We start from the raw sequence: 70,821 nt of genomic DNA on the forward strand, positions 1-70,821 counted from the left end.
ACAGCGCACAGCCAACTTGTGGAACTCCTTACCTGAGGAGGTTGTGAAGGCTAGGACTATAACAACGTTTAAAAGAGAACTGGATAAATTCATGGTGGTTAAGTCCATCAATGGCTATTAGCCAGGATGGGTAAGGAATGGTGTCCCTAGCCTCTGTCTGTCAGAGGATGGAGATGGATGGCAGGAGAGAGATCACTTGATCATTGCCTGTTAGGTTCACTCCCTCTGAGGCACCTGGCATTGGCCACTGTCGGTAGACAGGATACTGGGCTAGATGGACCTTTGGATCTGACCCGGTACGGCCGTTCTTATGTATGTATGTGGGCATTTGGTGCAAGGAGCTCCTGGCCCTCAGAGACCGTGTGAAGGCTTTGGAGGCCAGGGTATTGGAACTGGAGGAGCTAAGGGAGGCAGAGAAGTATGTTGATGAGGCTTTCCGGGACACTATAGAATTGTCCCAACTCCGGTCAGACAGCCCCCCCGCACTGTTGAGGAGGATGAAGGGCCCAGGGAATGAGAGCAGTCAACGGGAGCAGAGGGAAAGCTTCTCATAGTTGGGACCCTCACCCCAACACTATCTGGAAGAACCTCTTGCACTGAGGTTACCTCACCGGGGGAGGGAACTCCACTCATTAAGAAAAGGCAGCTGTTAGTAATGGGAGATTCGATCATTAGAAACAAGGATATCTGGGTTTGTGATGACCGGGAGAACCGTATGGTGACTTGCCTGCCTGGTGGGTAGGTTGCAGATTTCTCAAGGCATCTAGATAGATTTATGTGTAGTGCTGGGGAGGAGCCAGTGGTCATGGTACATGTAGATACCAATGACATAGGGAAGGGTAGGTGAGATGTCCTGGAGGCCAAATTTAATCTGCTAGGAAAGAGACTGAAATCCAGGACCTCTATGGTGGCATTCTCAGAAATGCTCCCAGTTCCATGTGCAGGGCCAGGTAAGCAGGCAGAGCTTCGGAGTCTCAATGTGTGGATGAGATGATGGTGTAGAGAGATGGGGTTTAGATTTATTAGGAACTGGGGAAACTTTGGGGATGGGGGCGCCTATACAGGAAGGATGGGCTCCACCTAAACCAAAGTGGATCCAGACTGCTGGCAATTAACATTAAAAAGATTGCAGAGCAGTTTTTAAACTAAGAGATGGGGGGAAAGCCAATGGCTGCAGAGAAGCATGTGGATCAGACAGAGACTTCTCTTAGAGGAGAGTGTAGTGATAGAGTTTTTTCTAGTTTTAGTCAGGAAGAGAGGCTGGAAGAGGATAAAGTAGGGGCCAGATCAGACGAGAAGCATTCACACACAAAAGAATCTGACACATCAGAAAAGGGCAGACAAATAAACAGTGACAAGTTTTTAAAGTGCATGTACACAAATGCTAGAAGTGTAAATAATAAGATGGGTGAATTAGAGTGCCTCGTGTTAAAAGAGGATATTGACATAATAGGCATCACAGAAACCTGGTGGAGTGAGGATAATCAATGGGACACAATCATTCCAGAGTACAAAATATATCGGAAGGTCAGAGCAGGTCATACTCGGGGGGTGGGGAGGGGAGTGGCACTGTATGTTAAAGAAAATGTAGACTCAAATGAAGTAAAAATCTTAAATGAAACCGCATGTTCCATAGAATCTCTATGGATAGTAATTCCATGCTCTAATAAGAATATAACAATAGAGATCTATTATCGACCACCTGTCAAAGACAGTGATAGTGAGGATGAAATGCGAAGGGAGATTAGAGAGGCTATCAAAATAAAGAACTCCATAATAGTGGGAGATTTCAATTATCCCCATATTGACTGGGTACATGTCACCTCAGGACAAAATGCAGAGACAAAATTTCTCGATACTTTAAATGACTGTTTCTTGGAGCAGCTGGTACAAGAACCCGCAAGGGGAGAAGCAACTCTCCATTTAGTCCTGAGTGGAGTGCAGGATCTTGTCCAAGAGGTAACCATAACAGGACCGCTTGGAAATAGTGATCATAATATAACAACATTTAACATTCCTGTGGTGGGAAGAACAGTTCAACATTGTGGCATTTAATTTCAGAAAGGGGAACTATGCAAAAATATGGGGCTAGTTAAACAGAAATTAAAAGGTACAGTGACTAGAGTGAAATCCCTGCAAGCTGCATGGATACTTTTCAAAGACACAATATTAGAGGCCCAACTTAAATGTATACCCCAAATTTAAAAACACAGCAAAAGAACTAAGAAGAGCCACTGTGGCTTGGCTTAACCATGTAAAAGAAGCAGTGAGAGATAAAAAGGCATCTTTTAAAAAGTGGATGTCAAATCCTAGTGAGGTGTCTATAGAAGGGAGCATAAGCACTGCCAAATTAAATGTAAAAATGTAATAAGAAAAGTCAAAAAGGAGTTTGAGGAACAGCTAGCCAAAAACTCAGAAGGTAATAACAAAATGTTTTTTAATTACATCAAAAGCAGGAAGCTTGCTAAACAACCAGTGGGGCCCCTGGACGATTGAGATACATAAGGAGCCCTTAAAGACGATAAAGTCATTGCGGAGAAACTAAATGCATTCTTTGCTTCAGTCTTCATGGCTGAGGATGTTAGGGAGATTCCCAAACCTTTTGTGGGTGACAAATCTGAGGAATTGCCACAGATTGAAGTGTCACTAGAGGAGGTTTTGGAACTAATTGATAACCTTAACTGTAACAAGTCACCAGAACCAGATGGTATTTACCGATGAGTTCTGAAGGAACTCAAATGTGAAATTGGGGAACTATGAGCTATGGTTTGTAACCTGTCTTTTAAATCAGCTTCTGTACCCAATGACTGGAAGATTGCTAATGTAACGCCAATATTTAAAAAGGGCTCTAGAGGCGATTCTGGCAAATACAGACCGGTAAGTCTAATGTCTGTGCCAGGCAAATTAGTTGAAACAATAGTAAAGAATCAAATTGTCAGGCACATAGAAGAACAAAAATTGTTGGGCAAAAGTCAACATAGTTTCTGTAAAGGGAAATCATGTCTTACTAGTCTGTTAGAGTTCTTTGAAGGTGTCAACAAACGTGGACAAGGGGGATCCAGTGGACATAGTGTACTTAGATTTCCAGAAAGCCTTTGACAAGGTCTCTCACCAAAGGCTCTTACATAAATTAAGTTATCATGGGATAAGAGGGAAGATCTTTTCATGGATTGAGAACTAGTTAAAAGACAGGGAACAAAGGGTAGGAATAAATGGTAAATTCTCAGAATGGAGAGGGGTAACTAGTGGTGTTCCCCAAGGGTCAGTCCTAGGACCAATCCTATTCAACTTATTCATAAATGATCTGGAGAAAGGAGTAATCAGTGAGGTGGCAAAGTTTGCAGATGATACTAAACTGCTCAAGATCATTAAGACCAAAGCAGACTGTGAAGAACTTCAAAAAGATCTCACAAAACTAAGTGATTGGGCAACAAAATGGCAAATGAAATTTAATGTGGATAAATGTAAAGTAATGCACATTGGAAGAAATGACCCCAACTATACATACAATATGACGGGGGCAAATTTAGCTACAGCTGATCAGGAAAAAGATCTTTTTGTCATTGTGGATAGTTCTCTGAAGACATCCAGCAGTGTGCAGCGGAAGTCAAAAAAGCAAACAGGAGGTTAGGAATTATTTTAAAAGGGATAGACAATAATACAGAGAATATCTTATTGCCCTTATACTGTATAAATCAATGGAAATAACTAATTTAGACCCCATCATTTTATATGTATATTTGGGATTATGTTTTCCAGTGGGCTGCACTATGTGTTATCCTGACATTTAGTAGTGCTGAGATCCTGCATTCAGTAATATCCCTGCCCTTCCTGTCCCTTTTCTCCACTGAGCCCCACGCTCATGTTTCCAGCTTCCCCAGGACTCTCTCTTTGTCTCTGGACCTGTCTGTCAGCAAGAAGCAGAGCCAGGGAGACTTGCCCTCTGTCTGGAGACTTCGATTTCTGGGACATGGATTTACTTTCTATGTGTTTTAGGAGACTTTGAAATTGAGTGTCTGTGACATTAACCACAGTGCAATCTGGAGTGTTGAACAGCTGTGTCCCCTCAGTTCCCCAGGCTGGGGTGCCTTTTACACTGCTCTACTGTGAGAGCAGCCACTCCTGGGCAGGTAACACACAGTCTCCAGCATGTAACTCGCTCCCAGCTACACAGTTTTGAGTGCTGCTAGTCAGCAACTCCCGAATATCTCACAGGAGAGCCCCAGAAAATTCTCTGCTCCCAGACATCCCCCAGAAATGTGCATCTTTTCCTGTCCAGCACACTACTGAACAATGGGAGCTCATATGAAATCTGTTATTTCATCAATGGAAAATGACATGCACCAGCCTTGTTATTCCAAATGGAGTTTCCAACACACTTTAATCCAACCACACTGGTTAGATAAAACAATAAACCAAGATTGTTAACTACTGAAGGGAAAAAAAAAGATTTTCAGTGACTACAAGTAATGAGGCATAAAAGTCAGAATTGTTTATGAAAGAAATGCAAGACAAAGCACAAACTAACGTCTAAGTTAACCAGCTAAAATGATTTAAAACAAATGTTTCTGTCACCATCTGCTGAGACAGGCTGGCTTTCCTTTCAGCCAGGACTCCCTCTAACCTACCCCTGCTGCCCACATTTAGTTCTTCAGGAGTTGTCATGAGCAGAAGGAAAGGAGCGGGAGGGGGAGAGAGAGGCCTGGTCTACACTGGAGGGGGGGAGGGTCGAACTAAGGTATGCGACTTCAGCTACCTTAGTTCGAACTTCTTACCTGTCCAGACGCCACGGGATTGAAGTCCGCGGCTCCCCCGTTGACTCCGCCACCGCCGTTTGCGGTGGTTGAGTTCCGGAGTTGACGGGAGCGCGTTCGGAGTTCAAACTATCGCGTCTAGATTAGACGCGATAGTTCGAACTCCGAGAAGTCGAACGCTACCCGTCGACCCGGCCGGTAAGTATAGACGTACCCAGAGAGAGTCTCATGCATTTTCCTAACATCTCTTTATAATTCAGTCCTTTGTACTAGAAACAAATCCAGTTCTCAGCTGAATCATGGTGATAGGCTGTCATAGATATGAGCTTCAAGTGGTCCCTGCGATGGAATGTAAATGTCTTCACACCTTCCCCCTCCTGGAGAATGGCTATTTGACCAGCTGTTTGCCTTGCTGCCTCTGAGGAACTTAGGGTTAGGGTTGCAACTTTTTCAGTAATATCATACTGTAAAATCTCATAACTTTACATACAGTGTTGCTACACATTTTAAGGAGGATATTCAGTAGATTATGTCTTTTCAAATGATACCTCACAAGCCATACAGTGATAAATGAAGGGGAGGGGAGGGATCTCCCTTTTATAAACATCCAGCCAGCCAGATTGCTGTAAAATCCTTGTTGGTGTGACTTCTCTGCTTGCTTTACCTGTAAAGGGTTAACAAGGCCATAGGTAAAAGAAAAGGAGTGGGCACCTGACCAAAAGAGCCAATGGAAAGGCTAGAACTTTTTTAAATGGGACAGTAACTTTCCCTTTGTCTGTTGTTCTCCGGAGAAGGCAACACGGAGTAGCAATGCTGTGCGTGGCTTGAAGCAGGTTTGAAAATTCATCTTCCATCCCTAGAAGAAATGATTTGGACAGGGAAGTTTAGACAAACACAATCAGGTTTATATTTTTTATTTTGGCTTTTGGAGCTCCTCTGTGCTATCCCAGATGCTTTTTTTTTGCTTCTAAGCTTTAAGCTGAACCCCCAAGAAAGCTATTTTGGGTGCTTACAACAATTGTTTCTTTTAAGATCTAGCAAAAGCCTAAGTTCCAGATTTATTGTTTTTCCTTTTCAATTTTAATAAAATTTACCTCTTTTAAGAACAGGGTTGGATTTTTGGTGTCCTGAGAGGTTTGTGCATGTTGTTTGATTAGCTGGTAGCCACAGCTAATTTCCTTTGTTTTCTTTCTCAGCTCTTTCCCGGAGGGGAGGTGAAAGGGCTTGAGGGTGCCCTAGAGGGAAGAATTCTCAAGTGCTCCTTCCTGGGTCCAAGGGTTTGGGGTTTTTTTGCATCTGGGTGGTGGCAGCATTTACCAAGCCAAGGTCAGAGAAAAGCTGTAACTTTGGGGGTTTAATATAAGCCTAGAGTTGCACAAATTAATTTTTAGAATCCTGGCGGGCCCCCACTTTCTGCACTCGGAGTGACAGAGTGGAGATTCAGCCCTGACACATATTATGAACAAAATTGATCATAATTTTCTAGAAGAGTGACCATAGGGGCACAGACTTGCACAGTGTCTGTCTGTGTGTTCCCAACATATATGTGGGTATTTCAGTCCCTCAGAAGCAAGGTGTTCGGCATCTTCAAACACCTGGGGAACCGGTCCTGGGAATTCACTGGTTTATTAAGTGACACTGTATGGAATTGAGAGACACTTTATATTATTGTTATTTTATTATAAATACCGAGATGATGAAATTGCAATGAATCGTGCTAGATATGCCATGTAAGGTGTCAATGAAAATGTTATGATTTTCCAAGTTTGATAATCTTGTTTCTATCTTTGTATTGTGAGTTATAGATATGTAGGGTATATCTGTATTCCAGAGATATTGGCATCAGCACTGCCCAGCCTGTTTGATGGCCCATCCAGGGTCATCAGCTGTACAATGAACCCATTGAAAGGATCAAGGGGAGACACCTATTGAGTCAGCAAGACATGCAGGGATATGCCTGTGTACTGAGATCTCCAAGGCTTTTCCATGCCATGTGCTGTGAAGCTTGTGTTTGGGACACAGGAAGTACAAGCCACTTGGCAAAAGGAATATAAAGGGCAGCTGCATCATCTCCATTTTGTCTTCAATCCCTCTTCCTACCTCTGGAGCAACTTCTCTACAAACTGAACCGTGGAACAAAGGACTGAATGATGTGGATGTGTACCAGAGAGCCTCTCAAGCCAGCAACTCACCAATACTGATGTCTTTTTTTTCAGTTTCTCAATAACCAGTGTGGGGGATCAGAAGCACAGTTGGTGACTGATCAGTGAATTTAATTTCCGTGTTAACCACCAGTTTTGGGAGCATCTGCTCTCCCTTTTTCAGCCTGCTCTGATCTTGCCATTTTCAGTGTGGACTTCCCCAGGCACACTGGGTCACACTAAGCACTGAAGTTAAATTAATAGTGTTTTTTATGACACAGTCATATGAAATCAACTGAACTCCTTTGTTTTCTTTCATCTGAGCAGGGTTTCCACTTTCCAAACCTCATATAATCTCCCAGCTGGAACAAAGGGAAGAGACATGGGTCCCAGACCTCCAGGGTTCAGAGGAAAGAGAGATCCTGAGAGCTCCCTACACAGGTGAGGAAACATTAAAGCAACTCAGAATCTGGAAGTGCCTGAAGGAAACATCTGGGATGCCCTACAAAGCCTTTGGAAGGTTTCTCAGTTCATTACTGTCCCTAGCAGGGGTCGTATCCTTAGGGTAAATATAGCTCATGGCTTCCTGTAAACCCTAGCAGACACCAGGCAGTAGCTTCCTCCCTTCCCCCTGTGAATTTGGATGTGATGTGAGGGCCGAATTGATCCTCTCCTCTCTCCTGTTTAGGGGAAGAGATTGGAGGAGTTTAGTTCTTGTTTTTATTTTACCTCTTTCCAGCACTTGTATTGGTTTGGCCTTCCGCTTTCCATCCCTGTTTGAGGTTTTTGTCTCTATCACAGCAGGTGACGCAACGGTAGGTGAGAAAGAGGAGCAGAATTCTCAGCAGGAAAATGTTGCTCAAGTGGCTAAAAACAGAGAATTATCGCAAAGATCGAAAAGGAATGTGTCCAGGAGTCATGAGCAGGGAAAATCCTGTGAGATTCAGCACAGACCAGAAAGAGAGCAAGGAAACCAGCCAGAGGAGAAAGTGGATAAATGTATTTCCTCTTGGGGAACACAGAAAGTGCTCATGGAAACCACAACACAGCAGGAAATCCTCAGGCGAAAGAGAAAAAATACATGCAGTGGGTGTGGAAAAACCTTCTCTTGCAGCTCAGCCCTTTCTGTACATCAGAGAATCCACACAGGGGAGAGGCCCTACAAATGCAGTGAGTGTGGGAAAACCTTCAATCGCAGCTCAAACCTTATTAGGCATCAAACAGTTCACAGAAGAGAGAGTCCCTATGAATGCTGTGAATGTGGGAAAACCTTCAATCACAGCTCCCACCTTATTAGTCATCAAACAATCCACAGAGGAGAGAGGCCCTATGAATGCAGTGAGTGTGGGAAAAACTTCACTCACAGATCAGCTCTTTCTGTTCATCGGAGAATCCACACAGGGGAGTGGCCCTATGAATGCCGTGAGTGTAGGAAAAGCTTCACTCACAGATCAGCCCTTTCTAGACATCAGAGGATCCACACAGGGGAAAGACCCTACAAATGCAGTGAGTGTGGAAAATGCTTCACTAACAGCTCAACCCTTTCTGAACATCAGAGAATCCACACAGGGGAGAGGCCCTTTGATTGCAGTGAGTATGGGAACACCTTCAATCGCAGTTCACACCTTATTAGGCATCAGAGAATCCACACAGGGGAGAGGCCCTACAAATGCAGTGAGTGTGGGAAAACCTTCAATCGCAGCTCAAACCTTATTAGGCATCAAACAGTTCACAGAAGAGAGATTCCCTATGAATGCTGTGAATGTGGGAAAACCTTCAATCGCAGCTCCCACCTTATTAGTCATCAAACAATCCACAGAGGAGAGAGGCCCTATGAATGCAGTGAGTGTGGGAAAAACTTCACTCACAGATCAGCTCTTTCTGTTCATCGGAGAATCCACACAGGGGAGTGGCCCTATGAATGCCGTGAGTGTAGGAAAAGCTTCACTCACAGATCAGCCCTTTCTAGACATCAGAGGATCCACACAGGAGAAAGACCCTACAAATGCAGTGAGTGTGGAAAATGCTTCACTAACAGCTCAACCCTTTCTGAACATCAGAGAATCCACACAGGGGAGAGGCCCTTTGATTGCAGTGAGTGTGGGAACACCTTCAATCGCAGTTCACACCTTATTAGGCATCAGAGAATCCACACAGGGGAGAGGCCCCATGAATGCAGTGTGTGGGAAAACCTTCAATCGCAGATCAGCCCTTTCTAGACATCAGAGGATCCACACAGGGGAAAGACCCTACGAATGCCGTGAGTGTGGGAAAACCTTCAATAGCAGCTCAAACCTTATTACCCATCAGAGAATCCACACAGGGGAGAGGCCTTATAAATGCTGTGAGTGTGGGAAAACCTTCTCTTGGCTCTCAGCCCACGTTAGCCATCAGAGAATCTGCAAGGGAGATCAACATTGCAAAAATCTCTAGGGCTATCAAGACTTTCTTTTCTTTAAAACTTTTCCTGATTCCCACATAGTAACTTTTAAAGCTCTTTGAACTGTGTGCAGCACCGTTATCCCTCAGCTTGTCCAGATGAGTGGCCCATTTTTGCCTTTTGCAGTTCGCCCTCTTTTGAGATGGACCTATTTGTCCTTTCTATTGTCCCACAAGTAATTGGAGTGTGCCCTTCCTATGAGGAACCAGGGAGCGTCACATTTATACCATTCCTCCTATTGCAAAGTTATTGTTAGTCACCTACTATACAGATTGTATCATTGCCAGTTGTTCTCCCGTTGCTCTGGGTTTTGCTGAAGAGCAGATATATTGGGAATTTTTCAAATTACATGTAAATGAAGAGGAGCAGGGGCAGGAAAAAAAGTGTAATTTCAGCCTCTGTGACACTGGAAGGAGATGGGGTGACTCAGAGATTCCCTCCTTCCCCATCACTGCAGAACTGTTACCTTTTGCCTGAGCCATGTAGAGTTTATCTTCATCACGTTCTATCCATCCACTTTTCAAAGTGTCATGTGATGAAGCATTCTGCATTGTCTGTGCTTGGAGATGATGTTTTGACTTCTTTAATCCTATATCAGAGTCGCTATGACTGAAGATGAAAGTGTCCAAAGTCCTGGGAGGGGAATTCAAATGGATCCCAAATACAGTGTTGTTGGAGTTTAAATCCCAGGTTCCATCTATTGTAAAGCCACTTTTGACAAGGTGGCTGTTTTTCCCTCATTATGGGAATGCTAGGATACTAAAAATGTTGTAATTAACATAACTGACTATGTAGACAGGGATGAGTGAAGCAGGTTTGAATGGATCAGAGGAGAATGTGATGGGAGAATCTCTTGTCCCGATTCTGAATAATCAGATGTAACCTGCTCTGGAATTTGACTTGACACTTTCTTTGTAATGTATTCTCTCTATGTGATGTGGGTTTCTATCTTTCCTGAAGGCTATTTGGTCACCCGATTGGATATTAGTTCAGTTTGATAGGATGTAGCTCAGATGTATTGGAGAATTTAAGACAATGACCCTTAGCTAAAGTCCTCATTTATGATTTCAGCTTTGCTTTTTCCCCATCCCTCCATGATGACATAGAGAAAGTTGAAGTGCAGTTCTATCAACAGGAGAGAACTCTCTAATTTACTGGACAGGCTAACAAGGAAACAGCAGTGATTTAAAATCTCCACTCAGAAATGGTGAGCAACAGCAGAACCCCAACTAACTGAAGGAAGTGCATCTAATCACAGTGTAGTTCATTTGTTTAAGGCAATATTGTCTCAGATGATCTGGGAAGAGAATTCCATGGTAAGTGATTTTGAACTAGGCAAAATGCCCATGTGTTTGGTTCCCAAAGCATTTGTAACTCAGGCCCTACAGAAGATCTCTCCTAGCTAATCCTATGGCATGGGAAATGCTGCCCTTCATGACTCAGATGTTGAGGAAATAGAAGTGGAGTTTTTTGTCAAATTTATCTTTTGTAGGAGCTAAAGATCTGTATAAAATTAAACCAGTGTTGAAAATGTAATATCTTCAGAAAAATAGCCATTTTTAATAGAATCTCCAGCTCTGGTAACTAACGAAGATTCTGCTCCACGCCTGTATCCAGTCCCTTCTCTGGACCTGTGCCACCAAATTAAAGAAAAGCTTGGGCATGTTTCAGGAAGCCATTCCTCATTAACACTGCTGAGATTTGAAGTGGTTTTGTAAAGGATTCTACTTCAGAGAAGTGTAAATTTACTGATTACACTTCCAAAGGATGCCAGGGTTAGATTGAGAACAGTCATCCTTCACTGTTTGGATGCAAAGAGAGAGTGCTTCATAGGACAGTCCTTCCCTGTGGATCCCAAACTGGCTGCCTGATTGGATAACAAGGACTTTCAGGCTGTAGAAATGATGGTAACCAATGAGGCAACGAATTTGTCAGGCTCCAATTTCAGACTTCCGGATACATGCATGTTGAGTCCTGATTCTATGGTTTTGTGTCTGACGCTGTGGCTACACAATAAAGCTGATGTTGGCACAGCTGCACCAATGTAGCTGCACTGCTGTAGCACTGCTATTACAAATGCTCAAAGCCAATGGGAGAGATTTCTCCCATCGGACTTGATTAGTCCAACCCTTGCAAGCGGTGGTGGCTATGTTGGCAGGAGAAGCTCTCCCGCTCATGTAGCGCTATCTATCTAAGGGGATTAGGGCTGTGTAACTGGATTTTTTACAGCCCTAAGCAATATAGTTATCCCAATAAATGTCTTTAGTGTGGACCAGACCTTAGTTTTCTCTTGTGTTTTATGCATTTACATTACTTCTCTAACTCCTCCTACTTTGAAAGATTAAAAAGTGTGAAAAGAGAGGTATTTTTCTCCATGATGCAAACATTCCGACATAGAAGACCCCTTCTACGAACACATGTGGCAGAAGAACCAGAGATATATGAACTCACAGAAATGGTTGGGACCTACGTTGGGACAAACCACAATAAGAACCAGGGTTCAGTTGTTGGCAATGGGGATTAAAAGAAAACTAACATATAAGACAAGAATTTGTGATCTTTGAATATGTTATTGTTACCAATTAAAGTGAAATTATAGGTGAAGTTATTGGTTAAAGAGTAAGAGACTGTGTGATAATCTGAATTATTTTGGAAAACTGAAAGTTGTCTTGTTTTTGTGTTTTGTTCGTCGTACAGGCAATACGACAGGAAAAGGGACTGTCTGAATTGCCAAGGCAGGGAATGAACAAGCTATAGCAACATTAACATACAACATCATTAACCACAAACACACTCTAATCATGCTCCAGCCATTGCTGTTCGGCCATGGCCACACGTACAGAGCTGCACAGCAGTGAGTGTGCTGGGGAAGCTGGTCTGAGCAAACAATTGGAAATGACCCTTCAGTGAGAACAGAACCAGATTGTAGAAAGGCCCCTGTGTTAAGTGGTTGTGGCTGAGGGCTTAGGGAGCTGGGTTTGAAAGCAATGGGCGTCTTTCTGTAGAGGTTTGATTCTTGCCAACTAGACAAGGCTGGTGTGTGATGTCTCCATGACTGTACTTTCAGTGTCTGATCACCCATGGTGCCGCAGGGAGCCAAGCCTAGATGTATGCAGAGGCTAAGGACAAGTCAACATTTCAAACAGTGAGTCTGTGCTGCTGCAGCTCAGTAATGGAGATGCTCTATGCCAGGGTTTCTCAAACTTCCTTTCACTGCAACCCCCTTCTGCCAAAAAACTTACTGCATGGCCCTGGAAAGAGGGACCAAGCACCAAGCCCCTCCACACTGGGGGGAGTCAAAGCCTGAGCCCTGCCCCAGTTGGGGGAGAGCAAAACCGAAGCTTGAGGGATTCAGCCCTGGTTGGTGGGGCTCAGACTTTTGGTTTCAGCCCCAGGCCCAAACAAGCCTAATGCCAGCCCTGGCAACCCCATTAAAACAGGGTAATGACCCACTTTGGGGTCCCGACCCACAGCTTGAGAACCACTGCTCTGTGCTGATGGGAGAGTTTTCCTGTGGGTGCAGTTAATCCACTTCCCCAGGAGGTGGCAGCTATGTCAGTGGGAGAAGCTATATCGGTGGGTGTGCAAGCTGTGGTGTTTAACACATTTAAGAAGTTTAATCAAACACCATTTTTAAAACCACCTGTGATCTGTGAATGGCAAAGGAGCTCGATGAAGCAGGGTCTGTCCTGCAAAGTCCTGGAGATCACGATTCCATTCTACTGTTGTAATAGGGGTATAGATCAGTGGTAGAATGGTTAACTACAGATCAAGTGGCCCTTGGTTTGAGCCCACGTGCCCTCTTATAACCTTCTACCTTTTTTTAAAAAAAAGGAAAACATTTTCATTTCCATTCTCCATTATGTTCAGGAGCTCCACTATACGGGGGTGCTTAATATGAATGTAAACACTCAACATTCCGCTGTCCAAATGCATAAAAACCTACCAAAGCTGTCCATCAGCTGAAATCAGTTCCAATCCTCTAAGTTTCTAGTTTATGTTTTCATCAATTAAACAAAGGTATCATAGGAATGTACATTTGCAGATCCCTCTTCTCCAGGGGCTGTGGTGTGCAGAAGAAGAAGAACCACATCCAGTTGGGGTTCAGAAGTCTGATGAGCAAAGGCAACTTGCTTCAGGCTAAAGTCACCAGCACGTTGGCTCCTTCACATTCAGCCAGCAGCTGGGCCCCCAGGACAAGGCATGAGAAGAAGACAGTGGCTGTGAGCAGGAAAATAGCCACCAAGAAGCTGGCTAAAGCTGTCAAGATCCCCAGGAAGGTCACCATGCCCATGTCTAGAATGTGGTTGTGGAGATTAATGGAAGGAGGAGGCACACGTCAGAGCCCTAGGGGGGCTCAGGTCAGGGCCCTAGTGGGGCTCTGGGTGATCGCTACTTCCCACCACCCAACACAGATGCAATGTGGTTGAGTAGTGTCAGCAAAAGAGAAACTAAACAGCTAATTCTTCCTCCAGAAAGGTTTTTAATGACTTACGACTATCAAGGCAACACAGACAGAATAAGAAAAACAGAATGAAAGACCAGCACTGAGTGAGGATTAATACAAATGGCAAGTTATACTGGAGACAAGCACAAGTCCAAGTAATATTATGCATTAACTCCCTGTTCCTATAAGTGCACATATAAAAGGTAAATAATATTGAAAATACTCACAAGCACGTGCAACGCTACTATTACTATTACTGATTGCCCAGCAACTTTACATGTACTGTAACCAACCCCAACAAAGACAATTTTCTATGTAATACTAATACATTGATTCACTATATTTTACTAACCTTAACCTACCTATAACCTTATATAACAACTTATCAACTTTGATTTACTTTTATGATAAACTTGATGGTAACTTATGATTGCACTCTTTAAATATATCAGAGGGATAAATACCAGGGAAGGAGAGGAATTATTTCAGCTCAGTGCTAATGTGGACACCAGGACAAACGGATATAAATTGTCAGTTAGGAAATTTAGGCTTGAAATTAGACGAAGGTTTCTAACCATCAGAGGAGTGCAATTCTGGAACAGCCTACCGAGGGAAACAGTGGGGGCGAAGGACCTCCATGACTTTAAGATTAAGCTGGATAAGTTTATGGAGGGGATGGTATGATAGGCCAACGGGTTTAGTCAATAGGTCAATAACGTGCCACACTGGTAATTAGTACAAAGGGTCAATGTTGGGATATTGTTAGCCTTCTTCAGAGGGTCTGGCTAGAGAGTCTTGCCCGCATGCTCGGGGTTCAGCTGATCGCCATATTTGGGGTCAGGAAGGAATTTTCCTCCAGGGTAGATTGGCAGTGGCCCTGGAGATTTTTCGCCTTCCTCCGAAGCATGGGGCAGGGGTCGCTTGCTGGTGGATTATCTGCTACTTGAAGTCTCTAAATCACGATTTGGAGCATTCAACAGCAGAGTCAAGGGAGAGAATTAGTTCAGGAGTGGGTGGATCGGCTTATGTGGCCTGCATCTTGCAGGAGGTCAGACTAGATGATCATCATGGTCCCTTCTGATCTTGAATTCTATGATTCTATGAACTTATACTGAAGACAGGCACAGCGACGTGTAAAGCTATTATGGTTTATAAACTACTAGCTTCACCAGTGAAGGACATAAATCCACACCGTGTAGAGGTCAAGCATAGGAGTTTATTACACACAGCGCTGGTGGAGTGTCACCTTGCTTATTAGGCTCAGAGACACTGTAAATCAATTGATTATAACAGAATATATAGATTTTCCATGGGCAGGAGAAAGTGATGGGGTAGGCAGTGCCACACCCCAGGATAGATTTTGCAGCAAGACAAAATAGCACATTAGCTAATGGTTAACAGGTTATATAATGTCTCCGCCCATGGTTTCAAGTTAGCAAGTTAACATTTAATGAATACTTTGATAAAATGTTAGTAGTATAAAATATCTATGTTGAATTCTGATTTGGGGTCCATAGGAATGGAGCAACTCCTTTGATTGTCCAACAGGTACATTCCTAGGGGTTAAAGCAAAGAACCAGTGAAAGTATATGGCAATAAAGATTGTTTTCTGTGTGTCTAAAGGCAAGGCATTGGTCCCTGGGAAGGGAGGTGGAAGGATGCCATATCTTATACTGACATGTGCCAACTTCTCATAAACTCAAGATTGTATCTGTGGGAAGAACGTCTCCCTACAGAAGAAACAAATACAAGAGAAACAGGGATTCTTTGTTCAATCTGCAACTCTGAATAAGACACAATTAATTAGTTCTTAGCTCCAACACCTGGCAATTTGCTGACCAGGCCTATCTTAGCAAGCAAGGCTTTCTGTTTACCCAGCTTTCTCTTAGCTGATCACGATTTGCTAGGCCTCTGGTCCCTTGACCATATTCTGGACTTTGGGTCTGGAAAAGAGCTGGCACAATCCATAGACCAGGTTGTTATACAAAATGCACATGGATTTGAACCCTGCACATACAGTAATGGCAAAGTTCTTGGTTTGGCTTGTAGCAGTGATGAAAGAAACTGCAGGTTCAAATCAAGTCTCTGGAGTCCATCCACAGCTGGGATGGGTCATTCAGTCCTTTGTAGAGAACTTCAGTTTGTAGCAAAGTCCCTCCAGGGGTATGAAGCAGGATTGAAGACAAGATGGAGATGAAGCATCAGCCTTTTATAGTCACTTGCCATGTGGTCTTTGCTTTCTTTGTCCCAAGGACACTCTATCCAGCACGTGGCATAGAAAAACCTGAGTTCTGTCCATAGGCAGGTCCCTTTGCTGAGTCACAAGGTGTATCTGCCTTCTCTCAATGGGTCAATTGTATAGCTCATGGTCCTTAATGGGCCATCAAGCAGGCTAGGCAGAACTGACACCAACTTGTCTGGCTGGAGTGTTCCCCGGAAGCAGAGCACAAGTTTGAAATACGGGCAGCATAGAGCCAATATTTATAATGTCAACTACAAAAATGATACACATCTAGAGATGGCATAATTATAATCAGCCAATCATAACCTCTCCATAGACCCCTTTCACGACAACCTTTCTACAATATTGGCTGCAAATATAAAACAGTGGTCGCAACGGTGATCTATACAGTTACAGATTATGTCAATAACGTCACAGGAGGTGACACGGCATCAGTGAGACTGATGCTGGAATACTGCCTTGAGTTTTGGTGTCCTCATTTGAAAAAGATGTTGTGAAATTGGAGCTGGGTCAGCAAAGAGCCACCAAATGTTGTGAGGGCTGGAGAAAAATGCCTTCTAGGGAGCTATTGAAAGAGCTCAACCTGTTTAGCTTATCAAATGAAGATTGAAAGGTGACTTCATTGAAGTGTTGAAGGGCCTTAATGGGGAGAAAAGAATGGGTATGAAAGGGCTCTTTAATCTAGCAGAGAAAGGCATAACAAGACCCAGTGGCTGGAAGGTGAAAAGAGACAAATTCATATTACAACTAAGGCACAAAAATTCAACAGCGAGGATGATTCACTACAGGAAGAAGCTACCAAGGAAAGTGGTGGATTCACCATCTCCTGATGTCATTTCATGAAGACTAGATGCCTTTCTGGAATGTGTTTGCTCCCAAAGTAGCTCTTGTTTCATACAGGAGGCCTGTGGTATGCAGGGGGTCAGATTAGATGCTCTAATGGTCTCTTCGGGCATAAAGTTGACTAATTTCTGAAAAACTGAGTGTAGCATTGGGAGCAGCATCTGATGTTTTTCTGTCTAGCCGGCTTGCTTCCTAGAATGAATGCTCCTTGAGTGGGGTGATCCACAGGGAGTAGCTCAAAATTTCAAAGTGCCTGGCCAGGGGCAGGACATTAGCACAGCAAGGGAGGGATGTGGCAGTGACATCATAAAGGCCTTTTGCAGGACCTCAGACTATTGGTGGGGAGGTGGTGACCTCACAGAGAGATGCTGACATCAGCCAGGCAGGACAGGGGCAAGGGGCCAGGGAAACCTCAGAGACCCCTGTGGCTTTGCTTCAGCAAGTCTCCTTCTCGAGGTCTCTGAGGACAGAGAGTATTCGGGTTCACGGAAATGAGCACCAGGAGGAACCTCTTTCGAGTTTTCTCCTTCCCTTTTAGTGATTTTACTAGAAACTAGCCGTCCCTGTTTAGAAGGTAAGAGCCTCCTCGAGGGAAGGGGTGTCCTGGGGGCATCACAGTTTGGATGCCGGTGGCCACCCCCACCAAGGTAAGGAAGTTCCCGCCACTCTGCTCTGTGTTCACAGTGTGGGAGAGAGCAGCAGGCTCAGCTGTCAGAACTTCCCAGAGCGATGAAAGGGGAGGGGCCCATGGCTCTGTAGCAGGAATGCAGGGCAGGCGAGTTCATGGCGGGCATTGTGGGATACTGGAGGAAGCCAGTTATGGTGATATAATGAATAGCAGCGTCTTCACTGACACTCTGTCACTTTAAGTTTGCTGCAAAAAGCTCTAGACCTCTCATTGAAGTCGTTTTATTTTGTCACCAAAACACGGCAGTTTTGTCGCATTGCAGTGTGTGCACCAGACACAAGCTGCCGACCGAGGGAACGTTGTGTGTTTTTCACACACCTGAGCAATATAATTCTGTTGAAACAACTTTGTAGTGCGGACGTGGGCAAAGATTCACTCACACACAACTTGCAAGGAAAACGTCACCTGCTCCTCTGCTTTGCAAAATCCAAACACAAGCAAAGCTTGTCAGGCCCCGCTGGAGATGGCAGGGAGTCAGGTGTGGGCAGACACTGTGTTTTCGCCAGCTGCAGGCGCCATGGCTTAGCTGGCTAAAGCACTTGTTTTTGTGAACAGGAGACCCTGGGGTCAGTTCCCAGTGGTGCCTTGTTGGCTACTGTCAGAAGACAAGATTCAGAGCTAGCTGGGCCTTTGGTCTAGCCCAGTGTGGTTTTTCTTATGGTTTAAATAACACTCACAGGCACTGATAATAGAGTTACTGAAAGTTTGGGAGTTAGGAGCGGGTAGGTCAGTGGTCCAGTCCCCACACAGATGACCCCTGTCTCCCTCTGGGACAGGGGCAGGTCTGAGCTCTCACCCAAATGCTCATTGTGGCTGCCAGAATCTGTGAGCAGCTTGTTTAATTTACGCCAAAGGTTGAGTCCTGCTTTGTGCACCGTGTGTGAGAATGAAAATCCTAAACCGCCCTTTGAAATAACGAATGGAGCAGGACGTGTTATTGTCCCTGCCCCAAAGCAGACAGACCAATGGAGAAATGCCGTCGAGTCCAAGGTAATACTCCCCTGCCATTTTACCTTTTTTGCTGGCTAAACTCCTTCTTAACTGCCCAGCCCAGGCTGTCCTCTGCCTCAGCTGCTGCTCCCGGCCTGCTCTAGAGTCAAACATGCAGGGCCCCCAGGGGAACAGAGGCTGGGACAAGGCAGCAGCCTGGGTTGGGCTGGGAAGATGCTGGGAGTTCTCGTTCCCTGAGAACTGGCCCAGCTCCCTTCTCAACAGCAAACAAATCAATTCCACGTCCCCTCCCCAGAAAAACCAGCCTGGAGCCAAGGGCAGCAGGGGACGATTCCCTGCAGTTCCCACCAAGGCAGGAGAGAACCCAGGGTGTTTCTAGCAGAGCTTATGGAACTGACTTGGGGAAACCAGCCTTTAATAACAGGCAGTTCCAGTTTAAGATAAGTGTTTTTAACATGCATCGGATGAAGTGGGTATCCACCCACGAAAGGTCATGCTCCAAAACGTCTGTTAGTCTATAAGGTGCCACAGGACTCTTTGCTGCTTTTACAGATCCAGACTAACACAGCTACCCCTCTGATACTTCCTTTTCTCAGTGTTGCTCCCAGCACTTTAGGGAGTTTTTCCTCTTCTCCCTTCCAGCTGTGCTGATGGGACTGCAGCAGCTCCCCAGGCCAGCTTTGCTCTTACATCCTTCACGTCTTTGGCTGAAGCTGTGTTTGCCACCAGTTTAATCCATAGCTGAGACCGCAGGTACCAGCAGCTAGTTACAAAGGCTCAATTCCCATCGCCATCAGTGGGAGGTTATCCAGGGCTGCAGGATTTGGCCCATGGACAGTCAAGGTGCTACAGCAGCTACATTCTTACATGGTGAGTCCTGCAGCCTATTACCAAACTGCTCTGCCATAGTCTGCAGTGGGCCTGATTTGCTGAGAATCTGGCAGAAGAGTGACCCTGGAGCAGAGAAGGAAAATGTCCTCAGCAGTCACAGCCGGCAGGCGGAGGAAAGGTTCGGTTTCTTTTTAAACTTCTCTCCCTGCTCAAGCCTTTAATCGTTCCTGTGGCTCTTCTCTGAACCCTCTGCAATTTATCAGGGAAAACAACCAATGAACCAAACAAACAAACCAAACCAGGCTGTTCTGACTGATGTAACAATCTATTGCCTTCCAAGGTTGAATACAAATCAGATCATTCTGTTCACCCAAGAGTTCCACTGTAAGGGCTTTTTGTTTTCTAGTTCCAGTCAAATCCTGTGCAACAGCATCATGGTTAACTCACCACTTGGTCACTTCCCATTCACACGTTCAGAAAGTGGGCAGGTCTAAGTCTTTCCTCCCACACCAACATGAAAAAATCAGTGACAGAAAATGCCCTAAAGTGCCTCTGCTGCCTTGCACAACAGCCTGGGGAAATACACGAGGGAAAGTGCTTTCCTCTCTCCTCCTGACACCGGGTAACATCTCTGTGTGTCCTTGAGATCCTGCCACAGAGACAAGCCTTGAGGATGCAAATGACATGTTAAGGCTTCATTGGTTTGTACATTCCTTTACTCCATTAGTGATAAAGGTGCATGAACTCGAAATAATCCCGCTCTGACTTGCACACCGGAGACTATTTCCAGGCTCGCAATAAAAATAAATAAATCTTTCTTTCTAACCTGAGCAAGTTGAACCTAGAGTCGTTGCGAGATGATAAATAGAGAGCCCCATGATGACCGGGGCAGATAGTTATTAATTATAATATTCGTTATCTATGCAGCATCCAACACTCAATAACCAGGAGTCAGGCCTAAAAAATCCCAAGGGTTGCTTATGTTTAAGAACCGCTGCCTTTTGGGAGTAATGTTATTTTTTCTTGGTTCTTCTGAGACTCTTGGGCCATGTTTTCTGGCTGAACTTGAAGGCTAAAAATGGACTTACAAAAATCGTATGGTTCCCAGATTGGGGCCCTTGCTGTGCTGGGTATTGCAGATGCCCCAACCAAGAGCAGGTGCTCCAGTTGTGCCAGGCACTGCAGAGATCCTGATGAGGGTGGTGGCCCTGATTCTGCCGGAAGTTGTACAACTCACAGGGAGAGAGAGAGTCCTCGCTGCCAAGAGCTCACAGGGGAAATGGACAAAGTGTGGGAGGGCAGTTCCCATTTTATAGAAGGAGAAACTGAGCCGCAAAGATATGGTGCAATTTGTCCATGTTTGCTCAGAGGGCAAAACTGGGAACTGAATCCAGATTTTATGAGCCACAGACTTGCCCTTAACCACAAGCCAAGCCAAGAGTTGTCGATTGCATGGCAGAGGGCCCAGTGGAAAGTTGCAGAATCTCCTTCATTGGAGGGTTATAAGAAGGGGTTATACAAACACCTGTCGGGGTGGCCTAGGGATACTTGGCCCTGACTCTTGGGGTCCCTCCCTGCCCTACCTTTCTATAGGATTCTGTTGTGTGGGTTTGTGCTGTGTCGTTATTCCACACTGAGCTGTTTTGCACAGTGTCACTTTGCACTCTGACGCATTGTTTCGTGTTGTATGGTTTTTGCACTGCCTTGTGTTGTGTCGTTTTGAGCTGAGCTCTTTTGCAGTGTGTCATTTTGCCCTATGGGGCGTTCATTTGCATGGCGCTGAATTTTCGGGCTTTGCACTCCTACGTGTTGTCACTTTGTGCTGTGGAATGTCATTTCACGCTGAATTGTTAGATGTTAGATTGGGGTGTTTTCACTTTTGTTGTTGTTTATATTACATTGCGATGGCATCGAATTACAGAGCTGTACGGCTGCAAGGGCCCTGGAGAGGTCATGAAATCCAGCCCTCGCTGCTGAGGCAGGGCCAAGCAGAGATGATGCATCAGGGCCATGTGGGGTCAAGTGCCCACAGCAGCCGGCCCAGGCAGGGAGCAGAAGGAGGGAACCAGAGCCAGAGCAGGTTGTCTATGGGACCAAGTATATGGAGAGTATCCTTGACAGAGGTTTGTTCAACCTGTTGTTAAAAACCTCCAAGGACAGCGACTCCACAGACACCCTTGGGAGCCTATTCCAGAGCTTTACTACACTCAGAGTTAGAAAGCTGTTCCCAACATCTAACGTGAATCTCCCTGGCTGCAGATTAAGCCCATTACTTCTTGTCCTACCGTCAGTGGACATGGAGACCAATTGATCATCGTCCTATTTATAAAGACCAAACTTTTCTCTCTGCAATCATCTGTTAAATGGTTATTATCCCCTCTTCTTGCCTGGGGTAGAATGGAAGAGGAGAAAATCCTCTCTTAACAGAGGATGCAAATGTCAGTTTGGTCTCTCTTCATGTTTTACTGAAGCTCAGAGAGAGGAAGAAACATGACCTGCCGAAGAGCATAGAAAGTTTGTTTCATTTTGGTCTGTGACTATTAGCAGAAGAGTGACACCTAAGGGCTGTCACTACCACCCACCATGGGGCTTGGATTTATGATGGTGGGATTAAGAGCCTCATGCTCTACCAACTGGGTTAGCCGGATTTAAAGTCAGTCAACTGCCCAGTCTCCATGTAGAAGGAGCCCTGAGGGTGTTTATTTGTGAGCTGAGGTTCCCTGTCTGACATTTGCCTTCTTTCCTGGTTCGTTATGTCTCCAGCAAGCAAACCGGAGCTGTCACAAGGCTGGTTAGATGCTGCTTTCTAGACCAGAGAGCTGGGGTTGATTTAGCATGCTGTCGCCATCAGCTGGTCAGAGTAACCAGGGTGGGAGGGTGGAATTTAGGATTCTCCTACCACCAGAGGGAGGTGCTGTTGGACTCATCTAGTGGGGGAGAGTCTGAAAAAGCTTCTCAGCTCCCAGAGAGGGGGGCAGACAAGCCAGTTCCCCACACGCCACACACACATTTTCACAGGGAATCAGGTCCCCTGGGGAAAAACTCAAAAGAAGCCCAGGCCCAGGAGTGTCAGAGAAGGGAATCACTGTTTGCCTTAAGAGGTGGGTGAGGGAAACCTGCAGGTCCTTAGATCCCTCCAGCGCCTGATAGAACCATTTGTGGGGAAGGGCCGGGGAAGCCGAGGGGGACAAGGAGACGGGAAAAGGGCTTGCAGCTGTTGTGCAATCCCCATGCTCCCAGCAGAAGGATCGGGAGGGGTCAGCACTGTGGTTGCTTGTTGAGGACACAGAACTCACAAGATGGCAAAGCTCAGAGCCCCGTTACACAGAGTCAGACTGTGATCAGCTCTCACCCAGGGGGAGCAACACCCCTCCCTTGGTCTCTATGCCAGAGCTCCTATCAGCTCAGTGTCCTTCCTGCAAGAGTGGGCTGCTGAGAGGGTTGCAATGGGGTAAATGAAGGCAGAGGAGGATTGTTCCTCATGGGTTTTCTTTGTATTGCTCTGTCATCCTGCTGGAGGAAGCTGAAGCATCATTTGAGTTTGTTTCAGTGGCTTGGGTTGGGCTCAGGTTGTGACCCTGAGCACAGGGGTTCTCTGCTCTTAGCCCCTCAGGGAATGGACAATGGAGCAGCTTCAGAAAGTGGCTAGAAAGTAGCCTAAGAAAGTGTAGCATAAGTGAGAAGAAAGCTACCCTCTTCACCTCCCTAGTGGTCCACTGGTTAGGATTTGGCACTTTCACTGCCATGGGCTGGGTTCAATTCCCAGTCAGGGAAAAGTGACTTTAAATCAAAAAAATCTTCAGTTGCAGTGTAAACAAATTGATGGGTTTTTCCTGATTTCCCCCATCTTCCCAGTTTCTCCATGGCAGGGCTGGCACCAGAGCAGCAAGCAGGAGCCTGGGGTGGTCATTAGAAAGGGGAGGCACAAAGGCAGGTCTGGCCCTCTCAGTCCCTCTTGGAGGGAAGGACCTGCCACTGAATTGCCCCCACAAGCGGTAGTGGTAGAGCTGCGGCTGAAGTGCTGCAAATTGTGGCTTTTTTCCATTTTATTTTATTATTTTTTTTCGCTTGGGGTGGCAAAAACGCTGGATCTGGCCCTGCTCCATGGAAGACAATTTGTTAAATCCCAGATGAGTGCAGTTCTATCAGGTCTCAGCCTGAGTCCTTAGGTCTTAATCCTGAGGCTATTGTCTCATCATGGGGCCATTTCCTGCCTCTCTTTCATACAGAAGCACAATTTTCTTTGCACAGACACAGGAACAGCAAGATCTTTCTCTGTCCCTTGTGCAAAGCAGGGGGCCAAATTCCATGGAAACAATGGACAAGCAGGGGGCCCTGGGCACATCCAGCCCTGGCCGTGAGATGTTCCCTCCCCTCTTTCTTTATGCCCCTGTTGTTATTTCATGGAATGTCTGGGATGGGGGAAAAGCTGAGTTCACTCCAGGTGGAGGGGAAAAAGGACCCTGAAAATCTCAGGACCCAACCCCTGCTACCAGGATCACCGAGGTGCTGGGGATTTGAGTAGGAAAGGGACTGTGTGAATTGTCAAGGTGGGGAATGAATAACAATCTACAACTAGATCCACCTCATTAACCACTGACACAGGCTAATCCTGCTGCAGATAGAAGGGAAACTGGGAGTGATTCTTTGCTGTTCAGCCATGGAAACAGTGACCCAATTGCACTGCAGTGAATGTGCTGGGGAAAGCTGGACTTTACAGGCAGGTGGAAATAGTGGATCCTAGAAACAGCTGGAGCTCCCCACACCACTTCTGCCACCAGGGTGAGATGTTGAGCTACTCACAGCACCCCCCACCATGACATTGCAGCACGGGGTGGCAGCACCCCCCGCCCAATGCAGAGGAGAGGGCTGAGTGTATCTCTGCACCCTGAGTCTAGGGCACAAACTCTCTCTGCCCCACACATAGAATCTGGCCCTGCTGCAAAGTGACCCCTATGAACAAGTAACCTCCAGGAGAGCAGGACTGACCCTCAGAGGGGGGAATGGGCTTCTCGTGAAGCTTTTAGGTCACTGGATTTGCTGGGAACAGGAGGGCTCTGAGTGTGACCCATAGACCCCACAAGCCATCTGGGGGTGTAGCTGAGTGGTAGAGTGCATGCTTTGTATGTATGAGTCCCTGGGTTCAATCCCCAGTGTCTCCAGGTTTATTTTTTCACCCTGTTTCTTTGCTTATGCCTAGAGGGGATGTGGCCCAGCAGTCTCCCTGCTGAGTCAGGGGCAAGTGTCAATTGCATGGAAGGTCTGGGGGGGCTTCTGCTCCGAAGTCACCTTGGTACATGTAAGATTCCCACCCGCTCTGCTGCTTGGGACAAGGGTAGATGAGAAGGGCAAATCCTCCAGCACTGGAAGGAAAGGTCCCATCTGCACAGACTGAAAGGCAAGGAAACAGAGGGGCAGTCAGTGCTCAGAGAGGAGAAAGGTCAGTGATTTACACCCACCAGGGGACACTGTCTTTTTGAGTATCACAGGGGTAGCTGTGTTATTCTGGATCTGTAAAAAGCTACAAAGAGTCCTGTGCTGCCTTATAGACTAACAGACATACAGGAGCATAAGCTTTCATGGGTGAATCCCCACTTCGTCAGATGACTGTAGTGGGAATTCTGTGAATGGTTAGCTACAACTAATCAGGAAAGAGATCTTGGAGTCATCATGGATAGTTCTCTGAAGATGACCACACCGTGTGCAGTGACAATTAAAAAAGGAAACAGGATGGTAGGAATCATTAAAAAAAGGATAGAGAATAAGATGGAGAATATCTTATTGCCCTTATATAAATCCCACTTTTGAATACTGCATACAGATGTGGTCTCCTCATCTCAAAAAAGATATACTGGCACTAGAAAAGGTTCAGAGAAGGGCAACTAAAATGATTAGGGTTTGGAATGGGTCCCATATGACGAGAGATTAAAGAGACTAGTATCAGAGGGGTAGCCGTGTTAGTCTGGATCTGTAAAAAGGAACAAAGAGTCCTGTGGCACCTTATAGACTAACACAGGGGTCGGCAACTTTTCAGCAGTGGTGTGCCGAGTCTTCATTTTTAAGGTTTCACATGGCAGTAATACATTTTAACATTTTTAGAAGGTCTCTTTCTATAAGTCTATAATATATAATTAACTAAATAAGTTTTTTTAAGTAAATAAGTTTTTTTAAATGTTTAAGAAGCTTCATTTAAAATTAAATTAAAATGCAGAGCCCCCCGGAGCGGTGGCCAGGACCCGGTCAGTGTGAGTGCCACTGAAAATCAGCTCACGTGCCGCCTTCAGCATGCATGCCATAGGTTGCCTACCCCTGGACTAACAGATAGTCTGTTAGTCTATAAGGTGCCACAGGACTTTTTAAAGAGACTAGGACTTCTCAGCTTGGAAAAGAGGAGACTAAGGGGGATGTGATAGAGGTATATAAAATCATGAGTGGTGTGCAGAAAGTGAATAAGGAAAAGTTATTTACTTGTTCTCATAATATAAGAACTAGAGGCCACCAAATGAAATTAATGGGCAGCAGGTTTAAAACAAATAAAAGGAGGTTCTTCACACAGCGCCCAGTCAACTTGTGGAACTCCTTGCCTGAGGATGCTGTGAAGGCTAGGACTATAGCAGGGTTTAAAGGAGAATTATATAAATTAACAGGTGTCAGAATGGTAGCCGTGTTAGTCTGTATCAGCAAAAAGAACGAGGAGTACTTGTGGCACCTTAGGGTACGTCTACACTACAAGACTATTTCGAATCTACTTAATTCGAATTTGTGGATTCGACCTTATGAAGTCGAATTTGTGTATCCACACTAAATACACTAATTCGACTGTCTGAGTCCACAGTAACGGGGCCAGCGTCGACTTTGGAAGCGGTGCACTGTGGGAAGCTATCCCACAGTTCCCGCAGTCCCCACTGCCCATTGGAATGCTGGGTAGAGCCCCCAATGCCTGCTGGGGGAAAAAATGTGTCGAGGGTGGTTTTGGGTAACTGTCATCATTCAACCGTCACTCCCGCCCTCTCTCCTTGAAAGCGCCGGCGGGAAATCTGTTCGCGCCCTTCTCTGGTCGGTTACAGCTCGGACGCCACAGCACTGCGAGCATGGAGCCCGCTGCGATCATCGCTGCACTTATGGCCGTTGTCAACTCCTCGCACCTTATCGTCCACCTCTTCCACAGTCAGCTACTGAGAAATCGGGCGAGGAGGCTCCATCAGCGCGGTGAGGACAGGAAGTCACAGAGTGGCGCAGACCTCTCACAAAGCAGGGTACGCCGCACAGTGGAGATCATGGTGGCAATGGGTCAAGTTCATGGTGTGGAACGGCGATTCTGGGCCCGGGAAACAAGCACGGACTGGTGGGACCGCATAGTGCTGCAGGTCTGGGATGAATCACAGTGGCTGCGAAACTTCAGGATGCGTAAGGCACTTTCCTTGAACTCTGTGACTTGCTGGCCCCTGCCCTGAAGCGCCAGGACACCCGGATGCGAGCAGCCCTGACTGTGCAGAAGCGAGTGGCCATAGCCCTCTGGAAACTTGCAACGCCAGACAGCTACCGGTCAGTAGCGAACCACTTTGGCGTGGGCAAATCTACCGTAGGGCTTGCTGTGATTCAAGTAGCCCACGCAATCGTTGAGCAACTGCTCTCAAAGGTAGTGACCCTGGGAAACGTCCAGGTCGTCATAGATGGCTTCGGCGCGATGGGATTCCCAAACTGCGGTGGGGCTATAGATGGGACTCACATCCCTATCCTGGGACCGGCCCACCAGGCCAGCGAGTACATTAACCGAAAGGGCTACTTTTCTATGGTGCTGCAAGCACTGGTGGACCATAGGGGACGTTTTACCAACATCTACGTCGGGTGGCCGGGCAAGGTTCATGACGCGCGTGTGTTCAGGAACTCTGGTCTGTTTAAACGCCTCCAGGCAGGTAGTTTCTTCCCGGACCACAAAATAATGGTTGGGGATGTGCAGATGCCTACAGTGATCCTCGGGGACCCAGCCTACCCGCTAATGCCCTGGCTCATGAAGCCCTATACAGGCACCTTGGACAGTGAGAAGGAGCTCTTCAACTACCGGCTGAGCAAGTGCAGAATGGTGGTGGAGTGTGCTTTCGGACGTCTCAAGGGGAGATGGCGGAGCTTACTGACTCGCTCGGACCTCAGCGAAAAAAATATCCCCGTTGTTATTGCTGCTTGCTGTGTGCTCCACAATCTCTGTGAGAGCAAGGGGGAGACCTTTATGGCGGGATGGGAGGTTGAGGCAAATCGCCTGGCTGATGATTACGCTCAGCCAGACAGCCGTGCCGATAGAAGATCCCAGCGGGAAGCGCTGTGCATCCGGGAGGCTTTGAAAGCTAGGTTCCTCGGAGAGCAGGGTAACCTATGACTCTCCAGTTGATTTACAGAGAAGCTGAACCTGAGCCTGTTTCAGTGACTGTTGACTTCGATCTGCGGTTACATACCCCGTTCTCCAGGTTTCCCCCCTTCCAACACACGTTTTAAAATAAATTTAATGGAACACTGATTATTAACAAAGTTTTCTTTTATTATGAATTCCTGTTCAAGGGTTGAAACATGGACGCGGACTGTGGTGGGTACGGTGTGCACTGATGTACAGACCGCTTCTACACTAGAGGAATGACAGGCTCCTGCTCCTACAGCGGTCTCTGGGGGGAGGACGGTTGCAGGTGGGTGTGCAGGAAGGGGTGGGTTTGCAGGAAGGGGTGAGGGGTGCCGTCTTTGGGACGGAGTTTGGATGCAGGCTCTGGGCTGGGGGTTGGGGCGTAGGAAGGGGTGAGGGGTGTGTGGGAAGGGTGAGTATGTGTCCATGGATGAGGGCTCTTGCTGGGGCTCAGGGCATCGGAGAGGCTCGTGGCTAGGGTGGAAGGGCATGGTAAGGGCAGCCTGCCTTGCCATTTGTGGATGGCAGGCGCTAGGACCCTGGGGCAGCATACACCTCACAGACTGACCCGGGGCAGCATACACCTCACAGACTGACCCTGGTGCCTAGTGACTGCAGTCTGTGTGTGTCCTGCTGTTGATCCTGCCCCCAAGTCTGTACCCTGGTAATGGAGGCTGTCCTATGCAATTAAAAAACCCCTCCCCCCCTTCACACAAAGTCTTCTGACAAGGAAAACGTGACGGAAACAGTGAATAACAACAAACTACTCTTAATACTCAACTACACAGTGGGGGGATGAAACTTGGATTTGGAACTGGGTGATCCAGGAAGGGAAGCACTTCTCAAAATTTATGGCATGAGAGCTGTTTGGTACATGAGCGCTCTGCTGGGGTGGAGTGACAGTTTTCACGGCCCCTAGCGCCCCTCCTTCTTGTGATTTTGGGTGAGGGGGGGACAGGACTTTGTGGCGGGGGAAGGCGGTTGCAGATACAGTTCAGGGGGGCTCTCTGCTCCTGCCTGCGGTCCTGCAGAACATCTACAAGGCGCCGGAGCGTGTCCGTTTGCTCCCTCATTAGCCCAAGCAGCGTTTGAGTCGCCTGCTGGTCTTCCTGCCGCCACCTGTCCTCCCGTTCGCTGTGTGAGCGCTGGTGCTGACATAGGGTCTCCCTCCACTGTCTCTGCTCGGCCGCCTCGGCTCTGGAGCAAGCCATCAGTTCCGAGAACATGTCATCCCTAGTCTTTTTCTTTCGCCGCCTAATCTGCGCCAGCCTCTGTGAGGGGGATGCCGGGGCAGTTCGTGAAAGAGCCGCAGCTGTGTGATGGGAAAAAGGAAGTGATTTCCTTGAAAAGATACATGTTTGCGAACACTGAACACAGTCTAGTCAGTTTCTGTGAACAAGACCATACAGGGAACCTAGTCTCACGAGCTCTCAGGACAAGTTCGAGATTTCGGAATACGCTTTCATTGGCTGCGGTCTTGCACAGGAGATCGGACAAGCGGGGCGGTGCAGCTGAATCCGTGTAGCAGCCAGGCCTGGTAAGCACTACACTATAGGCTGCTTAACAGTTAATGGATAGCTGTGCCCTCCCGCTGAAGGCAATCTGGAAAGCATAAAGTCTGACCCTGTTCCAGCCCCTCGCGGCTGTGCCCGGGAAAGATCACTGTATGCTTTTCCTCTGTGGCCTCCAACACGTGGCTGTTAAACGAAGGTCATTGCTATGCAAAGTAAAAGTCAAGCATTCACAATAGTAACAGTACACTAATTGCCCTAATTAGATGCAGCAGTCGCCGAACGAGATTACCCTGAGGCGGGTCACTCGGAGAGAGAGAGAGAGGATGCTGCTAAAATCCCTGCACAGACCAGGACCGTATGCTGCCATGCTGGTGGAGGCAATGATTCCGCTGTACATTAGGATGGTCTGGCGCGGAAGAGTGTGCTTCCACGGAGCACCAAATAAGGCACCTCTCCCCAGGAACCTCCTGCGGAGGCTTTTCGAGCTCCTGTACGAGAGCTTCGTGGAAGTGTCCCAGGAGGATTTCTGTTCCATCCCTATATGTGTGGACCTTCTTTTTATATAGTTTTATATGGAAAAGTTTTTATATAGTTTTTATATATTTTTTATTCCTGTTTTTTAAAAAATAAATGTTTCCTTGTTTATAGCACTTACCGACTGATCCTTCCCCTGATTCTGAGTCCGGGTTAACGGCCGGGGAGGGTTGGTAGGGGATCTCTGTGAGGGTGATGAAGAGATCCTGGCTGTCGGGGAAAGCGGTATTGTAAACGCTGTCGCCTGCGTCGTCCTCCACAAACCCTTCCTCATCTTCCCCATCGGCGAACATCGCCGAGGAACTGCCCGTCGACACTATCCCATACTCAGAGTCCACGGTCACTGGTGGGGCAGTGGTGGCAGACCCACCTAGAATGGCATGCAGTGCCTCGTAGAAGCGGCATGTCTGGGGCTGGGCTCCGGAGCGTCCGTTTGCCGCTCTGACTTTTTGGTAGCCTTGTCTCAGGTCCTTGATTTTCACGCGGCACTGCGTTGTATCCCGGCTGTATCCTCTGAGTGCCATGGCTTTGGAGACCTTCTCGTAGGTCTTTGCATTCCGTTTGTTGGAGCGCAGCTCCGAAAGCACAGACTCATCGCCCCACACAGCGATCAGATCCAGGACTTCACGCTGGGGACCTCTCTCTATTCTGGGATTGCATGGACTCCTCTGCCGGAGAGCTATGCATCGTTGCAGGTGCTGCTGAGCTCGCCCCGATGTCCAAACAGGACATCAGATTCAAAGTGCCCAGACAGGAAAAGGAATTCAAATTTTCCCGGGTCGTTTCCTGTGTGGCTGGTCAGAGAATCCAAGCTTCGACTGCTGTCCAGAGCGTCAACAGAGTGGTGCACTGTGGGATAGCTCCCGGAGCTACTAAGTTCGATTTGCATCCACACATAGCCTAATTCCAGTTAGCCATGTCGAATTTAGCGCTACTCCCCTCGTCGGGGTGGAGTACCGAATTCGAACTAAAGAGCCCTCTAGGTCAAATTAAACGGCTTCCTGGTGTGGACGGTTGAGCGGTTAATTCGAATTAACGCTGCTAAATTTGATTTAAAGTCCTAGTGTAGACCAGGCCTCAGAGACTAACAAATTTATTTGAGAAACAACTCTGACATCATAATAACAAAGGCTGACAAAGGAGGTGCTGTCATCATCATGAATAGGTCGGAACATGAACGAGAGGCTGCTAGGCGGCTCTCTAACACCACATTCTACAAGCCATTACCCTCTGATCCCACCAAGAGTTACCAAAAGAAACTACACCATCTGCTCAAGAAACTCCCTGAAAAAGCACAGAAGAATTCTGCACAGACACACCCCCTACAACCCCGACCAGGGGTATTCTATCTGCTATCCAAGACCCATAAACCTGGAAATCCTGGATGCCCCATCATCTCAGGCATTGGCATCCTGACAGCAGGATTGTCTGGCTGTGTAGACTCCCGCCTCAGGCCCTACACTACCAGCACACCTAGCTATCTTCGAGACACCACTGACTTCCTGAGGAAACTACAATCCATTGGTGATCTTCCAGAAAACACCATCCTGGCCACTATGGAGGTAGAAGCCCTCTACACCAACGTTCCACACAAAGATGGACTACAAGCCGTCAGGAACAGTATCCCCGATAATGTCACGGCAAACCTGGTGGCTGAACTTTGTGACTTTGTCCTCACCCATAACTATTTCACATTTGGGGACAATGTATACCTTCAAGTCAGCGGCAGTGCTATGGGTACTCACATGGCTCCACACTATGCCAACATTTTTATGGCTTACTTAAAATTACGCTTCCTTAGCTCTCGTCCCCTAACGCCCCTACTCTACTTGCCCTACACTGATGACATCTTCATCATCTGGACCCATGGAAAAGAAAACCCTTGAGGAATTCCACCATGATTTCAACAATTTCCATCCCACCATCAACCTCAGCCTGGACCAGTCCACACAAGAGATCCACTTTCTGGACACTACAGTGCTAATAAGCGATGGTCACATAAACACCACCCTATACTGGAAACCTACTGACCGCTATACTTACCTACATGCCTCCAGCTTACACCCAGACCACATCACACAATCCATTGTCTACAGCCAAGCTCTAAGATACAACCATATATGCTCCAACCCCTCAGACAGAGACAAACACTTACAAGATATCTATCAAGTGTTCTTACAACTACCATACCCACCTGCTGAAGTGAAGAAACAGATTGACAGAGCCAGAAGAGTACCCAGAAGTCACCTACTACAGGACAAGCCCAACAACGAAAGGAACAGAACGCCACTAGCCGTCACCTTCAGTCCCCAACTGAAACCTCTCCAGTGCATCACCAAGGATCTACAACCTATCCTGAAGGACGATCCCTCACTCTCACAGATCTTGGGAGACAGGCCAGTCCTTGCTTACAGACAGCCCCCCAACCTGAAGCAAATACTTACCAGCAATGACACAACAAAAACACTAACCCAGGAACCTATCCTTGCGACAAAGCCTGTTGCCAACTCTGTCCACATATCTATTCAGGGGACACCATCATAGGACCTAATCACATCAGCCACACTATCAGAGGCTCGTTCACCTGCACATCTACCAATGTGATATATGCCATCATGTGCCAGCAATGTCCCTCTGCCATGTACATTGGCCATACTGGACAGTCTCTACGTAAAATAATAAAAGGACACAAATCACATGTCAAGAATTATAACATTCAAAAACCAGTCGGAGAACACTTCAATCTCCCTGGTCACTTGATTACAGACCTAAAAGTCACAATATTACAACAAAAAACCTTCAACAACAGACTCCAACGAGAGACTGCTGAATTGGAATTAATTTGCAAACTGGACACCATTAAATTAGGGTTGAATAAAGACTGGGAGTGGATGGGTCATTACACAAAGTAAAGCTATTTCCCCATGTTTATTTGTCCCCCTACTGTTACTCACACCTTCTTGTCAACTGTTGGAAATGGGCCATCCCAATTATCACTACAAAAGGTTTTTTTCTCCTGCTGATAATAGCTCACCTTAACTGCTCACTCTTGTTATAGTGTGTATGGCAACACCCATTTTTTCATATTCTCTCTGTATATCTTCCTACTGTATTTTCCACTGTATGAATCTGATGAAGTGGATTTTAGCCCATGAAAGCTTAGCTGAAATAAATTTGTTAGTCTTTAAGGTGCCACAAATACTCTTTGCAGATAAATGAATGGAGGTTAAGTCCATGAATGGCTATTAGCCAGGATGGGTAAGGAATGGTGTCCCTAGCCTCTGTTTGTCAGAGGGTGGAGATGGATGGCAGGAGAGAGATCACTTGATCATTACCTGTTAGGTTCAGTCCCTCTGGGGCACCTGGCATTGGCCACTGTTGGCAGATAGGATGCGGGGTTGGATGGACCTTTGGTCTGACCCAGTATGGCCATTCTTATGAAGGGAGGGGCAAAGCACTGCAACAGAGTTTCTGTAGTGTAGTGGTTATCACATTTGCCTAACATGCAAAAGGTCCCTGGTTTGAAATGAGGCAGAAACATGGTGGCTTAATTTTCCCAGCTCCTACTGGCCTGTCCCTGCTGTTGTAGGAGCAGCAGTGATTTCTATGCTCAGAAGGTCTGTTATACTTCCCCTGCTCCCACTTTTGTCTCCTCTCCCTCTCTGAATGCCTGTGAAGTGGCTTTTCCCCTCCCGCTCCCCCCTGGAATGCTCGTGGGATGAATGTTCTGGTTGAAGAGCAGAAGAGCTCCCAGGTAGACAAGGTGTCTGGGACTCTAATTAGGCAGCGATCACACACCCAGAGCATGGACACTGCCCAAGGTGGAGTGTGACCCACCAGATGCAGGCAAGTCATCTCTAGTCGCAGGCCATTAGGTGCAGGTCCTTAAAAGGGGAAGGGGCCCTGTGCTCAGGAGAGCACTCACAAGCTTGTACCTCCAGTGAATGCCCTTTGCCCGGACCGCCTGGCCAGTGATTCTCTGTGTTGTATTTCATTGTGCCTCAGGGAGACTTACCTTCATCGCACCGTCCATAGCTGCGCTGTGGGACACTTACCTTGCAGAATCCTGACATCTCCAGTGCTGTGCCAGTCCTGGGAGCGTGAGTATGCAAGTGTGAGTGTGACACCCCCCACTTCTTCTTTTGAGCTTAGCTGTCAGTATAACAAACGTGCTGCTTTCCATCAAACTCTGGTGGGTCATTAGTCCTCCCTACGCTTACTAGCTGGCCCAATTTTGGGTAACACCTGCGATAAACTCAACCCCTGCAGGACAGAGGGTGGTGAAATGAGCTGAGAAAAAGCCTTAGCATAAGCAGGGGAAAGCTAGAGGACCTTGGCCAGTCACCTTTTGAAGCCTTGTGGCTTGGTCTCCTCTGCCCTTGGAGGTTGGCCTCTTCCTGCTGGCTTCCTTTGCATGACTTGCCAAAGGAGGAAGTGAGGCAGGAATGGGGCAAAAGAGGAAAGTCGAGCTGAGGAAGGCAGGGCAGAAGCTAAACACCTTAGTGTGGTTAAGTGGGGTTAGTAGAGTGTTACCATTCATTCTGCAAAGCCTGGGGAGGTGCAGTTGGCTGCTGGGAGGTAGAATCCTGTGCCTGCCTCCTGGCTTCCCAGGGATGGCTACTTGCAGCCCAGAAGAAGAAGGATGGGTCTGGGTGAAAGTATGACAAGCAAAGCTCTGGGAGGAAATTTGGGTGCGGGGTGCGGGCTCTGCGCTGGGGGAGGGGGTAGGGGTGCAGGAGAGGTGGCGCTTACCCCAGGCACTGCAGCTCCCAAAGTGACCGGTACACACAACCCTGCGGAAGCAGCTCCTAGGTGGGCTGTGCCAGGGGCTCTCTGTGTGTCGCTGCCTGTTGGTGCCGCCCCCAGAGCTCCCATTGGCTGCAGTTCCTGGCCAATGGGGGCTGCGGAGTTGGTACTCGGGGCAGAGGCAGTGAATGGAGACACTCCCCCCACCCCAGGGGATGCTGGGACATGCCAACCACTTCTGGGAGCATCACGGAGGGATGGAGGCCGAGTGGGCAGGGAGCCACCTTAGTGCTGCTGGCACATCTCTGCACACCCGTTGTGGGAGGGGAGCAGAGGGCCTCCATGTGCTGCCTGGGGTAGGGGCAGAGCACAGAGCTGCCTCCCCTCCCGGGTCTATTACAGGAGTGGGTGGGTGGGGTCTTTTGTCCTGCAAGGTGCAGCAGGTCAGACTAGATGATCACACTGGTCCCTTCTGACCTTAAAGGCTCTGAGTCTAAAAGGGAGAGGGAAGTAAAGAAATTTTTTTAAAAAAATAAACCAAACATTGTAATACCAGGAAAACTCCAACAGCTCATTGTACAGTCCCACCCCATTTTTCCTCCATTGTGTTTTGAATGACCTGCAGGACATCGATTCTCTCATTTCATTGATAAACTGATACAACGTGACTGAAATAAAACCAATTCCCAGTAGAGAAAATGTCACATCCCTGCATTGGCTGGGAATCGAACCCAGGTCAACTGCTTGGAAGGCAGCAATGCTCACCACTATACCACCAATGCATCTGGCAAAAATGCTATTTATGCTTGCCCAATGAGGCGAGACCAGCATTGAGGAGATTTTCTGCCTGTTAAAGTGTACTGGATTCTCATCACTTAAAAAAAACCCACCTCCATCTTCACTTGGGTTTGAACCATCAGCCTTTCAATTAGCCACCAAAGTTGTTAATCACAGGGTATGTCTACACTACGGGATTATTCTGATTTTACAGAAACTGTTTTTTGGAAACAGATTGTATAAACAGGAAATGAAATTCAAAAGTTCGTGGGGGCTTTTCCTGTCTACCTAGCCAGTGCATCCGAGTTCAGATTGCTGTCCAGAGCAGTCACAATAGTGCACTGTGGGATAGCACCCGGAGGCCAATATTGTCGAATTGCGGCCACACTAACCCTAATTGGACATGGCAATACCGATTTCAGTGCTACTCCCCTCGTCGGGGAGGAGTACAGATACCGGTATTAAGAGCCCTTTTATTGGTATAAAGGGCTTCGTTGTGTGCACGGGTGCAGGGTTAATGCAATTTAACGCTGCTAAATTGGATATAAACTCGTAGTGTTGACCAGGCCAGAGAGAGCAGCAGGTTTCCCCTATTGTTTCCTGCTCTTGTTTGCTTGACTAGTTTCTCCTCTGCACCAACTTGCTCTTTTGCTTTGTGAACCTGGCTAGCTCAGTTGGCAGAGCCTCAGACTTTTAATCTGAGGGTTCAGGGTTCAAGTTCCTGTTCAGGTGATAAACTATTCTCCAAGATCTTAAACTGTCTTTCTCACATCCTTTTTGATGTTACTTTTTCTCTTCAGGATTTTCCCTTTCCTCAGAAGGCCCTTTTTGTGTGTGGGTTTGAAGGGGCAACTTCCTGACAGCCCCTCTGTCCTTGCAGTCTGGAGGAATAAAGGTCTCTGGGCATAGAGCATGTTCCTTCCCTGCACACACACACACACGTACAAACACACAGACTATCCCTAAGGAATTAGAATCACCTGCTGCCTTCCCCTGTCCTGCTGGATCCTCAAATGAGGATGCTCTTCAGCCTAAACCCATGTCCCCTCTTTTCCCAGTGCCCCTCAGACCCAACCCTCAGTCCCTCCTATGCTCACTGCTCCTCACTCCCAACCAGAGCCTGCTCCTCTTCACCCTTCTCCTCTGTCCCAACCCACAGCCCCCTCCTATTCCCAGTGCCCCTCAATCCCAACCCACAGGCCCCCCCATTCCCAGTGCCCCTCAGTCCCAACCCACAACCCCCTCCTATTCCCAGTGCCCTCAATCCCAACCCACAGGCCCCTCCTATTCCCAGTGCCCTCAATCCCAACCCACAGCCCCCTCCTATTCCCAGTGCCCTCAATCCCAACCCACAGGCCCCTCCTTACCTCCAGCAGCAGGTGCTTCAGACCCCCTCAGGAAGATTTTCTTGCAAGGTTTCGTGTATGAGTCTGCATGTGGATTTTACAGTGTGTTGGAAATATCTTGGGTTGCTTGCCGAAATGATCACTTGTGGCTGGTGTTGGATTCCCAGTCTCCATGTTATAGGGGCAGGAGAAATAAAGGGTTGTTATCCTTGTTGTGTGAATCAAGGGCAGCACAACTGTGCTTGGCAGACCCCGATTGAGGGACTCACCCTCAATTCAATAGCACTTGCTAGGCAGGGGACATAGTGACTACAGTGCCTTCTTATTTTCCCCTTTTTCCACCCAGGATGGCAGGTGAACTCTACAGAGGCACCTTTGGGCTTGCACTGACTAAGGACAACAGCTGTGAGTGGGGTGCAGAGTGGGGATGGCTCATGTTAAAGGACTTTTGGTTGCTGGACTTACGAACCGTAGGGAGAAGGATACTGCCCAGCTTATTTGGGGGGTGGGTCTTTCCCTTGTGGTTTATGTGTTGGGGCTGCTGACATGACTTCTACTAACCCTGGGCTTACATTGCAGTGTAGACATATCCTGAGAGGGCATCTATACTGTGACAAAATCCCGCTGGCCTGGATGGTCTGATTTGGGCTCCTGAGGCCCAGATTGTGGAGCTAAAAACTGCAGTGCAGACATTTGGGCTCAGACTGGAACCCAGGCTTGGAGACCCTCACCCCTCGTGGGGTCTCGGAGGCTGGGCTCAAGCCCAAGTGTCTACACTGTAATTTTATAACCCTGCAGCACAAGCTCCACAAGCCTGAATCAACTGACCCCGGGTTTGAGAATAGTGACTTGGGTGTGTTAATGGCAGTGTAGACATAATGCTAGGCTATGTCCACACTGCAATGAAACACCCACGGCTGTCCCATGCCAGTGCAGGCTCCCGGGGCTTCAGCCGTGGGGGTGGTAAATTTGCACTGTAGACATCTCGGCTCAGGCTCAGTACCGGGATCTGGGACCCCACAAGGTTGGGAGGGAGTTTAGCAAGCGAAAAAGTTAAAATGGCAGTGGAGTATTACCCTGGACTCAACGGCATTTCTCCATTGGTCTGTCTGCTTTGGGGCAGGGACAATAACACGTCCTGCTGCTTTCGTTATTTCAAAGGGTGGTTTAGGATTTTCATTCTCACACACGGTGCACAAAGCAGGACTCAACCCTCCATGTAAACTAAATGAGCTGCCCACAGATTCTGGCAGCCACAATGAGCATTTGGTGTGAGAGCCCAGACCTGCCCCTGTCCCAGAGGAAGCAGGATCATCTGTGACAGGCTGGAACACTGACCTATCAGCTCTTAACTCCCAAACTTTCAGTAAGTCTGTTATCAGTGCCTGTGAGTATAATTTAAACAACCATACTGGGCTGGACCAAAGGACCATCTAGCTCTGTGTTTTGTCCTCCCACAGTAGCCATTACCAGGTTGCCCAAGAGTTAGTCAACAAGGCACCACTGGGAATTGAACCCAGGATCTCCTGTTTACAAGACAGGTGCTTTAGCCAGCTAAGCCATGGTGCCTGCTTGTGGCAACAACACAGCGTCTGCCCACACCTGACTCCCTGCCATCCCCACTGGGGCCTGAAAAGCTTTGCTTGTGTTTGGATTCTGCAAAGCAGAGGAGCAGGTGAGGTTTTCCTTGCAAGCTGTGTGTGTGTTTGTGTGTGTGAATCTTTGGCCAGGTCTGCCCTACAAGGTTACTTCAGCATCATTATATTGCTCAGATGTGTGAAAAACACACAACGCTCCCTCGGTCGGCAGTTTTTGGCTGGTGCACACACTGCAATACCACGTCTGGCGACAAAATTGCCCTGTTTTGGTGACAAAATAAAACCACCTTGACGAGAGGCCTAGTGCTTTTTGCAGCAAACTTAAAGTGACAAATGTCAGTGTAAATGCTGCTGCTCATTATATCACCATAACTGGTTTCCACCAGTATCCCACCATGCCTGCCGTGAACTCACCTGCCCTGCATTCCTGCTACAGAGGTTGGGCCCCTCCCCTTTCATAGCTCCAGAAAGTTGTGACAGCTGAGCCACTATCTATACCGGGATTAGCTTGATAGAACTGCATTGCCAGCCTAAGTAATGTAATTACACCAACCTAATTTTGTAGTGTAGACCTGTCCAAAGAATCACACACACACCTTGGGAGCAAAACTTCATCTGCTCCTCTGCTTTACAGAATCCAAACACGAGCAACACTTGTCAGGGCCCAGTGGGGATTGGCAGAGAGTCAGGTGTAGGCAAACACAGCACTTTAAGCAACAGTAGGTATCCTGGGTTAGCTGGTTAAAGCCCCTGTTTTGTAAACAGGAGATCCAGGGTTCAACTCCTTGTAGTCCCTTGGGAATGGCTTTTGGGGCACCTGGTATTGGCTACTGTCAGAAGACAAGATTCAGAGCTAGATGGACCTATGGTTTAAATTACACTCACAGGCACTGATAATAGAGTTACTGAAAGTTTGGGTGTTAAGAGCTGATAGGTCAGTGGTCCACTCCCCTCAATGCGGTTTTACCATTTCCACTTGCTAAACTCCCTCCCAACCTCTATAAAATTACAGTGCAGACATATGGGCTTGAGCCCAACCTCTGAGGCGCGAAAGTTTCTGAACTCAGGCTTCAGCGTGAACACAAATATCTGAACCACAGTTTTTAGCCCCTCAGCTTTAGCTCCACGAGCCCAAGTCAGATGACTGAGGCCAGCCCTGCTGCCATCTTTATCCCAGACAAAGGCTGCTGTTGTTAGTCCATGAAACATCAAGGGTGCAATGCAAGCCTGAGTTCACGCACCAGCCCTCAGTGCCCCAGAGAAATCCTGCCCCCTGCTATTGGAACGATGTGCTGGAGATTTGACTAGGAAAGGGACTGTCTGAATTGTCAGAGTGGGGAATGAACAACAATCTACAGCAATGTCATTCACACAAACACACTCTGATCATGCTCCAACCGGAACGGAAATGGGCAGGAATTCTCGCTGTTCAGCCCAGGATACACTTACACTAATGCAGCCATGAGTGTGCTGGGGAAGCTGGTCTGAGCAAACAAGTTGAAGTGACAATTCAGTGAGAACAGAATCATCATGTAGCAAAATAAGTGCATATCAAGTAGTTGTGGCCGAGTGGTTAAGGCGATGAACTAGAAATCCGTTGGGGTTTCCCTGCGCAGATTTGAATCCTGCCAACTACGCAAGCACTGTGCTGTTGTTGTTATTTTTGTAGCCTTAGTACCTGAGCATCCACAGTGCAAACTGGAGCCAGATCTACTTTCACTCTGTCTACACTTAAAATGCTGCTGTTGCACTGCTATAGCACTTTGGAGTAGACAGTGACTGGAGAGGTTTTCCCATCCCTGTAATAGCTACATGGACAGAACAATTCTTCCTTTTCTTTAGCAGTATCTAACCAGGGCTTAGGTCACCTTAACTCTATGGGCTTGGGGGGGGTGTCACACCCTGAGAGACGTCGCTCTGCCAGTTAAGTGCCCAGCGTACACCAGCCCTTAGATCCCTCTTGGTATTTCAATGCAGGCACTGACTTGTGAGAGGAAAACATCAGCTCACAAACACAGAGACTGAATTCACCACATTTAATCTCACTGCACTTTCCAGAAAGTTACAAAATTCAATTCATTCTTGCTAGGAGAGAGAAAAAATAAGTGACATTAAGTTTTTGGCTTGGTTAAATAAAATTAAGTGTTTAATTAATATAGTAAAAATCTGTACTGCTTCCTTTAACTAACACCATCGCGTGAAATAGGAACAGAGACAAATCTTGTCAGTGACGACTAATTTCACAAATGATCTTCCCATTATTAATGTCAACGCTGCCCCCATTGGAGGTCTGGGCATCTCCAGTGTCATTGCTCTGCATTCACCTTCCCCTAGAATTGTTCTCGGACATTTGCGTTCCTCTGCAGCGTGGGGCATGGGGTCACTTGCTGGAGGATTCCCTTGAGGTCTTTAAGCCACGATTTGAGGACTTCAGTAACTCAGACATAGGTTAGGGGTTTGTTACAGGAGTGGGTGGGTGAGAGTCTGTGGCCTGCATTGTGCAGGAGGTCAGACTAGATGATCATAATGGTCCCTTCTGACCTTAAGTCTATGAATCTATGAATCTAGTCCCAAATTTGGAAAATTGTGCAGTTCAGAATGTGAATAGTGACCTCGTCTCCTTCCTGCACCTGCTCTACATTGCTCCACAGCAGCTTCTCCACCTGCAGAGTCACCCCAGCACGGCAGTGCAGCCGCCCAGGGTTCAGCAGGGGCCCCTGGCAAGGACAGTGGGTGCAGCTAACAGCCCGGTGTGCCTGGCCGTGAGGCAGCTGTAAAAAAAGCAACCCCACCTCTAGAAGTACAGAGACTGAATTCCTCAACTATAACATCATGACCCCCTGTAGAAAGCCACACGTGTCAGTTGCATTTTCACAGGGAGATGCAAAAATCAAGTGACACCAATTTTTAAGTTGAGTAAATAAAGTTGAGGAGAGAGTTATTAACCTCCCAAAAATATACTAAAGATCCCTCAACATAACACCTGAAGGTGAAATATGAACAGAGACAAACCTTGTCAGCAAAGGCTCATTTCCCAAACGATCCTCAAAATGTTACTAATTCCCACCCCTCCTCCACAGGAGCTCTGTGCAGTGTAACTGTTCTGCAGGCAGCTTCCCATTAAATGCTGTTGTGGGACTTTCCCAGGCCTGGAAATGTACCAACGACAGAATTTGAAGAGCAAACCTGGCTCCCCGCACCAGGCGGGATTTGAGTGTTTTGTCCCTGTCACTTAGTCTTTGTCAATAGTACAGACGCCAGGGGCAGGACTCCAGGCTCTGCTTGAGGGATCCTGGCACAGGGGCTGGGGGGGAGAAAGGATGGTAGATTCTGACCTGGAGAGGAGGTAATAAGTGAAGGGGGCATTTTAGACTCCCCCTCCTCAGTGTCCCAGGGCTGGAATTCTACATTCCACAGGCCAAATGAGGGGGTGATGCCACTTGGCTAATGAAAACCAGTGCTCCAGGTGAGGCTTGAACTCACAACCTCAGCATAGCTCCTCTCAGCACTGCCCTATAAGTACTGTGCGCTAACCAATTGCGCCACTGGAGCACCTGTTAATTGCTATTATCCCAGTTTCCTAGGTTGATAAAGGTGAGGAGTGACCCCAAAACATTCTCAGTGGGGCTGAGAGCAGGTAGCGACAAGTGTTGGTACTTGGTGGGGTGGATTCTTCTTAAGGGTTCCAGGCACCATTTGACCCTTTTGTTCTTCCCTGTGTAATAACAGAGCTGGTTAAGACTCAATGGAGAGTCTTGCTGCAGACCAACAGACCTGAAATCACTGATAACCAGCTCTAAGCATTAGTCCTGCTTTGGGACAGTGTCTCTCATGCAAGAAACTGCCCAGTCTGCGCTAGCAGTGAGGCTCCCTCACTAACAGCTGAAATCAGGGAGAGCTGTGTGAAGCGCAGGGCCCCAGGGGTGCCTGAACAGGGGGGAACAACACCCCAGGTGCCCAGAGGAGGAGAGGTGCTGGGCTCCAGCCTGGGACTCTGCCTCCCTCCTGCCTAGCCCTGACTGGGAAGCCTGGCCCTGGCCCTCCTTCCTTTAAATGCCATGTGGGCAAGAGGAAGAGTGTGGCAGCTGCAGGGACCAAAGTTGTGGGCATCAGGTGAAGCAGCAAGAAACAACCATATCATCAATCCACAGGAATCTCTAGCCAGACTGTTAAGTTCTAGGACCCCAACCTATAGCCGCCAGCCCATTGAACCAGCCGGACCAAAAACCTATCTCCAGTGGGGATCAGTCACCCAGCATGAGGGAAAAACCTCACTCTCTACCTGAGAGAAGGTAGCCACACACATTGAGCTCCGGTGCTTTGTAGCAAAGCAACATATCACCACAAGGTCCCACTGAGATTTTAACTCAGATTCCAGGATTCAGAGTCCTGAGTGCTGCCCATTACACCATGGGACCTGCTGGTGTTTCATTTTCTAGACCCCTGTGACTCTTGGCTGGTTTGCACTCTGCACTTATTGCTTCCCACCATCAGCTTCCTCTCGCAGGTCTCTCTCTCCTCCTCCAGTGACTGTGGGCCTGCACTACCGGATCCGTGGGTCCTGCCCTGAGTCCCTGCATCCCCCTGCTTTGTCTCCATTCCCTGCAGGCTGCAAAAATGTCAGGGGAGGCTGCTCCTCCCTTCACTTGATGCTCCCGCTCATATCAGCCAACTGCAGCCTCATCTCCTGGAACTCGGGCAGCTGTCGCTTGATCCGGTCGTACAGTCACACGCTGACTGGCTCCCCTGCCTGGATGCTCTTGTGGAAATCCCACAGGTGACACTGCAGGACTTTGCACTGTTGGGTTCTTTAATGTTGTGGTGTTTCCCTGACCGCCGAAACAAAGCCGCCAACTCCTCCCTCACCGACTCCCACCAATCCCCCTGGTAACCACAGAACCCTCTGATGCTTTCCCGTTCTGCCAACACCTCCAGGCCTCGCCCCCCTGCTCCTTTATCTTGCAAGCTCTGGATTTTCAGCTTCCAATATCCTCTGCCGTGGGTCAGGGAATTGCCCACATTGAGCACACGGTGAGAGCTGTGTGATCTGAACAGTCCATTGGCACCACCCTGCACTGGGCTGTCGACGTGCTCTCCTTCACGGAAATCCGGTCAATGCGACTCCTGGCCTATCCCCGCAGAAAGGTGTATCCCCTCTGCGGCTGGTGTGAGCTCGGGTCAGAGGAATAGGAGGCTACCGCCCGCCCTCCACTGGTTCCACTGTGCATAAACACGTCCTCTAAGCCAACCTCGCTACAGACCTGCACCAGGCAGTGCTCATCATAGAAGAGTTTCCTCTGACAGCTGGGAAAACAGGACCAGCAGTCCTCGGGCCGGCTGCAACAATTGAAATCCCCTCCCCCCGACACCAAAAACCGTGCAGTCTAGAGGAAGGGAGCCAGTTCCTTCATAGAACTTTCCTTTTACACCTTAACTGGGGACCATACACACTAATATAGCCGTAACCAGTGCCATGGAGCACAAAGCCCCCCAGTAATGCCCTCCCTGGTGGGAGCTCCAGCACCTTCTGTACTCACACCTTGAATGTGAAGAACAAGACTCCAACCCAACCCCATCATTCTTCACTTGCCTGGAGGACCAGAGAGATGGGCCCTTCCTCCAATCACCCTCTGCCCATCAAGCTACCCTAGAGTTGTTAATGTGCATTTCCTGAACACCCACCATGTCCAAAGCCCAGCTGCTCCAAGGCAATGGACATCAAGCATCTCCTCCTGGGCCCCCAAATCCCTTCCACCTGGCCACTTTCACAGATGCCCCTTCCAGGGTACTGCCCTTGCTCAGATGCATAGAGGAGTTTTCATCCTCTTTTCCTGCCTGTCATTGCCCAGCACCTCCTCTGGCACCATTCCTGAGGGCCACCCTGCCTCACTCTCTTCCTGCCAAATTGGGTCCACCAATAATTCATGTAGGAGAAACAGCTCCCATCCCTCATTGTAAAGGGTCAGGCCAGCCAACTAGGGGCAGAAGCCCACAGTTCTTTTTTCCCCTTATTGCAGAGCCCAAGGATTCACCTTGGGGGCAGGCACCCCTGCGCTCCCAGAAGACAAACCACCACTGTACAAAGAGAGAATGAAAGGGCCTGCTAAAGCCTGGGATTGAACCAGGAACCTTTAGAGCTTCAGTCTAACACGCTCCCAACTGAGCTACTTTGGCAATTGTGGGCTAGTATTTTGGCCTGTTGCTTCTCTGCCCGGGAGGTTTTTGCCGCAGTTGCACACAAAAAGGACGTCATTGTGAGCGGCCCATGAAGACAAGACTCGCTTTTGCCTGCCTTGCTCAGCTTGACTTGCTGCCTCACCCCGTTCCTGCCCTAGTGCCCGGGTTGACCTGGTGGTGGAAGGGGACTGGGGGCCAGTGGCGCAGGGAGGAGGTTGAGCTGGACCCTGAGCTAGACTAGACCCTGGCGGTGAGAGTCTGGCCACCACTTGCCGCCCCACCCTGTTGTCCTGGTTTCCCCCACTGGGCGTCATTTCGGGAGGGAAGTGGGGCTTCTGCCTCCCCTCCCGGGTTTTCACACTGCAGAGGAGTGCGAACAGGAAAACGAACGGCTGCTCCACACCCCCACCAGAGGAACCCGGCGCCCTTAGCTGTGGGGAGTAAGAAGTGGCTGTTGGCTGACAGGGCCTGTCCCCGAGCTGCTGGAACAGCAGCTGCCGCCTCCCCCTCAGCTCCAGGCTGTGGGAAATGCTCATTGCCTGGCTGCATGGGCGGCTGCTGCTCCGTGCTCTGGAGAGCGTCTGTATTGCTCTGTCAACCCCCCGTCTTCACAGAGCCAGTCTGGTAAGGTCCCAAGTGCCCCCTCCGGCCTGGCAGCTGAGAGTCTGTGCAGACATCAGCCCCCCCAGGGGGAAGGGATAGCTCAGTGGTTTGAGCATTGGCCTGCTAAACCCAGGGTTTTGAGTTCAATTCTTGAGGGGGCCACTTAGGAATCTAGAAAAAAAAATTAGTCCTGCTAGTGAAGGCAGGGGGCTGGACTCAATGACCTTGCAAGGTCCCTTCCAGTTCTAGGAGATTGGTATATCTCCAATTATTACCTATTAGCTTTTTTCAACTCCAACACCTTAACCACTCAGCCATCACAGCTGTGAGCACAAAAGTGCCCCAATGCCAGAGAAACTGGTAAAGAATCCCAATGCCCAGGCGTGAAGTCATCTGAACTACAGAATTCCCACCGCAAACCTGGCTCCCAAAGCACAGGGGGGATTTGGGGTTTGTTCTCTTTGCTTAGCCATGTGCAGTAGCTCATGATCCAATACGTCTGTTAGTCTATAAGGTGCTACAGGACTCTTTGCTGCTTTTACAGATCCAGACTAACACGGCTACCGCTCTGATACTCCTAGTGACACTCTCCAATGGATCTCCATCCTCCACCCACCGTGAGCTAGGTAGGAGCGGATCATAATTATCCCTACTTGAAAGAGGGAGAAGCTAAGGCTGAGAAAGGAGAATTGACTTGTCTTAGGTCACACAGCCAGTCAGTGGCAGAGTTGGGAATAGGACCCAAGAGCCCTGATTTTCAAACTAACCATCAGATCTTGAATTTCAGACATTGAATGACCTGAATAAAGTGCTCTCAGATGAGCTCCAGACCAACAACAGTGCACAGTAATTATTCAGCAAGTATTTGAGGAGAACTGCAATGTTAGAGAGAATCATGAACTGCTCAGAGACCATTAATGCAGAGAAGCAGCAAAATTTGTCAAACATAGAACTGGTTATGACTTGTTTCCTTGGTCTTAAAAGAGAACAACAAGGACCTGAGTCTCCTCCCTGTCAATAAACCCCTGCTCAGCCAATCAGGGTAGAGACTGAGGACGGGAGGCTGAGGGTTCTTACCAGAGAGCCCAAAGGATGGCCCAGGTCACCGGTGGGGATCACTGCCCCAGCACTATTTCAGCCCCACATTTTTGGGTGGACCTCCCACAGTGGGAGCTGCCAAGCACTCCCCTGCGACACACACACACACACACACACACACACACTGCTCCTGGTGTTGGGAGGGGAACAGGTGAAAGGACAAAAGAAGCAAGAGACAAAGAGAAAGGAGGAAGGGATAGATGGAGGAAAAGGTGAAACAAAAAGAACAAACCCTAATGACCCCAGTGGTTCTAAGGGACAAAATCCCAGGTACGGAATAAAATTTTGCCTCTTAAGCTAGTGTTTTCCATGCCTAAAATTCACCTGTCACCAGATGGATCAGACTGAACAGATTTCAAACCTCGAGGAGGCTCTTACCTTCTAAACAGGGACGGTTGTTTTCTAGTAAAATCAGGAAAAGGGAAGGAGAAAACTCGAAAGCGGTTCCTCCTGGCGCTCATGTACGTGAACCTGAATACTCTCTCAGTCCTCAAAGAGAGACCTGGAGAAGGAGACTTGCTGAAGCAAAGCCACAGGGGTCTCTGAGGTTTCCCTGGCCCCTCACCCCTGTCCTGTCTGGCTGATGTCAGCATCTCTCTGTGAGGTCACCACCTCCCCACCACCTTTGACCAATAGTCTGAGGTCCTGCAAAAGGCTTTGTGATGTCACTGCCACACCCCTCCCTTGCTGTGCTAATATCCTGCCCCTGCCCAGGCACTTTGGAGGTTTGAGCTACTCCTTGTGGATCACCCCACTCAAGGAGCGTTCGTTCTAGGCAGCAAGCCGGCTAGACAGGAAAACATCAGACGCTACTCCCAATGCTACACTCAGTTTTTTAGAAATTAGTCGCCTTTATGATTTGGACAGCGAAATGTTGAGTGTTTACATCCATATCAAGCACCCTCGTATAGTGGAGCTCCTGAACATAATGGAGAATGGAAATGAAAATGTTTTCCTTTTTTTTAAAAAAAGAAAGAAGGTTATAAGAGGGCATGGGGCTTTGAACTAAGATCCACTTGAATTACAGTTAAGCACTCTACCACGGAGCTCTACTCCCATCACAACAGTAGAATGGAATCGTGATCTCCAGGACTTTGACGGACAGACCCTGCTTCATCGAGCTCTTTTGCCATTCCCAGACCACAGGTGGTTTTAAAAATGGGGTTTGATTAAACTTCATAAATGTGGTAACCACCACAGCTTGAACACCCACCGATATAGCTTCTCCCACTGACATAGCTGCCACCTCTTGGGGAAGTGGATTAAATACACCCCCAGGAAAACTCTCTCCCATCAGAGTAGAGCAGAGGTTCTCAAACTGTGAGTCAGGACCCCAAAGTGGGTCATAACCCTGTTTTAATGGGGTCGCCAGGGCTGGCATTAGACTTGTTGGGGCCTGGGGCTGAAGCCAAAAGTCTGAGCCCTACCACCCAGGGCTGAATCCCTCAAGCTCTGGTTTTGCCCTCCCTCAACTGGATAAGAGGGCATAGTGTGAAATGTTTGGGGACCACTGTTTTATGATGACGTTCTCAATCACTTCTATGAAGTCCAATAAAAGCTATTCCTCACCCACCTACCCCTCCATCAGGACCGACTAGGTATGTTCTGCTGCCCTTCACTCATGCAGGAAGGATAATAACATTTCATTCCACTCAATCCTAAAGTGATTTGTAACCCACCACCAGCCAAAACTGGTCATTTTGGGGAAGCGGCCTCATCATGCTGCATAGCTAGGCAGAGTAGGTGTGTCTGTGCAAACACGGTCTGTTCCTGAAGTCTTTCCCCCAGCTCCTCACTAGATGTGAGGGGGGAGCTCATTCAGCCCCTGCTTCCGCTTAGTATTTAAAAACTCCTTATTGTCCCTAGCTCTGCTGGCCTTAGATTTCTCCTCCTGTGCCTTTTCTTACAGCTCAGATGAGGTGGCCGAGTGGTTAAGGTGATGGACTGCTAATCCATTGTGCTCTGCATGCATGGGTTCAAATCCCATCCTCATCGGGTGCATTTAGTCTTCACCCCTCCTTTATAGACAACCATCTCACCCTTTGGTACAATGACAGATCAAATAATGTTGCTTCTTGCAAACAAAAAGCTTCTCAGAAACTCAGATCCCCCCTTGCTTTAAATAAAATGTCTAAATCCCAGATTTCTAAAAAAAAAAAAAAAAAAAATATTCTCTTGTCCTGTATTTCTTAGTTTTTATCTCAAAAGGGAACATCCTCATCTTCTCCCCCAAACACCCTGGGATCTGCCCAAATTATTAAAATACTCTCCACCCGAGCAAGGCCAGAACAGTGAACCAGAGCTAGTGTCTAGGCCAAGCTGCTCTGAAGGAGGTAACTCCAACATTTTCTCCCTGCTTCCCTTGGCAAGGTCTGACTGAGAAAACAAAATTCCCCAAACTGAAAATTTTCTGCTGAAAAACCAATACTAGTCTGGTTGGGGACCATGGCCGTCCTTAGTCATAGGCAGAACAGACAGCCGCCTAGGGCACCACTCATAGGCGGCAGGTTACATATGTGTGCGGTGCCCGGGCTCCAGGAATATTCAGGGCCGCGTGCCCTGCTCCAGCAATATTTGGAGCTGGGTCTCTCCCCCGGCCCTGCCTGGATCGGCCCCGGCCCCCGCGGGTCTCCCCGCGCCGCCGCGACCCTGCCTGGAGCAGGTCCCAGACCCCGCCTGCCACCCCCCACCCCCCCACGCGTCCCTGCCTGACAGAAAGCAGCGAGGCGCCTCTCCCGGCTCCCAGCAGAACAGCTGTCTGCTGCCCCAGGGTCCTAGTGCCTGCCTGCCATTAATGGCAGGGCAGGCTGCCCTTACCCTGCCCTTCCGCCCTCGCCCTGAGCCTCCCCAATGCCCCAAACCCTCATCCCCAGCCAGAGCCCTCGTCCCCCTGCACCCTAATCCTCTGCCCCAGCCAGAGCCCTCGTCCCCCCGCACCCTAATCATCAGCCCCAGCTAGAGCCCTCATCCCCCTGCACCCTAATCCTCAGCCCCAGCCAGAGCCCTCATCCCCCTGCAACCTGATCCTCAGCCCCAGCCAGAGCCCTCGTCCCCCTGCACCCTAATCCTCTGCCCCAGCCCTGAGCCCTCGTCCCCCCACACCCTAATCCTCAGCCCCAGCCAGAGCCCTCGTACCCCCGCACCCTAATCCTCTGCCCCAGCCCTGAGCCCTCATCCCCCTGCACCCTAATCCTCAGCCCCAGCCAGAGCTCTCATCGCCCCGCACCCTGATCCTCAGCCCCAGCCAGAGCCCTCGTCCCCCCGCACCCTAATCCTCTGCCCCAGCCAGAGCCCTCGTCCCCCCGCACCCTAATCCTCTGCCCCAGCCCTGAGCCCTCGTCCCCCCACACCCTAATCCTCAGCCCCAGCCAGAGCCCTCATCCCCCCGCACCCTAATCCTCATCCCCAGCCAGAGCCATCTTCCCCCCGGACCCTAATCCTCTGCCCCAGCCAGAGACCTCATCCCCCTGCACCCTAATCCTCAGCCCCAGCCCTGAACCCTCATCCCCCTGCACCCTAATCCTCAGCCCCAGCCAGAGCCCTCATCCCCCTGCACCCTAATCCTCTGCCCCAGCCCTGAGCCCCCTGACAGCATGAACCCTCCTCAGCCCCACAGCCCTCACCCTGCACTCCCTCCTATCCCCAAACTCCCTCCCAGAGCCTGCACCCCTCGCCCCTTCCTACACCCCCAGCCCCAGCCCAGAGCCTGCACCCAAACTCCATCTCAAAGCCTGCATCCCTCCTGCACCCTAATCCCCAGCCCAGGACCTGCACCCCATACCTCCCCCCGAAACCCCGCACAGAGCCTTAGGCAGGTGGGGGCAGAGTTTGGGGGGGCGGAGTTGGGGGGGCAGATTCTGGGCACCACCAAAATTTCTACAAACTTGCCACCCATGGCACCACTAGGTCTGGGGCACCGCTCTGCAGGAAGCCCGGACAGACGGGAAGCAGTGGAGCATGTAAGATCAGGCTGCTGGGTCCTAGAGAGAGCCGAATGCAGCACAGTCTGAGGGGGGGGGGGGGATTGGCTGCTGGAGTCTCTGGGAAGGGTTGGGAGAAGGAGCTCACCTGTGAGTGTGACTCTTTTCCCTGGCGTGAGGTGAGGCAGGCTCGGCGGCTCTGGCAGTATCCTTTGTTGTCCCCCATAACATCCATTCTTCTCTCCCCTGCCCCACGGAGCACCCCACCTTTCTCCCTCCCCCCACGGAGCACCCCTCTCTCCCCCCTCCCCTCCCTGGCTGCCTGCTGAGGAATGAAAGTGAAAGTAACTCACTTCCTCGGCAGGCAGCCAGGATTGGAATATCACACGGGGCTGGGCTGGGAATAGCCAGATAGCATGTGCAAAAAATCAGGACAGGGGGTTGGGGTAGGGTGAGCAGATGTCCCACTTTTATAGTGACAGTCCCAATTTTGGGGTCTTTTTCTTATATAGGCTCCTGGTGCCTACATAAGGCAAAGCCCCAAATATCGGGACTGGCCCTATAAAATCAGGACATCTGGATCTGGTCACCCTAGCTGGGGAGCGCGTCTCTCCCCCGGGGGGAGCTGCACAGGGCAGGATGAGCTGCTGTGGCTCCATGGGTGACCTGCCCTGAGATCAGATGCTGTGCTAACTTCACCATGGTCCGTTGGGCTGGCGGTTGTGCCTATTAGCGTGTGATCGGACCTGAGGGTTTGCTGCTGCTGTTACCACTCTGCACCCCAAGAGGTGGATTTTGGGGTCCTGCAGTTTTCCACCTATCTCCTCCTCTACTGCAGCTGTTGGACCAGCAGGCTGGGGGTGAGCCAAGCATGAAAGCAGTGCTGTGGTGCCATTTAGATTGTCATTTAACAACTTTGTTTGCCAAAAATGCTTGCTAACAATCTTGAATTCAATTTCAATTTAAAAAAAAAATCAATATCTTAGCCAAAAACAGAAAATTAAGTTGTTGACAATTACTTGTGACAAGTTTGGTATGGGGAAGGGAGTGGGCCAGTTTTCATCAGAGAAACAAAAAATGTCGACTGACTTTCCTATAGCCTGTTACTGCTAAATAGAGCCCTCCAACAACTGTAATATGCTCATATCCTTACTAGTGTATAGTGCAGTGGTTCCCAAACTTTAACAGCCCGTGAAACCCTTTCACTAAATTGTGAAATGTCATGAACCCCCTCCTAAAAATGAATATTTTCAGGGATTTAAGTTTAAATTTCCTCAGTGTGTCGGATGCCCCAACTGCCTGCACCGCTCTTCCTGGGGCTCAGGCTGGGGTTTGGGCTGCCAGCTCCCCCGCTGATGGGGGCAGGGCTCAGGCTGCCAGCCCCACTCTCCCTGGGGCTCGGGCTGCCAGCCCCGCACAGAGCACTCGGGTTCAGGCTGCTGGCTCCCTTGCTGACCGCCAGGACTCGGGTTGCCAGCCCCAACTGCCCGGCCCCGCTCTCCCTGGGGCTCAGGGTGTCTGCCCTGCAACCGGGTCTCACCTGCTGTCTCCAATGCCCAGGGTCCTCTGGCTGCCATTAGTGAAATTTTTCTGGCGAACCCCCTGTAATGTTCTGCAAACCCCCAGGGGTTCGCAAACCCCAGTTTGGGAACCACTGGTATAGAGCAGGGGTCAGCAACCTATGACACACATGCCAAAGGTGGCATGCCGGCTGATTTCTGATGCTCTGGGGTTCCGGCTGCTGCCCCATTGCCAGCTGGGGTCCTGGCCTCCGGCCCCACTCAGCACCCACTGCTGGCCTGGGGACCCCCAAGGAACCCCAGGCTGGCAGCGGGCTAAGCAGGCCGCTGGCTGAGACCCTGGCTGAGCCACTCAACCCACTGCATCCAGTGAAGTGGGTATTCACCCATGAAAGCTCATGCTCCAATACGTCTGTTAGTCTATAAGGTGCCACAGGACTCTTTGCTGCTTTTACAGATCCAGACTAACATGGCTACCCCTCTGATACTCAACCCACTGTCGGCCTGGGGTCCCATTCACTCAGCTGGCAGCAGGCTGAGTGGGACTAAATTCAACGAAATAGGAAAACAAGAGCAACTAATGACAAAATGCAAGAACCTAGAGAGCCTCCTGAAGCACGTTGATAGTTTTGATTTAAATGGACTTGAGCTGTATGAAGAATTGAGTACACTGACATCAATATTGCCACATGCAAAATCAATGATGGACATTGTACAGTTTATTCATACCAGCAAACTTGTTGATATATATATATATATCCTAATGTGTACATTGCCACTCGTATTCTACTGACAATTTCTGTAACAGTAGCATCAGGAGAACAGAGTTTCTCAAAACTAAAGCTCATTAAAAACTATCTCCGCTCTACAATGAGCCAGGAACACTTGAATGGTCTTGCTATTCTTGCAATCGAACAAGACATCACTTTGTCTTTGTCATACAATGACATTACTGATTTTGCAGCCAAAAAAGCCAGAAAGATTGCTTTTAATTAAAAACAAATCCTTGTTTCAATACCTCTTCATGTAAATTTCCAATAAAATGTTGACAAATTAAAAAAATTATATTATTTGCATCATTCTGTCAAATCAGAATTTTTTCTCTAGTGCTACTTCTTTAGTGCTAGTCCATCAGCACTACAGTGTGCTTCATTAAGTTAAACCGGTTTTAAGAACATGCATGTGGCAAGTTTTCCAATACGGTAAGCTTATGTTTGTGTTGCTCAGAGCAAGTCAGGCACAGGGGCACCAGTTTAATAATCCCGCCTAGGGCACCATAAATCCTAAGGACGGCCCTGCACGTCAGTTCCATAAGCTCTGCTAGAAACGCCCTGGGTTCTCTTCTGCCTCGGTGGGAACTGGAGGGAATCGTCCCCTGCTGCCCTTGGCTCCAGGCTGGTTTTTCTGGGGAGGGGACGTGGAATTGGTTTGTTTGCTGTTGAGAAGGGAGCCAGGCCAGTTCTCAGGGAACGAGAACTCCCAGCATCTTCCCAGCCCAGCCCAGGCTGCTGCCCTGTCCCAGCCTCTGTTCCCCTGGGGGCCCTGCGTGTTTGACTCTAGAGCAGGCCGGGAGCAGCAGCTGAGGCAGAGGACAGCCTGGGCCGGGCAGGTGCTAGGAGCAGAGTACCAGAGGCCTCTACTGGCTCCCTCCTCAGCAGCAAATAATCAGTCCCCACCCGCACCCCGGGACAGCAGCCTGGCACCAAGGGCAGTGCCCAGTGGGGGTTTCTCTTTTTCCTCTTCCTGGGGTGAGCAGGGACCTGGGGGTGTTTCTAGCAGGGCAGTTGGAACTGACTTGGGGAACCAGCTTTTAATAACAGGCAGCTCAAGTTCAGACTAATTTTGTTACAATTTTCTTTATAATGTAAAATAATTCAAAAGTAAACAGGCAGGAATTATTGTAACTCTTTTCTCCCGGGCATAGAAAGAAACGGCTTTTTGGCTTTTCGTGATATGGGAGTCAGGTTCGTTCACTGTTCAGAAGCAACATGCTCAGAAGCCTGTTGTGTTTCATTTCTTAGGTTCTGCTGCCATCATGTAGCCATTTCCTTCCCCTCCTTTCTGTCCAAACTGCAGAGCCCAGTCCCTCCAGGGAGAGAAGGACGTCTTCCTTCTTTCCTTCCTCAACAGCCCCCTTCCTTGGAGAGCCCCTTGCTGGGGTCTGGGTGGGGAACAGCCATTTCTGAGGATTAATTTCACACCATATTTGGTGTTGATATATAGATTTTACAGCCAGACTAGATCACTAGGTACCTCTGCTCTGACCGGAGTCATAACAGAGTCCAGACTCCTACATCCACCCCAAGATATTCTGGCTGAACGAGGAGGGTTCATTCAGAAAGTCATCGTGTTTGGATGTAAAGGTGTGAAATGATGGGGAAATTGGCCCCTCTTTCAAGTTTAAATGTTGTAACTTCTACATCTAGACCAGAGTGGCCAACCTGAGCCAATGTAACTGCCAAACGTGCACCTTTGTATGCAACTGCTGAGTCAGTTGTGAACCTTGCTACCATTATCATTATCCCTTTGAAAGAATGATGGTGATGGACACTTGGCTCTGTATCCCAGAGTGCCCTGGACGTCTACAGGTTGCATTAGCCAATCCAACCATTCGGCACTTGCAGATGGGCACCTCTGTATTGTGCCTGAGTCTTGTACAGCTATGAAAGGCTGGTAGATGCCGATATTTTCCCATCTTTTTAACCAGCACTAATACCAGGCCAGGCCAGGGCTGGAAGAGAGAGAGAGCAGCAGGTTTCCTCTATTGTTTCCTGCTTGCTTTTTCTTGACTAGCTTCACCTCTGCACCAACTGGCACTTTTCCTATGTGAGCCTGGCTAGCTCAGTTGGCAGAATATCAGACTTTTAGTCTGAGGCTCCAGGGTTCAAGTCCCTGGTCAGGTAATAAACTTCTCATTATTTTTGTAAAAATCTGATTTTCTGGAGTCTTCTTCGGGTGTTACTCTTTCTCTTCAGGATTTTGCAAATCCTAAGAAGGGCCTTTGTGTGGGGGGGATTGAAGGGGCAACTTCCTGACAGCCCCTCTGACCTTGCAGCCTGGAGGAATAAAGGCCTCTGGGCATAGAGCATGTTCCTTCCCTGCACACGCAAACACACAGAATATCCCTAAGGAATTAGAATCACCTGTTGCCTTCCCCTGTCCTGCTGGATCCTCAAATGAAGATGCTCTTCAGCCCGAACCCGTGTCCCCTCTATTCCCAGTGCCCCTCAATCCCAACCCACAGGCCCCCCCCTCCTCACGCTGCTCCTCAATCCCAACCCACAGCTCCCTCCTTCCCTCCAGCAGCAGGTGCTTCAGACCCCCTCAGGAAGATTTTCTTGCAAGGTTTCGTGTACGAGTCTGCATGTGGATTTTACTGTATGTTGGAAATAGGTTGGGTTGCTGGCCGAAATGATCACTTGTGGCTGGTGTTGGATTCCCAGTCTCCTTGTTATTGGGGCAGGAGAAACAAAGGGTTGTTATCCTTGCTGTGTGAATCAAGGACTCAACCCTGGGTGTAAACTAAATGAGCTGCCCACAGATTCTGGCAGCCACAATGAGCATTTGGTACGAGAGCCCAGACCTGTCCCTGTTCCAGAGGGTGGGGGTCATCCACGTGGGGCTTGGACCACTGACCTATCAGCTCTTAACTCCCAAACTTTCAGTAACTCTATTATCAGTGCCAGTGAGTGTTATTTAAACCATAAGGAAAACCACACTGGGCTAGACTAAAGGTCCATCTAGCTCTGAATCTTATCTTCTGTCAGTAGCGAATACCAGGTGCTCTAAAAGGATCTCAACAAGGCACCACTGGGAGTTGAACCCAGGATCTCCTGTTTACAAAACAAACACTTTAACCAGCTAACCCATGGTGCCTGCCTGTGACCAAAGTACCGTATCTGCGCACACCTGACTCCCTGCATCCACACCTGGGCCCCACAAAGCAGAGGAGCAGGTGAGGTTTTCCTTGTAAGGTGTGTGTGTGTGTGTGTGTGTGTGTGTGTGTGTGTGTGTGTGTGTGTGTGTGTGTGTGTGTGTGTGTGTGTGTGTGTGTGTGTGTGTGTGTGTGTGTGTGTGTGTGTGTGTGTGTGTGTGTGTGTGTGTGTGTGTGTGAGAGAGAGAGAGAGAGAGAGAGAGAGAGAGAGAGAGAGAGAGAATCTTTGCCCAGGTCTGCACTACAAAGTTATGTGAGCCGAATTATATTGCTTGCTCAGGTGTGTGAAAAACACACTATGCTCCCTCGGTTGGCAACTCATGGCTGGTGCACACTCTGCAATGCCACATCTGGCGACAAAACTGCCCTGTTTTGGTGACAAAATGAAACCACTTCGATGAGAAGAGTAGAGAGCTTTTTGCAGCAAACTTAAAGTGACAGAGTGTCAGTGTAGATGCTGCTGTTCATTATATCACCATAACTGGCCTCCTCCAGTATCCCACAATGCCCGCCGTGAACTCGCTTGCCCTGCATTCCTGCTACAGAGCCATGGGCCCCTCCCCTTTCATCGCTCTGGGAAGTTCTGACAGCTGAGCCTGCTGCTCTGCTCCGGCAGCCAGGAGCAAATCACTGCCGTGGATGCTGCTCTCTCCTGCCCTGCGAACACAGAGCAGGGTGGCGGGAACTTCCTTACATTGGGGGGGCACCGGCATCTGAATGTGACACTCCCATGACACCCCTTCCCTGGAGGAGGCTCTTACCTTCTAAACAGGGACGGCTGTTTTCTAGTAAAATCACTAAAAGGGAAGGAGAAAACTCGAAAGAGGTTCCTCCTGGCACTCACATACGTGAACCCGAATACTCTCTCAGTCCTCAAAGAGAGACCTGGAGAAGGAGACTTGCTGAAGCAAAGCCACAGGGGTCTCTGAGGTTTCCCTGGCCCCTCGCCCCTGTCCTGCCTGCCTGATGTCAGCATCTCTCTGTGAGGTCACCACCTCCCCACCACCTTTGACCAATAGTCTGAGGTCCTGCAAAAGGGCCTTTGTGATGTCACTGCCTGTCACGGACTCACAGATCCTGCCCACTCATGGCCCCGTGCGGTCCGTGGGGGGTGCCCCTTTCAGTGCGACAGCCCTTCTCGGGGGTCCACTCTCTCTCGGGGTCAGGCCCCTCCACCTCCTGGAGCCGCACCTCTCTGAGCCTTAGCACGTCTGTCTCTCGCTGTGGGCCCCCTCAGGGAGTCCACGCGCTCTGGACCCCCTGGGCCTCCTCACCCGCGAAGGGGTTGATGCCCCCTGTTCTCTAGCCCGGAGTGACTCTCAGCCAGCATAAAACAGGAGGGTTTATTGAGAGTTGAACACAGCACAGGAAACTCTCAGGGCCTCAGGCCTGGCCTCTCACAGTAACAGCACATCCCAGTCCCCCTGCAGCCAGGTGGGCTCTGCCTGCTTCCCCTCGCCAGCCCCACTGCTTCCCAGCTGGGCCTCCGATATCCCGGGCCCCAAGCCCCACCTCTGTCCATTGTCTTTTCTCCAGGTAAACAGGGTTGCCTGGGCCTCCTCCCCTCTCTGCCCCCCTCTGGCTGGAACAGGTTTGTCACGGGGTCCTCTCCCCGCAGCCCATTGTCCTCTCACTGGCCAGAACTGGCTGTGACTCCTGAGCTGGGTCTCTGGGTCACCAGTCACTGGGGTCTCCATCCTCCAGGGCATCAGCTGGGGTCCCAAGTCCCTCTCTGGTCCTCTGTAACAACAAACTCCCTCTCCCCTCACCTCGTTAAACCAGTAACACCTGGGGACACTGAGTCCCACTCCCTGTGCATGCAAACCACTGGAAAACACAGAAAACCCCAAGAAAATCCTCCACTTTGTCACAGAGCCCAGCACACCTTTCCTCCTCTGGGCACCTAGAGCAGAGGCGGCTGATGCTGATGGCTCCAAGGGAAGGCTTAAAAGCTACAGAGCAACCGAGGTCAGGGCCAGAGGAGGGCAGGACCATGCCTATGTGTGGCTGCAGACAGGCACAAAAACAGCCAGGCAGCCTGCTCCCTGCCATGCCAAACACCCACTGAAGGCCACCCTCAGGCCAGCATGCGGGGTGGCTGCTGATGCTCTGTGGCCATTATTGAAGACGGTAGGAAAGCAGGGCCAGCCCCCCTGGTGGGTCCTCTTACTGTTCCCACGCTCTGTGCTCACTTTTGCAGTGGGGCAGGAGATTTTACCCCAAGAGGCTTTTCCCCAGCTGGCGAGAAGCAGAGAAACACCCAGGCTCCCAAGGTGCTATGTAGCAAACCCCCTCAAGCACAGGGACAGGCGCACACTTGGAAGAGGGAAACTGCTTCACACGCTAGCCCGGGCAGCCGCCCATTTTCTTTGGCAAGTCAGGAAGGGCAAAGGCAAGACTGGAGGCACCTGGGGCTCATGCCCCAGCCTTTGTGACGCCCACCCCCCAACTCCTTCCCGGGGCTCTAGCTGAAGCCAGAGCATTGGCCTGAGCGGCCAAGAAGAGGTTCCAGCCCTGAAGGGAGCAGGACTTTCAGCCCAAAGGTAAAACTGCACAAGCACAACCACAAAGGGACTCGAACCCTCAATCGCCTGATCCAAAGTCAGACACCTTATCCATTAGGCCACGTGGTCACATAGGAAAAGGCCCTCCAGGCACTTCTTTGGAAAAGGCCGACACTGACGCATCCGACGAAGTGGGAGTTCACCCACGAAAGCTCATGCTCCAATACGTCTGTTAGTCTATAAGATGCCACACGACTCTTTGCTGCTTTTGCAGACACTGTGTTTCTCAGGTCAGCTACTGAGGGGGGCCAAGACTCTCTGGGCACAAGAAGTCAAGTTCCCAGCGACACGTGAGACTTAATTCTCTGGAGCCAGGTGCAGGGCTTTGGCAGGGAGGCTCAGGCATGGGGGACTGGGGTGCAGCGGACGGACCGGTTGTCTAGGTGCGGAGATTTAGTCTCCCTGAGGAGGAGGAGGAGGAGGAATCCTGCTGACAGGCAGTGGACAGGGCTGGTGCAACCACTAGGCCAACTAGTCGGCCGCCCAGGGTGCCAAGTGGTTGGGGGCACCAAAAATCACACTCAGGAGGGGCAGTGGAGTGGAGGTGAGCTGGGGCAGGGGTCTGGGGGGGGGGCGGAGAGGGAGGGCTGCCCGCAGCAAGTAACAGGGGGCGGGGGTGTGTGTGCAGGGGCACCGCTCCCTGTCCCAGCTCACCTCTGCTCCGTCTTCTCCCCTGAGCACTCCGCCCCCGCTCTGATTCTCCTCCCCTCCCAGGCTTGCAGCACTAAACAGCTGATTGGCACCACAAGCCTGGGAGGCGGGAGAAGTGGAGCGGTGCCGGCGTGCTCAGGGGAGAAGGCGGAGCGGAGGTGAGCTGGGGTGGGGAGCTGCTGCAGGGGGGGCTGCCCGGCTCTTCCTCATAGCCCCCGCCCCTGCACTCACTGCATGGTAAGTGGAGTGACCCAGCCCCAGCCTGGTCCACTCCCCTGGCTCCCAGCCACGCCGCCGGCGAGTGCTGTGGGGCAGTTCCCCCCTCCCCCAAGCTTGGGAGCCAGGGGAGCAGAGCAGGCTGGGCCCCAGGCCTCCATGGAGGGAAGCAGAGGGGGGGCTGGTCCCAGGCCTCCGTGGGGGATGGGGAGCTGGCTACTTCCTGTGGGAAGTGGAGTGACCCGGCCCCAGCCTGCTCTGCTCCCCTGGCTCCCAGGCTTGTGTTGGTGTTGGCTGGATTTGTGCGGGTGTTTGTGTATATTAGCAATTGTGTGTGTGTGTGTGGCTGGATTCATGCATGCATTTGTGTATGTTTGCAGTTGTGTGTGTGTGCATGCTCTGCTGCCCTCTGCCGGCGCGACAACCGTTTCTCTGTATGTCACAGCCCCCATACCGTCGACCCCGATGGAGATTTCCCCATCTTACAACGGCTGGCTGGCCTGACCCTTCTCCCCTCTGCGGAGTGTGGCGGGGGCTGCAGCTCACCCCCTGTGGGGCAGGAGTGCCAAGGTGCGGGGTGCTGGGCTCCGATGCACCTGGAGAGCAGCTCAGATGAGGTGGGGCAGGGTGTGTGGTGTCCGTTCTGCGTTGCCTGGTGCTGGGCCATTGCACAATCCCCAGCCACACCGCTCAGCGCGCCCCGAGAGGGGGCAGGGGGCCAAGCAGATGATCCAGCACGAGGGGATCATTCTCATTGGTAGCCGTCCAGTGGCAGTGAGTTCCACAGGCCTTGGCACATGCTGTGTGGGGCAGGAGGTCTTTGTATTTGGAGCAGTGGGAGTGACCTGCGTGCAGTTGTGTCTCTGAGCACAATTGTGAATATTATGGTGTGTGTGGGGGGGTGATTGTGAGTGTGGCTGGTGGTGTGATTGTTTCTCTCTTTGGGGTTGGGCTAGCATGTCCCTCTGGGTGTGTTGTGTGTGAGTGTTCTTGGGATTGTGTGAATCCCTTTGTGTGTCAGAGTGTGTGTGTGTGTGTGTGTGTGTGTGTGTGTGTGTGTGTGTGTGTGTGTGTGTGTGTATGTGTCACTTGCTGCAGAATACAAAATCCTGCAAAGCCATTTCCTACTGGTTAGCCCAGCAACACACTGATACAAACAGTGTCACAGACGCGCGCACCCGCGCGCGCACACACACACACACACACACACACACACACACACACACACACAGAGTAAGGCTCAACGCCGCCAGCAGAGGGCAGCAGGGACACACACCTCTCCCCTGGGCCAGCTTGGACAATTTCCCATCACAACCCAGCACAGTGCTGGTGCCCCCACACGGGGGTGGGCAGTGACCGGGCAGGGGTGGGGGGGCAGATGTGCCTGATCTGTAAAAGCAGCAAAGAGTCATGTGGCTCCTTACAGACTAACAGACGTATTGGAGCATGAGCTTTCGTGGGTGAATCCCCACTTCGTCGGATGGATTCAGAAGGAAGCACTTTGGGAAAATCAGCCAAGGCCCTTAGCAGAGTTGGGACACAGACCCAGTGACCCCTGCACCATCCTGGGAGAGGAGTGGGGTCAAGTGGTCAGAGCAGGAAGGCGGCTGGGCAGCAGGACCCCTGGGTTCTATCCCTGGCTCTGGGAGTGGAGGGGGTCTAGAGCAGGGGGACTGGGAGCTAGGACTCCTGGGTTCCATAGGGGAGACTGTTTTTTCCCTGTGCTTCCCTCCCTAGTGATCCCAGCCCAACCCCCTAGAGGAGACTGAGCACAAGTGGGGGGAGTTGTTCTCCCACTTTGGAGTTATGATTCAAACTCCTCCCCCAAGGACTGTGACATCATGAAATCTGCCCCTCTCCCCCCAACACAGAGAAAACTGGTGGGATTCTGTCCACACGCAGAGAATTCTCTCCACCGGGCTCCTTCGGTTCCTCTCGCTGCTCTCCGTCCTGCCGCCAGACACTGCTCATCTGCATAACCCCGCCCATGGACACGTGACCCCTTCTGTCCTGCTGTTTTCAAGTGAGTGAGTTGCCCTCGGGGAGTGAGCAGGTCACAGCACATCACAGCCCCAGCCAGGGCCGGCTCCAGGCACCAGCTCAGCAAGCAGGTGCTTGGGGTGGCCAAGGGGAAGGGGCAGCACGTCGGGCTCTTTGGCAGCAATTCGGCAGCAGGTCCCTCGGTCCCTCTTGGAGGAAAGGACCTGCCACCGAATTGCTGCCGAAAAAGAAAGTGGCGCAGTGGAGCTGCCGCCGATTGTGGGGCAGCAAAAACCCTGGAGCCGGCCCTGGCCCCAGCACACGTCACAGCCCCAGCACACGTCATAGCACGTCACAGCCTGGGGCAGGGAGATATTGAGGGAGGGGATGAGGGGATGGGGGGAGAGACCCAGCCCCATAGACCCCTAGAGGCAGCGGGATATGGGGGGCAGGAGAGGGGATGGAGGGAGGAGAAACCAATCTCCATAGACCCCCAGATGCAGAAAATGAGGGGAGAAGGGGGGAGGGAGGGATCCAGCCCTATAGACCTGTAGGGGCAGGGGATATTGGGGTCAGGAGGAGAGGAGAGGGGGTTGGCAGAGACCCAGCCTGGGGTGCAGGGGAAATGGGGTGGGGTGAAGGGAGCTGGGAGAGAGAAGAAACACGTGTGGGGGGTGAAATGTTGGTCCAGGGAAATTGAGTCACTCCCAGGACATGCTGTGCAGGGACACGGGGGCAGGGACCCAGCCCTATAGAGCCCAAGAGGGATATTGAGGGCAGGGGAGGGGATGGCAGAGGAGAGACCAATCTCCATAGACCCCCAGAGGCAGGAAATGAGGGGAGAAGTGGGGAGGGAGGGATCCAGCCCTATAGACCTGTATGGGCAGGGAGATATTGGGGGCAGGAGGGGAGAAGGGGGATTGGCAGAGACCCAGCCCGGGGAGCAGGGGAAATGGGGTGGTTTGGAGGGAACTGGGGAGGAGAAGAGACACAGGGCAGGACACACATTGGAACAGAGAAACTGACTCACTCCGAATACATGCGGAGCAGGGCAGGGCGGAGGCAGATCATGCTGGTCCCAGGGTAATTTCGGGGGGTTCTGATTCCCCACTCAGCCGGGGGGCTCCCCTCTGGGCTGAGGAGCCCTGGGGTGGGGCGGGTGCAGGGGCTGGGTGTGTGTGTCAGGCTGGGGGAGCTGCCTGGGCAGAGGGGCTGGAACTGGGGGGGCTGCAGCAGCCCCTGGCTTGACGTGGTTTCCATCACACCCAGGGGTTACAGTTGGTTCAGTGGCTCAGCGCCCCCCACTATACAGATTGTTCTGGCACCACTGGCCTAGGGTCACCGTCTAGTGCTCAGGGCCTGCCTGGCTCTCCTAGAGCAGGGCGAGCGCCCAGCTCTCCTGGGGCAGGGCTGGCGACAGCTCTGGACAGATACTAACAGTGCCGGGGAGCCTGGGCGAATATTAGTTGGACAGAGGAGCCTGGGGCAGTTTTATCAGAGAGCAGAAATGAATCCTGAACACAGCGCTGGAGCTGCAGTGCTCGGGGTGTGGGCCTGGGTCTCCTGCACAGTCTCCCTGCCCCCCCTCGTGGCATAACAAGTTCCCTGCAGAGAAGCAGAGGTGCAGGACCGAGGGCTGAGGCAGGGGCTGCAGCACCCCCATGTCTCACTGTGAAAAGCTCCAGGTGCTGTGGGAACAAAGCCAGCATTATTGTGTGATTCCAGAGAACCCCGGAGCTGTGCTGCCCCTGTGCAGTGTGAGCGGGAATTGCACGTTTTCACATTGCTTGTGAACACACCTGGGTACAGTTCACAGGCTTTCAGCACCCCTGACAGGCTGATTACAACACCTGCAACCAATCAAGGCAGAGCTAATCAGTTTGTGGTGTGCGTGTGAGGAGCTGGGAGCAAGAGGTGCAAGGAGCTGAGAGTGAGAGTGAGAGGGTGTAGCTGCTGGAGGACTAAGGAGTACAAGTGTTATCAGACACCAGGAGGAAGGTCCGGTGGTGAGGATAAAGAAGGTGTTTGGAGGAGGCCAGGGGGGAAGTAGTCCAGGGAGTTGTAGCTGTCGCGCAGCTGTTACAGGAGGCACTATAGACAGCTGCGATCCACAGGGCCCTGGGCTGGAACCCCGGAGTAGAGGATGGGCCTGGGTCCCCCCCAAACCTCCCAACTCCTGATCAGACCCAGGAGGAGTTGACCCAGACTGTGGGTTCCACCAGAGGGGAAGATCACTGAGGTGAGAAAATCTGCCAATAAGCACAGGACCCACCAAGGTAGAGGAGGAACTTTGTCGCAGCCTCTAATTGCAGCATTTTTAAACGATCTGCATGGTGCTTGCAGGCTCCTAACACTTGCCACAGCAGCTCCTTTTAACTTCCATTCAACCACCTGTACTTATGCCGATAGGTTGACTTTAGGTCTTTAACTTTGATTGGTAGCTGAGAAGATGGTAAATTGGAGAGAAATCCGTTCTTCATTTCCTTGTTATTTCCTGACTTCTTTATTCATGGCCTTTTCCTTATTTCCCTACAGATTGACTAGATCTGGGTGCTAGCAGGGGGACCTGACGGGCTCCTTATTTTCTGATTTCTTTCGGAAGCATTGAACTTGCCAGGGCACAGTCAGATTCTGGATGCTCATGTAAATGTAACACCTCAGGCTCAGCTTTAGTTCTGTTTCTCAGCTCTTTTGGAAAATCGATCTTTAGTCTGACATGTAGCATCCTTGCATTAGGAGATGGCTAATTAATAAGACCATAAACCTTGGCAATCAAATGGAACCTGAAGTCCACAGAAGAGCCCGAAAGGCCCTTGGGGAGTGCAGTGCAAGTTGAGGAATACTTCCCTGCACAGCTTCTCTCTCAATTCTCGTTTTCCTGGATTGAGCGCAAAAGTTGGGAATCAGCTCAGGGTAGGCTTATACCATGTGTGTGCAGTGGTTAGACAAGAAACTGGACTGGTATGGAGCAAAACTCTTATGTGTGCCTGATGACTGTACATTTGAGAAGGAGCAGAAAAGAGCATTGGGGCTACGGTATAGCGCTTGCATAGGCTTTCTTTGGCCTGTTTTGCTGTAAGAGGTTTTTGGTTTTTTTTTTGAGAGAACATGGTTTAATTAAAGGCAAAGCTGATTTCAGCAGCTGCAGGTCTTGCACAGACAGACGAAAAACACAAAAAAGCTTACGACACTAACCAGTTTCTGTTGGGAATCCCCGATCCCTACGTAACTCCAATACCGGAGGGTGGGATGGGGAATCCCGGCCCAAGATTCAGAAAACATTCCAAACACCAGATTCTCATGCAGAAATGGGACTCTGTGGCTGGGACTCTGGCACTGCTGGGCGTGAGATGGTGAATCTGGTTAGCTTGTCTAGGTTGCAAGAGTCAGTGACAGTTCAAGCACTGGAATGTTGCAGCTGCCTGGGTGCACAGCTCAAAATACACAAACTGGGAGGGCTGAAGAGAAGCACAGAAGGTTTCGGTTTGTATTCACCACCACTAGGATGGGAGCTTCACTCTTTAGAGCTTTCAAAGAAAATCTCTCTTAGAATTGCAACAGAGAACAGTAATGTTGCTAGTGCAGGGGGTAAGGGGGAGCCAGTCATACCCTAGGAAGGGCACTAAGCTCTAATCTTCCCTTTTTGTATTAATTGGGGCTGCCCAGACTCCAGTGTCACTGAGGCACAGTGAGAGATTGTTAGTCACAGGTCAGTGGGTGTGTTTATGCAAATTAGGCGTGTACAGGGAAACCAGCAAGAGGAAGGAGGCTGAAAGACTTCTCTGTCTTTGAACAGAATTGTGTGTTAAGGGCTCTTGCTTTGAATTCTTCCAGTGGAGTCATTTCGGGGAAGTGATCATCACTTCGAGTTACCTAGTTATCAAAGTGTTGTGAATGGTGTTTGGTGCGTGTCTGGGAGCTCCTCGTGCTGAAATAGAAAGCAGTGGGGGAAGAGCGGCTGCCTAGCATCTGAGACTCTCAGCATCACTTCTTGGCTCTTTAGAGCTAAGATCAAAAGTGTAGTCTCTTGGTCTATCCAAGGCCGTGATCAAGCATCTTGATGTTATTGGTCTTTTGGCCTTGAGATGAAAACCTGGTCTGTGTCTTGGGAACCTTGAAGAAAAAATTATCTAAATTATATCTGTTCTTATCAGTTTAATATCTGATAGGTCCTTTATTTGAGGACTGTATATTAAATTGATTTTTGAAACAAAGGGATGGAATTAGGAGCTTGCTCTGTCCATCCCATGCATTGATCTGGTATTGCAGTGTCTCCAGGACCAGTGCCTTTCCTTCTGGGGAGAATTGTCTGGTTAAAAAGCAGAAAAAAGTTTCACTTTAAAGATGCTGATTTGAGAAGATTTTTTTAAAGTAGTTAAAAAATCAGGTCTTTTTATTATTTTTATGTCTTCATAACAACATATTGTTAAAATTTCTTGGGAGTGTTTTCTGAGTCTACAGATGTGAGTTTCTTTGTCTTGCTAGAGAATTGTTTTAAAAGCTGGGATTCTTCTGTTTCCTTTGAATCTTTTTAACAACATGAGGGATGAATGCTTTCTGGACTGAGGGTCTGTTTGGGAGATGGTTGGTTGGGGGGGGTTGTGTGCAGGGGGGACACACAGATTGGTAATATTTGAGTCACATGTATATCAATAACTGGATGAGTTACATAGACTTCTCCCCACCCAGCCTACGTTCCATGTATCTTGACTGAGCCTGCCGCCCACCATCCCAGAGCAGAAGCCTAAAGCCTGAGCCCCACCGCACTCCCTCAATTACAGCCCGGGAGGCTGTGGCCACAATAAAAGCCCCTGGTGGCCACACTTGAGAAATGCTGGAGCCTCACAGTAAACAAATCCCAGCAGGTTTGTCACTCCCTGTCCCCCACCCTGGGGATTTCCTGCCCTCTCCCACCCAGCCCAACCTTCCTGGAAGTTCCCACCCCCTATGTATTTACTGCCCTTTCTCCCCGCCAAGGGAACCTGCCAGCAACTCCCTGATAATCCCTCCCTCAACTGGCTCCACCGCAGCCATTTCCCTTCCCCTGCCCCTGGAAGGACGGAATGAGCTGGAGCAAAACATGGATGTTGCGCTGCAGCCTGTTAGGGCAAAAAGGGCAACTGGGGACATGTCAGAACAGGAAATAATTTCACAGCACAATTCCCCCCAGGCTCCTGCGACTGTGGGGCTTGTTTCCGATCCTTAGTCCGTTCACGTATCCGGGCAGAGTTCCTCTGGGCGGCATCCGCTGGCTCCCTTGACGCCTTCGAGGAGCAGTGGGGGCTGTCCGGGGTTCTCTGCTCAGTGTCCCCGTCAGGCTCCCTTCTTATGACCCTTTGACCGCACTCCTGTCCCTGTTCTTTTATTAGTTGTCCCCCGCAATTAGTGGGTTTCTGAGGCTCTGTGGAACCTCCCCTTAGGCTGGGGGGGGATGCGTTAGCATGGGGCGGGCTTTGGGTTTCCCGGAAACCCAATAGACACAGATATTCCAGTTTGTCCTGCATGTGACAGAAAAATTCAAATCTAGGGCTGTCAATTAATCGCAGTTATCTTACACAATTAACTTTAAAAAAATCATGATTAATCTGTTTTAATCACATCGTTAAACAATAGAATACCAATTTAAATTTATTTTTGTTTTTCTACATTTTCAATATATTGATTTCAATTACAACACAGAATACAAAGTGTACAGTGCTCACTATATATAGTTTTATTACAAATATTTACACTGTAAAATATAAAGTACTGCAGTGCAATCTCTTTATCATTAAAGTGCAACTTGCATATGTAGATTTTTTTTGTTGCATAAGTGGACTCAAAAAGAAAACAATGTAAAACTTTAGAGTCCAGTCAGTCCTACTTCTTGTTCAGCCAATCGCTAAGACAAACAAGTTTGTTTACATTTACTAGAATAATGCTGCCCGTGTCTTATATACGTCACCTAAAAGTGAGAACAGGCTCTCTCATGGCACTTTTGTAGCCAGCGTTGCAAGGTATTAACGTGCCAGATATGCTATCATCCATATGCCTTCATACTTCAACCACCATTCCAGAGGACATGCTTCCATGCTGATAACGCTCATTAAAAAAATAATGCGTTAATTTGTGACTGAAGACCTTGATGAAGAACTGTATGTCTCCTGCTCCATGATTTTATCCGCATTCTGCCATATATTTCGTTTTATGGCAGTCTTGGGTGATGCCCCAGCACATGTTGTTCACTTTAAGAACACTTTCAATGCAAATTTGACAAAACACAAAGGAAGTATAACGTGAGATTTCTAGAGATAGCTACAGCGCTCGACCCAAGGTTTAAGAATCTGAAGAGCCTTCCAAAATCCAAGAGGGACGAGGTGTGAAACATGTTGCACAAGTCCTCAAAGAGCAACACTCTGATGCGAACAGTACAGAACCTGAACCACTAGACAGGAAAATCAATCTTCGGTTGGTGGCATCTGACTCAGATGAGGAATATGAATGTACTTTGGCAGGGGCGGCTCTAGCCATTTCGCCGCCCCAAGCACGGTGGCACGCCACGGGGGGCGCTCTGCCGGTCGCCTGTCCAGCGGCTCCGGTGGACCTCCCGCAGACGTGCCTGCGGATGCTCCACCCCAGCCACGGGACCAACGGACCCTCTGCAGGCACGTCTGCGGGAGGTCCACCGGAGCCGCCTGCCGCCCTCCCGGGACCAGCAGAGCGCCCCCCGCGGCATGCCGCCCCAAGCATGCGCTTGGCGTCCTGGGGTCTGGAGCCACCCCTGTACTTTGGATTGTTATTGAGCAGTACCTGTCATCAGCATGGAAGCATGTCCCTGGCCTCTGATTGCTAGAAGCTGGGAGGGGAGAACAGGGGCTGGAGCTCTCCATGGCCGCCTGGTCTGGTCACTCCCTCTGAAGCCCATAGCCAGGGCAGCCTTAGGGGTGGGTGCCACCAGGGAATTGCCCAGGGGTACCATGGTCAAGGGCGGTGCTGTACAGTGGCAGAGAGGTGTGTGCTGCTGGTGTAAAGTCAGAAACTGCTCCCGGCTGGCAGGGGAGTGCTGCTTGGGGTGGTGCCCAGATTTCTCCCTGCTCCCTCCCGGCATAGGATAATGAGGGGAGGGAGGGGAAGAGAAGGGGGAGAGAGCGGTGATGAGTGGATACTGCTCCCCCCAATGTTCCTCCGGGCCCCCCTAGGGGGCTGTGAGGGGGGAGCAAGGAGCGACATCAGGGCTCCCTGCATCCAGGTCACCTTCCCCACCTGGGCAGCTGCTCTCTGTCCTCCCCTTATGCAGTTGGGGATGTAGGGGTTAGGGGTGGTGGAGGGAGTGCAGGGGGGTGCAGAGGTGAGGGGTGCACAGGGTTAGGGGTGTGGGGGAGGACGCAGGGTGAACAGTGCAGGGTTAGAAGCACAGGAAGGGGCACGGGGCTCTCCTGTGGCCCAACCCCACAGGAGATTGACCCCATGTTTAAAGAACAAACCTCTATCCTAAGGGCTGCAATATCCACTGGGGTGAGACAAACGGCACCAGCCCCTTGCTGCCCAGCCTGTGAGAGCTCTGACTGTGCGTCTATGAAGGGAACAGCGAGTGGAAGTGAAGTGGCTCCGGTTCGCGCTCTGTTAGAGCCCCACCGGTAACAGGGAGCAGAAGTTAAGTTGCCTCCTGTTCTATAACTGATGGGTGGGGGGGCAGCAGGGATTAGGGGCATGGAGAACGGGGGGGCCCGACAGGCGTTGGGCTGCGGGGTTCCCTGCTGCGGGGTTCCCTGCTGCAGCTCCGCAGACTGGAGCCTGCTCCTCCTGTGCAGGGCCAGCTCCAGCTTTTCTGCCGCCCCAAGCAGGAGGGGGGGAAAGGACAAGCTGTGGCTCTTGGCGGCAGCTCAACCACACTGCTGCTTCCGCGGCAGTTCGGCGGCGAGTCCTCCCCCCCCTTCCTCTTCGACAGCAATTCGGCGGCAGCTCAAAGACTAAGACAGGGAATGAGGGACCCGCCGCCGAATTTCCGCCCAAGACCCAGACGTGCTGCCCCGACACCGGACGGGCCGCCCCTTTGAATTGGCCGCTCCAAGCACCTGCTTGCTACACTGGTGCCTGGAGCCAGCCCTGCTCCCGTGACAAGCAGGGGCTGGTGCAGAGCGTGGCAGGGCAGGGAGATGACATCTCCCCTAATGGCGGGGCCTTTTCACAGCAAGGGCAGCACCTCCCCGCAGGAGCACAGACCCCACCTACTCCTCCTGCTTTCCCCTGACACCTGCACCACCCATCCCAGCACCGCCTCATGGCAGCATCTGCTGCCGGACTCACACCAGAAATGGGAAGTCTGGGCCGGGCCTGGCAGCGGCTGTCAGGAAATGAAAGCAGGAGACACGGCCACTCCCATGGTGCTGTGGGGCCTGTCCTGGCTGAGGGGAGATGGAGGCAGTGGACACTACCACTCCCATGGTGCCGTAGGGTTTTCAGGTGGGGTGCCCCGCCCAGGGTTGGGCTCCAGGGGAGGTTTGGCAGCTTAAGGTACTGGGGGGAGGGTGTTGCTTGGAGGAGGTTTGAGGACCAACAGCGAAGGGGAAGTTGGACACTGGCCAGAATACCAGGGAGACAAGGCAGGTGAGGTGATACCTGTTACTGGACCAGCTTTGGAGCCACACAGGGTCTTCTTCATGCAGGGGAAAGGTGCTCAGAGCATCACAGTTCAATAGAAGGTGGAACGCTCTGCCCCGAGCACCAGACATTCCCCTACTTCCTGGAACGGGGGGGCCTGTCCCCATTGTCCTGTAAACAGCCCCACCATGTAACCCGGTGGTGGCTGCATCTTAGCACCAAGACACCAGTGGTCACTGCTCCAGAGGAGATGGTACATACAGGCCACTGCCCTACGTGGCCACCAGACGTCACAGACTGTGCCCTGTCTTAGCTGGCCCCACAGGTTACTGCCCCAAGAGGTGAGGTACACACAAGCTACTACTCAAACTGGGCACCTGGGGTCACTGCAGCAATGGTTGGGGGGGATACATGCTGGGCACTGCTGCACATGGCCACCAGGGGGCACTGCTGCAATGGTGGTGGTGGTGTGGGGGGATGATAAACAGGCCACTGCCTGAAGTGGCCAGTACCACAATGGTGTGGGGAGAGGGGGAGGGAGATACCAATAGGGCACTGCCACACCAGGGCACCGCGGGGAGGTCACTGCTCCAATTAGTAGAGATACACATCGGGTAGTGCCCCAACTGCGGGTCCTACCCCAGGGAGAGAGGGGGCTGGGGAGAGAAGAGGAAATCAAAGGCCACTGCCTCACTTAGCCACCAGGGGTCACTACCTAAATAGGGGGGGACAAACACACAGGGCACTGCCCCACCTGACCAGCAGGGATCACTGCCCAAATTGGGGGATATACAGAGGGTATTGCCCCATGGGGATGCCAGGGATCAGTGCCTGCCATACCTGGCACAGGGGTAGAGGGGACAGGGTGACCTGATGTCCCGATTTTATAGGGACAGTCCCGATATTCGGAGCTTTTTCTTATGTAGGTGCCTATTACCCTCCACCCCGTCCCGATTCTTCACACTTTCTATCTGGTCACCCTGGGGGGTGGGGGCAGGGAGAGAGGGGGCTACACACAGGGCACTGCCCCACTTGGCCACCAGTGCACATCTAGTGGGGGAGTGACACACACCAGGAGCAGGGCTCACTGCCACAAAGGGGTTGGAAGATGCCCAGGACACTGCCTGACATGGCCACCCAGGCACCCTGCCACCTTGGGGGAGGAGAAGAACACACCTCAGGCACTGACTCCTCTGGCTACCAGTGCTCACTGGCCCAATGCAGGGGTTGGGGGGAGTAAATACACACAGGGGACTGCCCCACTGGGACAACATGAGTCACCGAGATGAGAGTGGGATACGCAGAGGGCACTGCCCCAATGGCTGATACACATACAG

The 70,821-nt window shown here is 50.1% G+C and overlaps 7 non-coding genes and 1 pseudogene across 7 annotated transcripts; 4 read left to right on the top strand and 4 right to left on the bottom strand.

Moving 5' to 3' along the window:
* The first annotated feature begins 8,052 nt into the window (after positions 1 to 8,052).
* On the top strand, positions 8,053 to 9,229 carry LOC123359174 (annotated as a pseudogene).
* A 13,810-nt stretch (positions 9,230 to 23,039) lies between these two features.
* Positions 23,040 to 23,111, top strand: TRNAE-UUC. Its single transcript has one exon. It is a non-coding gene; the product is annotated as a tRNA-Glu (tRNA).
* Positions 23,112 to 35,230: 12,119 nt separating this feature from the next.
* Positions 35,231 to 35,302, bottom strand: TRNAG-UCC. The gene has a single exon. It is a non-coding gene; the product is annotated as a tRNA-Gly (tRNA).
* A 2,836-nt stretch (positions 35,303 to 38,138) lies between these two features.
* On the bottom strand, positions 38,139 to 38,212 carry TRNAT-UGU. The gene has a single exon. It is a non-coding gene; the product is annotated as a tRNA-Thr (tRNA).
* Positions 38,213 to 41,699: 3,487 nt separating this feature from the next.
* TRNAI-UAU lies at positions 41,700 to 41,793 on the bottom strand. The gene is made up of 2 exons: positions 41,756 to 41,793; positions 41,700 to 41,735 (listed from the first exon to the last, which is right to left on the bottom strand). It is a non-coding gene; the product is annotated as a tRNA-Ile (tRNA).
* Positions 41,794 to 42,587: 794 nt separating this feature from the next.
* TRNAQ-CUG lies at positions 42,588 to 42,659 on the bottom strand. Its single transcript has one exon. It is a non-coding gene; the product is annotated as a tRNA-Gln (tRNA).
* A 5,373-nt stretch (positions 42,660 to 48,032) lies between these two features.
* TRNAS-GCU lies at positions 48,033 to 48,114 on the top strand. The gene has a single exon. It is a non-coding gene; the product is annotated as a tRNA-Ser (tRNA).
* Positions 48,115 to 65,013: 16,899 nt separating this feature from the next.
* Positions 65,014 to 65,198, top strand: LOC123359190. The gene has a single exon (XR_006575838.1). It is a non-coding gene; the product is annotated as a U2 spliceosomal RNA (small nuclear RNA).
* Positions 65,199 to 70,821: the final 5,623 nt, after the last annotated feature.

Source organism: Mauremys mutica, unplaced genomic scaffold (assembly GCF_020497125.1).
Source record: "Mauremys mutica isolate MM-2020 ecotype Southern unplaced genomic scaffold, ASM2049712v1 Super-Scaffold_100101, whole genome shotgun sequence".
In the NCBI taxonomy this organism is placed as follows: Eukaryota; Metazoa; Chordata; order Testudines; family Geoemydidae; genus Mauremys; species Mauremys mutica.